This window comes from Triturus cristatus, chromosome 1_2 (assembly GCF_964204655.1).
Source record: "Triturus cristatus chromosome 1_2, aTriCri1.1, whole genome shotgun sequence".
In the NCBI taxonomy this organism is placed as follows: Eukaryota; Metazoa; Chordata; class Amphibia; order Caudata; family Salamandridae; genus Triturus; species Triturus cristatus.
The window spans coordinates 969283034-969355122 of record NC_140580.1 but is presented as its reverse complement, the minus strand read 5'-3'; positions in this window follow the sequence as shown (position 1 = coordinate 969355122).

The following is a 72089-nucleotide window of genomic DNA, read 5'->3' as shown; positions in this document are numbered from 1 at the left end:
CTTTTTCCCAACTGACCTGGACTTCTCTTGGAGTGCTGATTCAGACCCCAGCCCTCCTGATTTCCTGGAACCGGTGCAGCTAAGAAGAAACTCCTTTTAACAGGACTATTTCTTTTGTTTTTTGTGATTTGGTGAAATAAACCCATTGAGCCCTGAACAGAACGTGTGCGAACCTTTCCTTTGGGCACTTACCCCCCCCCTTCCGTAGAACACAACATACTTCTAACATCTCATAAGCATAACTTCCCATTTGGACACAATAGGGAAATGAAGTTTAGCATTAACCCTGGGCAAAGCACTACGCTACGCACGCGTAGTTTGCGCTACTTTGCACTACGCAAACTGCATGTAGCACAGTGCAAACACGCGTAGCGTAGCGCAGCGGTCATTTTTTGGTTGCTCGCGGTCCTCAACGTCAAGTTGGGGACCGCGAGCAAGCAAATGACATCCCGGCGAGACTTTTTCCTCGTTCGTGATCAGCAACATCAAGTTGCCCATCGCGAGCGTGGAAAATAAACGACCTGGCGAGATTCTCAACGCGGGGAGGTCAGGTTTCTCATTGCGAGTGGTCGCATATGCTTGCGACCGCTTGCGATGAGAAACTACCAGTCCGCGATGAGAAAGCTGCCGCTCGAGTAAAAATCTACTCGAGCGGCAGAAAACTACAGCTCGCACTGTGCAAGATGCCGTTTTCAATGATTGCACAGTGCCGGATGCTTGTCCGCACTGTGCAATCATTGAAAACGGCATCTTCCACAGTGCGAACAGGGTACTACGCAGTTCGCGAAGTGCTACGCGTAGCTCGCATAGTGCGAAGTGCACTTTGAATAGCTACGCGTAGCGCTACTTCGCGAACTACGCCCAGGGTTATTTAGTATGCCTGGACTCAGAATTTAAAAATGCATTATTTACTAAAGATGATTTTAATGTTCTGTTTTTAAAAATACCACTTTTAGACAGTAGGTATTTTATTGCTTAGCCATTCTGGATGCCTCTGCTGGGTTTGTGGATTGACTGTCTGGCTTTGGAGTGACAGGGCTGGGGATGTGCATTCTCTTCAGACAGCCAATGGGGCGGTCGAGTTGTGTTCTGCCTTTCCTGGATGAGTCAGGGCTGGGCTGAATAGACCTGGGCTGCATTTAGAGTAGTGGAGGGAGACTTCCTTACACCTGAATGGGCCTGGTCTGCTGCAGACAATGCTGTCTCCACCTCATGCCGGGAAGCTGGGCCAGAGAGGATCAAACTGGTTTGGACTAAGCACAGACACTCTCTGCCTGAGAGAACAAAGGAATTTTGAGTATAAATATTAGGGCCCAGACGCTAAAACTTTAGAACTCTTTTGGAACCATGAAGACTGCCAAGAAGAAGAGCTGGAGAAGCTGTGAGGAGGAACTACCACGTTGCTGAGTGCTTTGCTGTGTTGGCCTGCAATGGCTGCTTCTGTCTTGGGCAGTGAAAGGACTGGACTGAACTTTCTGTAACTTCATTTTGTGGTTTTCTCCAAGGGCTTGAGGTAGAGCTTGCCCCCTGTTCAAGAAGTCTCAGAAACAGCAAAGACTTCAAGTTCATCTGTTACCAGCACTGGGGACTTTGTGTTTTGTGCTGCAACAGAAGAAAAAGCAACCCGATGCCGTCAACGATGTCGATGCTGACTCTGTGTCCTGGAGGCACCGCAGAGGGCACTGCCACACTTTGCACCGCAACCCTGGTCTCACCGACAACGCCACTCGATGCCGCCACCGAACTGCTGCTCGCACTGCGACCTGTGGGTACCGCATTCCACACCGCCTCGCTTCACGCTGCCACCCTGGTATCCCGAACACCGCCGTTCCACGCTGACATCAATGTCGCTGCTTGCACCGTGGCTCGAGGGCACTGCTGGTAAGTTACATGATGCACTGCCCTCATCCTGCACCACAGCCATGGCCTATTGACTCCAGTTCATCAGCCGACGACTGCACTTTCATCAACGATGATATGGCTGCTTGCACCGTGACCCGCCGCACCGCGATGAGCACCGTATCACTTTGCACTGCAGCCCTGGTGTCACCGACACCACTGGATGACTGTCACCTAGTTGCTGCCTGCACTGCGACCTGAGGGCACCGCACGCCACACTGCTGACTTCAACCACGAGGAGTTCGATCTGCAACACGTTGACTTCAATGACCTGACTACTCCTGCACCGACCTTTGGAACCGACGCCTGCAGACGCCGGCTTATCAGGACTCAACGAGAGGTCGCCGACGCCCTGCATTTCTAAAAGGCACTGTTTTGCATGTCTTCCCGACACCTTTGCTGGCCCGTGACTCCGCAGACAGCCAGAACTGTTTGGATTTATGGTTCATGATGCCTTGATAGCCCCAGACGGAGCTATCTACTTTAAGGAACTGTACTTCAAGTCTATTTTTGATTATTGAGATTACTGGGAACTGCATGGTGGATTTTTATCATTTTCGGTCTTTCTTTGGATATATAAAAACTATTGGATATTTTTCTAAACTGGTGTGGTGTCCTTTTGTAGTTTCTTCACTGTATTACTGTTGGTTATGTGCAAATGCTTTATGCCCTGCCTCTGAGATAAGCCTGACAGCTCGAGCCAAGCTACCAAGGGGGTGAGCAGGGGTTACTTTAGGAGTGTACTCCCTTACCTTGAATAGGAAGAAGGGTCCATACTTGGACAAAGGTGCAAACTCTAGCCAACTAGAGACCCCCATTTCTAACACCTACCTATAACCACTTTATTAAAGTTAATTAAAAATCTAGTTATATTTTTCTATATATTTTTGTAACCAGTTTACAGAGAACCAAGTTAGTACCTACAAAGTACTGCGGTAGTTACAGGAAGAATAATAAAACTATATTGGAAAAAAAAAATACACTTTAGTACACTATAGTACACTATATCAGTGAAATATTTTTTTTCTAAGTAGCACAGTAATTTGTAGGAATTACTGCAGTAGTCCATAGACTTTTTTTGTAAAGAAATAAATGTGTACAAAATTGAAAATACACTGTAGTACAATATACTTGTGAAAGAAATATAGCGTAGTACAGTGTATTTTTAATTATTTGACACATTTAGATTTTTTTTTTTAAATAATTTTTAGTACCGCTGAACTTCCTAGATAGTACTCAGTGCTCTATGATTTTTTTTCAATATATCCAAACTTATAAATCATTTTCTCTAAATGAAGTGTTAATAGGTAGGGAAAAATATAAAATCTAGCACTTATCTATATCTAAGGCCCTAACCCACAAAACATCCAGAGTGTACTTAAAACAACACGGCTGGATTTAACATTTGTAAAGGCAGTCATTAGCCAATCACATAATTCCTTGTCATTAGCATGTACCACAATACATCCGTGAAATTTCACAAAACTACTGCAGCCACAGATATCACTAAGTGAAAATGCCATATCTCACCCTACTTACCTGTAGTACCCAAAAGGATCATCTACACACAATAATCTATTTTGCTGCAAAATTAAAATCTATTCAGCTGTTTTTCTGCAACTTGTGACACACAAGTCTATCAAAAATGCATTGAGAGAAAAAAACACGTTTTGGGACCCCCCTTTTTTCTTGGCGCTCCCTTGACAAATCACCATAAAACTTTCAATCATCAGCCAAAGTAAAAAAAAAAACTATAGGTCTGGAAAGTTTCGTAAAGATTCGTCAAATGTGGGTAATATTATTAGCAAGAAAACATCAGAAGAATTCCTATCTTGAGGAATTATAACTATAAACACAGAGTGCCTACCACCACTGATCAGCCGAAACACATTTGATGGTGGCAGGCAATAAAGGTTTTGGAAGCACACACACGGTGTCAACATCGATGCTGTTTGAGGAGATTGGTGTATGCTTTATGGACAGTGTTGAGTCTGTTTGTACAACGCGCCTTTCGACTGCGTGCATGGCGGCAACCAGCAAAAAGTAGAAAATCTATATATATATATATATTCAATGGGAAAAAAACAGAGGTTGAGGATAGGTTATAGTTAGGAAAACTGTATTAATAATTTGCATAAAAAACTACTTAAACTGTACATGAACTGCTGTTGAGTGAAGTGCTCTAGAGTGTCATGATGTAGAGTGTCGTGGCGGAGAGAGTCATGGTGTAGAGTGTCACGCGGTGGAGTGCAGAGGTGTAGAGTGGATTGATATAGAGTGGAGTGTTGTGAAGTGGAGTGCCGTAGAGTAGAGTGGCGTAGAGTGGAGTGGCGTGTCCTAGAATAGAGCGGGGTGTCATGTAATGGAGTACTGTAGAGTGACACAGAGTCGAGTGGCATAGAGTGGTGTGTCATACAGTGTCATGTCATAAAGTGTCTTGGCATAACGTGTTGTGGTGTAGAGTCTCATGGCATAGAGTATCTTGGCCTAAAGTAGAGTGGCATAGAATGGAGTGAAGTGATGTAGAGCGGAGTCGTGTAGAGCGGAGTGGCATAAAGTGGAGTGCTGCAGAGAGGAGTAGTATGCCATAGAGAGGAGTGGCATGTCATAGAGTACAGCTGGGTGTCGTACAGTGGAGTGGCATAGAGAGGAGTGCACTGTTGTAGAGTGGAGTGGCATAGAGTGGAGAGGCATGTCATAGAGTGGAGTGGCGTGTTGTAGAGTAGTGTGGAGTGGCGTGTCATAAACTAGAGTGTTATAAAGTGTGTTAGAGAGGAAGGGTGTAGAGTGGAGTGGCATAAAGTATAGTGGTATGTCATAGTGTAGATTGGTGTGCAATGGAAGGGAGTGGCATGTTGCAGAGTGGATCGACATATCATGGAGTGGCATGGAGAGGCGTGTTGTAGAGTGGAGAGGCGTGCCATAGTTTGGCATGCCGTAGAGGGAAGTGGTATGTAGTGGAGTAGAGTGTAGAGTGGAGGGGCGTAGAGTGAAGCGGCATAGAGTGGAATGGCGTTGAGTGGAATAGAGTCTTGTAGAGTGGCGTGCCATAGAGTACAGTGGAGTGGCATGTCATAGAGTGGCATTCTGTAGATTGTGTTAGAGTGGGTTGAGTGGAGAGGCGTGTCGTACAGTGGAGTGGCGTGTCATTGAGTGGAGTGGTGTGTCATACAGTGTTGTAGAGTGGAGTAGAGTGTGGTAGAGTGGAGTGGCATGCCGTACAGTAGAGTGGGGTGGGGTGTCATAGAGTGGCGTGTCGTAGAGCGGCTTAGAGTGGAGGGGCATAGAGTGGAGTGGCATGTCAAAGAGTGAAGTAGCATGTGCGTTGTAGTGTGGAGCAGCATCTCATAGAGTGGAATGGCTTATCGGAGTGGACTGGCATAGAGTGGCACAGAGTGGGGGGAGTCGAGGGGCATCGAGTAGAATAGAGTGTTGTAGAGTGGAGTAGAATAGAGTGGAGTGCATGCCATAGAATGGAGTGGAGTGGTGTGTCGTAGAGTGTTGTGGAGTAGAGTGGCGTAGACTGGAGTGGTGTGCTGTAGAGTACAGAGGAGTGGTATGCAGGGGTGGCTCCTCTGCTAAGGCGGAGGAGTGTCGCCCCACTGCTATTTAAGCAGTGCACAGAAGAAAAATAAAATTATAATAACACAACGTTATTATCATTTTATTTTTCTATGCGGCACTCGAAGCCAGGTGGGGGCGGGGATGGGCTCTGTGATGCCAAGCAGAGTGAGGACTGGTTTGCACTCCTCTAAGTGCACATGACAGTTTGGCTGGACCTCTGGGGCCTGAGTGCTTTCGGTGCTGTAGCAGACTAAAGAGGACAGAGGAAAGGCAGCGTAATGGTGAAGGAAAAGGTACGTTTATTTTTTGTATTATTATTTTAGATCCATTTCCACCTTCCCCGCCCGCCCCACCACCTAGGTGGCATGTCATTCAGTGGTGTGTCATTAGAGTGTGTTATAGTATAGGAGCATAGGGTGGAGTGGCGTGTCATAGAGTGGCGTGTGTTTCAGAGTGGAGAGGCATAGAATGGATTGACATAGAATGGAGTGGTGTGTTGTAAGGTGGAGTGGCATGTCGTAGACTGGAGTGGTGTCTTGTAGAGTGGAGTGGTGTGATGTAAAGTGGAGTGGCATGTCATAAAGTGAAGTGGCATGTCATAGAGTGGAGCAGTGTGTCATAGAGTGGAGTGGCGTATTTGTAGAGTTAAACAGAGTGTCGTAGAGTGGAGGGGCATACAGTAGATCAAAGTGTTGTAGATTGGAGTGGTGTATGGTAGAGTGTCGTAGAGTGGAGTGGCATGTCACACAGTTGTCTACTATAGAGAGTTTTAGAATGGAGCGGCGTAGTGTAGAGTGGTGTAGAGCGGAGTGGCATGCACAGAGTGGAGTGTCGTACAGTGCAGTGGCGTGGACTAGCATGGAGTGGTGTGTCATATAGTGAAGTGGTATGTGGTAGAGTGGGATGGAGTGACGTCATAGAGTGTCGTACAGTGATGCAAAGTGAAGGGGCATAGAGTGGAGAGAGGGTTGTAGAGTGGAGTGGAGTGGCACATTGTAGAGTTTATTGGACTGGCATGTCCTAAAGTGACATGTCATAGAGTGTCTTACAGCGGAAGGGCATGGAGCGGAGTTGCATAGAGTGCAGTGGCATGGCGTAGAATGGAGTGGCATGTCAGAGTGGAGTGACGTGTCGTAGAGTGGAGTGGCATGTCATACAGTGGAGTGGCGTTGAGTGTTGTGGAGTGGAGTGTCGTAGAGTGGAGTGGCATGTCATAGAGTGAAGTGGCATGTCATAGAGTGGAGTGGCGTGTCATAGAGTGGAGTGGAGTGGCGTGGAGTGGAGCGGTGTGACATAGAGTGTCTTTTGTTAAATGCAAAATATTTATTTTTATTTCAATAGGTACCACGGAGTGGAGTGTTGTGTCGTAGTACAAAGTGTAATGACGTGTAATAGAGTGGAGAGGTGTAGAGGGGAAGGGCATAGAGTGAAGTGGCATGTTGTAGAGTGGATTGGCATGTCGTAGAGTGCAGTGGCATGGAGTGGCATACAGTGGAGTGTTGGAGAGGAAAGTGGTGTGTCATAGAGTGAAATTGCCTGTTGTAGAGTGGAATGGAGTGTCGAAGAATGGAGTAGAGCAGCGTTTCTTAGTGTCTCTTGTCATATGTAAGTTTTTTTTTTATTTAAATAGGTACCGCTGTATTTCCTAGATAGTTTTGAGGAAGTACTGCGGTACTCAGTAAACTTAAAAAAAGATATACTACACAGTATAAGTACTTTTCCCTACCCAAACAGGCTTTGCTAAAGTCCCTCATTTCTTACTATGGATGACCAAACCAGTAATAAGCTATATCTCATGTTCAAACCCAGAACAAAGACCATGTGTGGTCTAAACAATAAGGCTGCCTTTTTATTTTGTATGGACTTTCATTGACCAATAATATTCAGTTTTGTCATCACTATGTACCACGGTATACCACTAAATTACCATGGTATACCACAGCCCTATATATCATTAGGTTTTTGTCCCTTATTACTTAAAAACTACTGAACCAATTTACATCAAATAACAAAAAGGACCTTTTCTACACCATAATCTATATTCCAGCCAAATTTCATGAAACTACATTCAGCCATTTTGCCACAACGTCGGTCTCAAAAGTCTATGAAAAATGTATTGGTGGTAAAATGTGTTTTTGGCCCTCCTTTTTCTTTGCACCTCCTCAACTAATCACCGTGAAACTTTGTATCATCAGACAATATAGAAAAAAGAATAGGTCTGCAAATTCATTGCATGGTGGGAAAGTTATTTACAACCAAAAATCTGAGGAATTCCTATCTCTCGAAGTCCTAACCGTAACTACAGCGTGGCTATATAGATTTGTATATTTTTAAATATATATATCTATAACTATATATCTAATTATCTATATATCTATTTTCTATTACATTGGGAAACACAGATTATTTTTTCTGTTGTGGAATACAAATTTTAACTAAGGCAATCAATATCAAAGGGAGCATGTAGTTATTGATTTGAAAGGAATTGTCCCGCCAGTAGGGAGGGAGATCAATATGCATTTCTTTGATCCTTAATTTTTCCTACATTTCAGTTTCAGGAAGACAGCTTATTATCAAGAACACAGAGAACTGGTTACAGAGTTTGCTTGAAGGTATATCATTGTCACTGTGAGAAAGTTGTTCGCTGATTGTTTGTGAAAGATTACTAACGATCTATTTTTTGTCTTAAGCTATTCATTGTAACCTGTATACATAAGGAACAGCAGAGTGACGAGGTAGATATCCAATGATATCTAATCTCTCTTGTCCCATTTCCCTTTTCCGTCTTCTTCTTTTTGTCTCACATATTAAACTGGTCAGTAAGTGGATGTGGTGAGGAGTACAAGCGTGCATTACTCCTGTTAGATCTGAAATACAAGGTTAGTGCTTTCTGGATGAGTCCTCTCCTTTGCCCCACTTCTGCCCATCTTAGTGCATGGGCTTTCTATCCCACTCTTGCCAGTTTGTTATTGGTCTTTCTCTTTTTCTCTCTACTCTCACCCTCTTTAAATTCCGTTCGTCATATTTTGTGTCTAGTGCTAGGTCCTTACACCCCTGCCTGTCTCTTGTCATTCTTAATTTCCACCCTACCTGTCTCCCTGTCACATTGTTGTTTGTCTTCTGCTAGCCTCCCTTTTTCTTCGCTACCCTTTTCTATGTTTTTTCTACACCTTATTGGCAATAGCTTGTTTTTGCTTTTATGGGGTTCAATCCCTCTCTTTCTTCCAATTTCTTACCCTGCCTCTCATTTGTCCCATCTTTGTTTTCTCCTGTCTCACTCGTCCTTTCTTGTCTTATCTTATCCCCTTTTCACTTCATCGCTCTCCGAAATATGTTTGCCTCTTTTTTGTCTTACTGCTTCATCTCTCTTCCACATCTGTCTGTCTTGCCTTTCCCCCTTTCCTTCTTCGACCTCTGCTACCTTGAGCCTGTATTTCTCCTGTCTCACTTTTTCTTTCTTTAGCCCACTCAAGACTTTACATATCTGTCTATTGTCTGACTCTCACTTTGGCCTATACTATACCTCCCTGATCCCTTGCTGACCTGCCACCTTTCCCATCTGACCTTGCAATTTCTCAATGACTCCCTTCTGGCCTCTTTATTACTGCCTCATTTTCTGTCCCACTAATTATGTGTCTTCTCAGTCTCTTTCTCCCTCTCTTTGTTCATGCATGCCTTCTCTTGTTTTCCTCACCTTCCCTGTTTACCACTATATTCTGTCTACTTGTTTTTCTCCCCCCACTCCCCCCCATTTCGTCTAGTCCCACTATCTGTTGCTTGTCCACTACTAATTGCCTCTTACTCTGATGTGTCTCATTTGCCTGCCCTTAAAATATTGGAATTTCGAGTTTCTCGTTCTCTCTGCCAGTCTTTTTATTGCTGTCACTCTATCTCGCTTTGCTAAATTTGTCCCAGAATATTCTATCTCTTGCTTGTGTCTGTTTGTGCACCCATGTAATTATTGTCCGTATAGCTCTCCTCTCTTGGACTCAAACATTACACTACCTCTTGCCTATTTCTTTGTCACTTTTACCCAATTATGCCCTCTTCTTTCTCTTTCGTTCTCCCTGTTTCTCACTGTACTGCCTTTTGCCCATCTTTTTTTCGCACTCGTCCATCTACTACCACTGTCTCGTCTGTTCCACATACTCCACAGACCCTCATATGGTAGCCCCGTGCATTCATTTTTTCCCAATTTCTCATTGTCTCCCTCCAGTTTGTCTTACTCTTTCTCTCCCTTTCTTTCATATTGTCTGCTCTCGTCTTTCTCTTTCTCAGTCTCTCTGACCCACTCGTAACTTCTTCAGACTCCCTATCTCTCCTGTCATGTGCCTCCTACTCTTTTCTTTTTTTTCGGTCTCAGTATCCAGCTGTCTTTTGCAAAGTTCTGCCTGTCTGACGCATGCCTCTTCTATGCCTCATACTCCCGCATGACCCACCATGTCTCGCAGACTCCTGTCCCTTTGTCTGTCTCTCTTTACAATTTCTGTCACCCTCTCGGTTTAATTGTACTCTTCCTCTTTCAGACCCGTCTCTTGTCTCTTCCTCTATCGCTGAGCCACACGCCGGCCCTCTCCTGTCTGTTTTACCCCTTCCCTGTTTCTCACTAATTTTATTTTTATCTTTCTCCAATCTCTATCTCTTTTTGGCCATTCCTGTCTGTCTGATGCATGTCTCTTTCCCGTATCGCACTCTGTCTGCCCTGCCCCACCCAGTCTCTCCCATGATTGCACTTACATTTTTCAATGATTTCTCATTGTCTCCACTTGGTGTCTTTATTGCTCTCTTCCTCTCGTGCCTTGATCTTCGCCTTTCTTTTGCTCATTACCTGTCTGATGCGTGTCTCTTTCCTGCCTCGCACTTTGTCGCTCATCCTTCCTTACTCATAACGGTCTATTTTTACATGTCTACTGTCTTCAGCTCAGTCTCTTCTTTCCTCTCTCACTGGCCTCTTCCCTCCCCTTAGGCTCCATAGGCCATCTCAATAACGGCCTCCCCTCAGCAGACCCATTGGAGCGTGGCCGGACCGTCCTGCGCCGCCATCAGCCTGCGAAGCCCAAGTCCAGCCCCGCCACTGCGCCATCAGCCTCACAGCCGTGGTCTCTCTCCCGCGCGCACGGCGCGAGGCTGCGCACGCGGAGGGTTCTGTCAGTCAGACGGGGCGCCATATGCTTGCCGGCATGGGTTCTAAATACTCGTTGCCAGAACCAGCGGCTCGTGCCAAAAGATATTAAAATGCCAGCAGGATGTCATTAGCGCCGTGCAATGATTGATTACGCATGAATTCATGAGTGGGCTTTCCCATTTACAGGGAGGAGGGGTCTGACACCGTCGCAGGGATGGACTCTTGTTTGGGTCCCGGAAAGCTAAACAACTAGGCGAAATGGTATCGAATCGATTTTAATAAGGGTGTACTACAGAAGTGAAAACAACCACCTTATTTAACATTAATATTTATATTTTTTTAGATAGTACCGGTTGTCTAATAGGCGAGACTTACGTGAAGGGTCTTCCATTGCTCACCCCTGTAGCTCCCACTTAATAATATTTATTAGCGCTCTAATAAACAGACCACTTATTTCCCTATGGTTCCAGTTTCTTAAAGATCTGGGAACCCTAGTTGGGTGTAGGCACAGTCCTACTTCTTGAGAAGAATTCCTATTTTTGCCTAGTTCTCAAAGCATCCAGGGACATGCATTAGAAAATTGCTATGCTTGTAGTTTTCCCCGTTGTACGTTTTTTTTTTGCTAAAACTTACTCTGTGATTAGTCTTTATTGTGCAAAATCCACTGTCACAGACTGAGAGTAAATTGGAAATGTGACATTTATTGCTTTCTTCATGTGAAAAATTTCCACTTGACGACTTCACTTTCCTATTAACACTTGCAGCAGGGATAAAGTCTCAAACAATTACTGCACTATGGACAACTGGACCATTTTACTGTAACTTTGGAAATGTAGTCAATCCACTCTGCGGCCCCAACGGACCCTGCCCCCACCACATTTTCAACAGAGCTGCCGACACCATCGCACCCATGCTCTGCCACACCATCAACCGCTCCCTGGCAACAGTCTCATTCCCTGACGACTGGAAACACGCTGAGATCAACCCCCTCCTGCAGAAACCCTTGGCGGACCCCAACAACCTCAAAAACTACAGACCCATCTCCCTGCTCCCGTTCCCAGCGAAAGTAATCGAGAAAGCCATCAACAGCCAACTCGCCACATTCATCGAAGAGCACAACATCCTCGACTCCTCCCAATCCAGCTTCAGAAAAAAACACAGTACGGAAACCGCCCTCCTCGCCGCAACAGACAACATCCGTTCCTTACTAGACAAAGGAGAAACAGCAGCCCTCATCCTCCTCGACCTCTCAGCGGCGTTCGACACAGTCTCTCACCGCACACTAATACGCAGACTCCATGACGCAGGGATCCAAGACAAGGCCTTCGACTGGATCTGCTCCTTCCTCTCCGGCAGAACGCAGCAGGTCAGATTCCCCCTTTCCTCTCGGACCCTACACCTACGACCTGCGGAGTCCCCCAGGGGTCCTCCCTCAGCCCTAAGTTTTTCAACATCTACATGGCTCCGCTCACCCCCATCGTCGGAACCTATGGACTCAACATTGTGTCATACGCAGACGACACCCAACTCATCCTCTCCCTATCCAACAAACCCAACAGCGACAGACACAACTTTCGAGAAGGCATGGAAGCCATCACCAAATGGATGAAAAATAGCTGCCTACAACTAAACACCAACAAAACGGAAGTACTCATCATGGGCCCAAACCCAGACGCCTGGAACGACACCTGGTGGCCCCCCGCCCTCGGAAGCCCGCCCACCCCCACGGACCACGCACGCAACCTGGGAATCATCCTGGACTCAGAGCTCAAAATGGCCCTCCAGATCAACTCCGTCTCGTCCTCCTGCTTCCACACCTTCCGCCTCCTACGTAAGACCTTCAAATGGATCCCCCTCGAACACAGAAAGACCGTCACTCACTCCCTGGTCACCAGAAAGCTCGACTACGGCAATGCACTCTATGCCGGAATAAACAAAAACCTCACCGCAAGCTACAGAACATCCAAAATGCCGCTGCAAGACTGGTCCTCAACCTGCCAAGACACTGCCACATCTCCCAGCACCTGCGCACACTCCACTGGCTCCCCATCAAAGCTAGAGTCACCTTCAAGATGCTTACCCATGCTCACAAGGCCCTTCACGACACCGGACCAGCATACCTGAACAGCCGACTCAAATTCCCCGAACCCCAAAGGACCCTACGATCAGCCCAGCTCTCCTACACCGTGGTCCCCCGCACCAGAAAGTCCAGATTGGGAGGCCGCTTCTTCTCCTTCCGCGCGGCAAGAGCCTGGAACGACCTTCTGCTCCACCTCAGACAGATAACATCGCTCCACATCTTCGCAAGAAACCTCAAAACCTGGCTCTTCAACAGACCCCCACCTTGATGGACTGGAACCTGCAAATCCCCCCCACAACCCCCAGCGCCTTGAGCCCCTTACGGGTGAGTAGTTGCGCTCAACAAACACCTGATTTGATTTAGGTACCTGTGGGCCTGATCTACACCGCAGGGTTTTGTGGGTCGTTGTGCTATTTGCAATGCCACGCCCAGTCTCCCCTGAGAACACACATGCCCCACTCCTAGGTGTGTACTTACAGCTTCAGACAGATCTCCACACCTGCATCTTCTATGGGACTCTTTGCTCCTGGGATCAGTACCTGCAACAGAAATGTGGAGATGGACCTCTTATCACGTGTTTATTTACGCCTGTGAGAGATGCAATTTTTTCCACATGTTTAGTTACACTTATACAAGAGAAACGTTTTGGGACTCGTTCATATGAGGTACAGATCCCTCTTTCCATAGCGTGGGTAGTGGCCCCCCAACCATATTACGTAATGTATAAAAAACATATTTTTGTTCATTAAAGAAGAATTGTAGTTGCTACCATTAGACGCAGCTCGACAAATAAGAGACTTCCTCCTGCCGGCCACCATCACTAGGGCTCGCTGGGACACTTGTCAGCAAAGTCAGAAGGCAGAATTATATTTTCAACTATATGATACACAGAGGCAGGGAAAAAAGCCTGCAAGCGCAGAGAAGTAGTAAAGATTGTAGCATATAGCGGCACAATAGAAGCTCCAGTAACATAACATAAATATATAAATGTATAAAAACCATACACACAGGCCCGAATTCATACTGGTTAGTTCTAAACAAACAAAACTTAGGGCCTTATTTATGAAGGCCTTGCAACACTTTTGTACTGCCGTTGCATCACTTTTCGTGACTTGGCGGCGGCGTAAAAATATTTACAAAGTGATGCATCTAGGCAGATGCGTCACCTTGTAAAAGCCCTGCGCCGCATTATACCTGCATCAGGTATAATGTATGTAGGGTGGGCGTACCCTCACAAGCAAGCCTCATAGAAGTGTCACAGTAAATCTTTGAGGTTTCACTGCGACACTTTTAGGGTGCCAATGTCTCAAAACTTTACGCCTGCCTTGTGGCAGGCATAAGGGTGACGCAGTGCCATAGGCAGAGGCCTACCCCATGATTGCTGGAGTTGTGTCATGCTTGCGACACAACTTCAGCAATGTGTGACTTTTGCGCCGACAGATGCGTCAGGATTCCTGACGTATCTTTCTTTTCCATGCAACATGGAGCGCTGTACATTAAATACGCTGGGGTGGGTCCTATGGCGGAGGAGCGCAGCCCCACTGCTTTTAAGCAGTGAGAAACATAAAATGACATAAAATGACATAAAATGACAATAACTTAGAGTTATTGTCTTTTATGTTTCGTGTCCTGCTGCTTTGCGGCGGGCGGGTGGGCAGGGCTGCTCTACTGTCCGGGCAGGGGAGGAGTGGTTTGCCCACTCCTAAAGTGTGCAATTACTGTTTGGTCGGCCCTCTTGGGCCACCCAAAACAGTCATGCGCACTTCCTTGTTCTCCATGCAGGCTGCATTACAGCCTGCATGGAGAACATGCCCATCCCTTCTTTCCCTGGCTGAGCGCCATGTCATGGCGCTCAGACCAATCATAACACTGCATTGCAGCATTGTGATTGGCTTAGGGGAGGGAGCCTGGCTGCCTGCTTCTTGTTCCTGTTGGAGGCATTAGACTAGGAGCAGAAAAGACGCAAGCCCGGCATCGAGGCAAGTTTTTTTTTATTTGCGCCCCCGCGTGACATCCATCCCCTGCGTGACACCTGCCCCCTCCACCTCCCAACCGTGAGCCATCCGGCCGTGACTGTAAATACGGCGAATCCATCGTGTCGCAAGGAGGATGCAGTGAAAACTGATGCATCGCTGTTTTGCCACAGCGATGCAGCAGTTTTCATAAATGAGGCCCTCAGTATTTGTGGTCAAGAAGTGCAAACATTTGGTGTTGTGAAAGTAATTTACCATTGCCTAGAAGCAGCATGGTCTTTAGCGTGCCATTTTTAACATTTTTTTTATAGATAAATAGCACGTGGATCAGATCCATTCTGCTATAGAATATCACTGCAATCAATGATGCAGCCCTACTATTTAAAATTAAAACGATAGCATGCCCATCTAAATCAACACAGTAACTAGGGATTAGCTTTCCAACTGAACCTATGGCAATAGCCTTGTTGAAGCAAAAACAGTGTACAATTAAATGAAAACCTCTGTAAACTCTTGCATGTTTAAAATCCAGCTTCTTGAATGTATTCATCTTGTCCGGATAAGATTTCAAGTCACACTCACGGAAACAACATGAACTTTTGCCTGATCTTTGCAAATTCCTTATATATTTCTCTAAGTCAATAAGGAATTTGGCTACTAAAGGAATGCCGAAAAACAGGCAATCATTTACGGTTCAAAGTGAAACACAAAAACCACAACTTATATCGACGATTTCCATAGGTTTATGAACTTTCTGGGATTCACAAAATACCATTGAGTACTCCATAGGTGCAAACCATAGATTTTCAATCATACCCATAGCCCCAATATGCTCGCCAAGTAAGCATGGTGAAAATGTATAACAGTCACATGTTTAAAAACATTGACCCCATAGAGAATGCACTTTGCCCTACTCTCTGCTGGAATATGGGGATGCTCCATTCCTTTGCATCCGGGACTTACGATATCATTCACTCTCTGGTGGGCCAGCAGCCAAATGGTTGGTGCGGATGATTCACCACCTCCTCTAGCTGTGTCACTGCCTACAATATTTTGAGTTTCCTGCTGGGACAACAAGATATTGTAATGAAAACCAGAGAACTAGGGAAGAGGAAGTATGTAGAGGACGTGCAAAAGGTTTGTAAATGTGTAGTAAGAATTTGTAGGTGTTGATCAACATTTTTCTGGACGTTTGCAAAGGAGCAATGCCCTGTGTCTCACACCGACTAAAGATTTACTCCAAAAAAGAACTTGCAAAACTGATGTACTGTCTTGTAGGAGCAAGGGCCAGGTGTACGACTCACCAATTTGCTACTCGCAAATTGCGTTGCATTTGCGACTCGCAATTTGCGACTCACAAATTGGAATGTATAACAGTGTCTTAGAAGCTGTTAGCAATTCCTCCTGAATATTAATGAGGCTGTCTCAATTTGCGACCCAATTAGGAATGGCTGGCACTCCCAGGGATGGTGGTCTGCTGGGATCAGCAGGCCACCATGTCTGGGACTGCTTTTCTATATAGCAGTCTTTTTTTTTTAAATGCAGCTCGTTTTCCTTAAAGGAAAAAGGGATGCATTGAAAAACAAGAAAAATGAAACTTTTCAGTTTCATTTTTATAAGGGCAGGCAGTGGTTTATGGGACAACTGCCAGCTCTTAAAAATATTTTCTCACATACTCACAAAGGGGAAGGGGTCGTAAAACAATTGTACATGGCATGGTGACTCGCTATTAGGAAGGGAGGCGGGAGTCAGTGACTCGTAAAATGCATTTGTACATGTCATTACCCTTTTTTGCGGTCGCAAATGGGAGGATCTCATATATACGGCCCCAAGGGCGCTCTTCTGGTGCAAATGTCTTCTGATTTTAGTGATCAGAATCTGGATTAGGGCATTTTTACCAGCAGAATAATTTTTGCGCACACAAGTCCACATAGTCTGCAAAAACCTTGTGAATCCGGCTGCGTGCCCACTTCTTTGAGAAAACTACACTGCCTATGTATTTCCTTCATGTTTGTATTCAAAATTGCGTTCCTCTTGCACCTCTCTCTGCATAGATCTTCCCCGATGCACATCTTTTATCACATCCAATCCTGCTATCCCACTAGACCACCCTGGTCAGTATCTCAAGCCTTCTCTGAATTTCCTCCTCTCTTAGGGGCTGTCTCGACTACATTTCGGGTAGTTGAGGTTTAAAGTTAGCAATTATATCCTCCTCTGAGTCAGATATAGGTAATCCCTTTCATTGCCCCTATAGGATAAAAATTCAAAGCCTGATGCCAATAGATAGGCGTTCTACGAATAAGCAGGCGAAAGTGCTGAAAATCTATCAGTACATATATGTGAATATTTATGCTTGTGCATGTTGGGTCAGGAATGTCCCCTGTATGGTGCACAGTCATGTTTCCCAGCCCTCAGTGCCTGGCTGCATGTAACCTGGCCCAAACCACTTTTGCAAAGGAGTCTAGTGCTCTGCAGTGTGGCCTTTGTGAAGGCTAACACTCAGAAAGTGCCCCACTGACATGTGGCCACCATGACTCTAGGTTGCCTCTTTGCTGACTCCAAGGACTCTCTGTTGTTTGCTTCTGCTGCCGCTCTTCAGTTGCAGCCTTGCTGCCGCCAGAGGAGGCTGCATGAGAATCAGAGTGGGCTCCCCTTTCAGAAACAGAAGAGGGGCAGCACGGTGCCATCAGTTGGCTGCCGCCTGAAAGCCGAACTCCCACAGGACTTACTGTGATGAGAGTAAGGCTGAATGGGCTGTGATAGACAGAGCTCATTGACAATTCTCTAGCCAGGTCATTTTCACCTGAGCCTAAATTCACACTAGTACCACTGTTTATGCAAGGAGGACAATCGCCTAGTCCAGGAGGGAAGGGAACCCAAGGGTGTGGTATAGAAAAGATGATTGAGGCACAACTAGCTGCAGCGCCCAGTTCACTAAAGTGCACCTGACCATTATTGCATGTGTAGTCTTTCATTTTGGTGTGTATTAAAGCATTTTTGTTTTTAAAAGGAGAGAACGTTGATGGGAGTCACTTATTGCGCTGGTGCGTGATTGTTGAGTTCTAAGCTCAAGCACCCTCACACTGCCTCCCCTAGAGGCCTGTGCCTGCTCATCATAGATACCACTGACTGTTAAGTACTGAAGGGGTTGTACTTGGGCCAGTTTCCAGAACCATAGTAGGACAGACCCTGGGACAACAGAGGTAAACAACACCAGTCTGCATGGTTGAGGCCTAGCACTCCCTGCTTACCCATGGCTCACTGGATGGTGACTGACAGTATCTCTGATCTGAAATGTCAGATTGTAGCACAGAACACAATACTGGCCTTCGGACACTAGTAATATCTTTATCTGACCAGAGAGAAACTGTGTGATCATACAAGCAGGCCACCCACACACACACACGCACACACGCAGGTATGCATGCACGCACCCACCACACACACACACACGCATGCATGCACAATTGCTCACACATACACACATAATTTCCTTAAATAGCAGTACCTCAGTCAGGTGCTAAGTTGATCTCTCTGACATTTTACAGACTTTTAATATTTCAACACTACTATAATTCGGTGATTTGTCTGCTCCTCCTCTAGTTTATAAATATTTCGGGGCAGATGTATGACGTCTGGCGCATCTCTGCTAATCAGCAGAGATGCGCCAGAAGAGTTGCGACGCATCTGCCCACCCGTGCGCCAACATTGATGCGCCGCATTTACAATGCGGCGCACCGTGGCACTCGGATGGGCAGATGCGTGACGCATCTCCTGTCAGAAAGGCGGCGCATTGCTGGAGTTGCGTCGCAAGCGCGACGCAGCTCCAGCAAGGCTCGGGGGTGCCCTACCCCTTACATGCTACGTCAATCCTTACGCCTGCTTCAAGCAGGCGCAGGGTTTTGACGCAGCATGGCCTTAAAATTGACTGAGTGAAATCTTGTAGATTTCACTCAGCCACTTTTAGGAGGCGTTCCTGCGCCGGAACGCCCCCCCTGCTCCAGAACGCCTGCATGTGGTGCAGGGCTTTACAACGTGACACATCTGCCAGATGCGTCACGTTGTAAATACCCCGCAGCATGGCGCAGGATTTGCACCGCCGCTGCGTCACAAAAGTGACGCAACAGCGGCGTAAATGAGGCGCAAGGGGCCCATAAATCTGCCCCTTCGTCACTATGCTATACTTAGGTGATCCTCCTCTTGGAGCTTGCAACAATTTCACCCCTATGCTCTTGTCTGTTGACCTCCTTTTCCTTATGCAGTTTCTACATTTTCACCACTATGCTGTCATAAAATAACCCTCTTCCTTCTGTAGTTTGTAAAGATGTCATCCCTATGCTATTGTCAGGTAATCCTCCTGTAGTTTATTTTTACACGAATCTTGCTTTCGGTTTCCATCTGAAAGTCTCATTTGCAGCTAAAATGGCTGCCAGACTAAGGTGGCAGAGGGAAGAGGTTGGGTACGAAAGAAGTTTCCAATCTCTGTAAAACATCTGGCCAATTCTCTCACAGCCAGATTGTCCAGTCAGTATTGAATGCAGATTTATATCCCCTGGGATCCATACAAAGGCTCAGCAGGACTCAGGGAGGCAGATTTCGACAATAATTAAAGTACAGCTGTAAGCGCAGTCGGCATTCGCAGCAACCATTCGTAGCTTACACCAATTTTAGGAATAAAAATATCAAATCCTGGCTCCTCTTCTTAAGAATATACACCTGACTACCTTTAAATTGGGCAAAATACCCTGTTAAAGGTAATTATCCTGAAATGCAATTTCATGCTTGACTCCACCTTCAGCAGCTTACCACTGTGTGCTGTGATTGCTGGTTTGTGCCATTCTGCGAGAGCCTGAAATTTCCAGTCTATCATACATTGGCACAGACACAGAGCTACCAGGCTCCCACCTTTCTTGGAACCATAAGTAGTTCATTAGGTTTGGATAGGTGCAAGCCTTGTGATGGGAAGCATGCGTCAATCTTCACAGAATCCAGAAACAGTGCACTGCCTTAATTTTGTCTGGAGGTATGGACACGAGGGGTTGCAGACTAAACATATTGCACCTTCCTTTCTTTTGGCGGTCACATCTCGTAAGTTTCTCGCTCCGGCACTATCCCTGTTCCTTTCTACAGAGAGCTTAAAGTGTTGATGTCTGGAAGAAGCCACAGTTCAGCTCCTTCCGTCACTGTGACATTCAGTGTTGGTGTATTAGCAACCACGGTCCGCGCAGGTAAGATGGGTGAGCCTGTGGGGCTTGGTTGGGGGGGATTCGACAGACGACCAAAAGGCAAAAATTAAATAAATAATTAAACAGTCCCTCATCGTCTGTTGAAATTCCCCCCACCCGGCTCCACCGCACTTACCTGAATGGGCCGCGGCTGTGTAGTAGTTTTCTAGTGCCACCAGGAATAGGACACGTTACAACGCAAACATTTACAGCGCATGCATTTACAACGCGGTTTTTAAATCACAACATCCATTACAACACATGATTTTACAATGCATGCCAACACAATGCATTGTTAGAAACTACATTTACAATGCATACCATTACAATGCATACCATTACAACGCATAACACTTTTAGGGCAACAGTAGGGTAAGTGTTGGATAGTGTAGGGGTACAAAGTACTATTCCCACTCCAGTGAGTGCAACAATAGGGTAAGTGTTTGATAGTGTAGGGGTACTCCCCATTACTTACCTTATAATGCGTTGTAATGGCATGCGTTGTAGTGACATGCGTTGTAATGGCTGCATAGTAATGGCATGCGATGTAAAGGCAGTTGCGTTGTAATGACTGCATTGTAAATGTAATGCGCGCTGTAATGGTTGTTTCCCGCTACCAGACGCAAACTGTTGATTTTGCTTTTCAAGAACGGGGCATAACGTTATGAAATGCATCACATTGTTTCCCTCTGCACAAAAAAGTGTTCATGCTTTACGTTAGGGTTCTCCAAAGTTGCTCCTGGAAGGCTGGATGCCTGCCAGACTGTTAAGATTACTACATATATCTGAATGGGGATATGCAATAAACCTGGACCAACTTTGGAGAACCCTGCTTTGTTTTATTGTGCAATGCACTTTGTTGTAGGGGTGGAGCAGTGATGCTGTTTTATGAAAAGCAATGCTTGACAGCATATTAAATGATTTTCTCAGGTATTGTTATAGCACATCTTATGTTTCAAGAAAAAGATCAACTGAATATGACTAAAGGATCAACTAAATATTTTGCACAACTAAATAGGCCTCATTGTGAGTCGAACAGGGTATTTTCGGTGCGTGGGACACTGCCTCATATGATGCCCCATTTTATCGGGTGTGAGTACACTCCCAGTGGGATCAAACGAGCACAGAAACCGCCCCGGAATTCAGAACGCATACGGAGCTCGACCCAGTCATTCCTGGTCCAAAATGTTATTCCCTCGGTTGGTCCCAGAAGCTTAGGATGGCGGGGAATTGGGTTTACAAAGCATTGTAAGCAGACTTCGTTAACATATTTTTTTTAAGTTAGTGTAACCCATAACACTTTAATCCGATTAAGAATGGGAATATTTAGTTCCAGGGATTCCAGGTGACCAGAATGAATGATTCCTGCACATAAAGTCGAATATTCCAAGTTGTTTTTCCTATCTTGGGGTACATATTAGATCCAAACCTGCTTGTGGAATCACCTTTCAGCGGACAGGTCTGTTCCCATTTAGTACTTATTCTGAATAGGTGGTTGATTGGATGGGAACTGGTGGGGGATAGTGGTTGGGAGCCATAGGATGATCATGTTGTCAAGGATCAGAGGAGGCTTTTGCTTGTCATGGGAGGGATACTATAGCCCATCCGTGCCATAGTAGGGGATCGGGCAGGGGCCAGGATGCTCGTGTGCTTGCACACCCTGCCCAATCCCTACATGGATTTACCTCCCGGATTTTCCTGGCAGTAAAACTGGGGCTGGTCTTTCTGCACTTGGAAAAAGGAAGCGTTGGAACACCTGCTTTCTTTTGGTTGGACCAAGCGGTATCCTATACTGGGAGACTGTACCCCCTAACAAGTAATTGGGGCCACAGTGTGGCAGCCCAACAAACGTACTATTATACTTGTGTCGCTGAAGTTGCAGAACTGTACAGGACGAGCTATAATATGATTTACTGAAAAGAGAAAGTGAACGGGTACTGTTATGCAACCACTATAGACTGGTTACATATCTTTAAATGTTCATGTACGAGGGCTCTGTACTTGAACCCATTGACAATCAAGTTCATTGTGTTGCATAATAAAAGAGATGACCATTTGTTACTTGAAATATTTATGTTCTTCCAACTGTTTCCAATCATTCTCAATGCACTGACAGGTCCCTATTGTGATGTCGGTCAGAAAGCCTCCGACCTGCCATCTTCGGTTTCACATTCGACCGCCGCATTACAATGCCGGCGGTCGAAAGTGAAACTGGCCAGTCATTCCGGCTGGATTCTAATGAGCTCAAGGAGCCCATCAGCCAGTCGGAGCTCCCACCGCAATCCCTGAGGACAGCATTTCTGCTGTCAGGAATACGATGTCGGTTTCCGACAGGCTATCCATGTCGGGCTTTGCGACATGGAAAGCCTGTCGGAAAGCAACTTTGGGGGCCCCTAGCAGGGTCCCCATTTCTCTACGCCTCTGGTTGTGGGCCGAGGGGACACCTATGGTGCCACCTGTAAATCCCTGCACTGTGTGTCAAGTAGGGGTCTAAGCCCCACTGCCCAGCAGCCTGCCCACGCAGACCGTACAGCGCCGTCAACGGTCCTCTCAGGCGGGAACACAGTCTGAGTAGGCCTGGACCGGCCCTTCTAATGCCCTGGGCTCGCGTGGAGCGCGCCCCTGGATGTCGTCTGCTAGAAGGCCAGCAAGTCGTCGCAGCATCTCCCCTCCGCATTTCAAACCCCTCCTGGCTCCCACTCCAAGAGGCAGGAGTCCGGGCCTCAGTCGGCTCCTCAGCTCAGGCTTCTACAGCAGGGCCTTGCCCCTGCCGCCGTCTGCCATCTGCCGCCTCTGTAAGTGGACCCCCCGTAAGTATTCAGGCTCTGCTTCTCTATAGTCCGCCCATGCGGACCGCGCCGCGTTGTCCACAGACACCGCAGGGAGGAGCACAGTCCCAGCGGGCCTACCATGGCCCTCCTGAAGCCCCGAGGTCGCATAGTACTCGCCCCGGGTACTACGTCGGTAAGCAGCAGGCAGGTCTTTATGGCACCTCACCTCCGGGTCGGAACCCACCGAGGGCCCCTCTCAGTGCTGCAGGAATTCCGGACTGTAATCGGCCCCTCAGCACGGGTTCCCGCAGCAAGGCCGACCCAGAGCAGATGTCCAGAGGCCGTCTATCAGGCAATCGAGGTCCGCGCCGCCATCTTGCGTGAAGGGGAACTGCCGCAGCTCCCGGAGAAAAAAAGTTGTTTTCCCAGTCCGCAGGCAAGTAGAACAGCACTCGGCTGGGACTCTCGGGACCAGGAGGGGTTCCGACCCCGGTTTCAGCAGAATGTGCATGATTCCGCCAGGATTTAAGTAGGATTATGGCATACACAGCAGGAGCTGCACTGATCTGTGACTAGCCCGCAATGCTTCCAAGCCACGCCCCCGTCAGTCGGAAAGCCTCTTACTGCTAGTTGGAAGCTTTCTGACCGTGGTCAAAGGCTTTCAGACCGACACGGTCGGTTTGCGTTCCGACTGTCCGATTACGATCTCTGCGGTCGGAACGTAAACAGGCCGGTCATTCCAACTCGATTCCGATTGGCTTTTAGAGTCTTTAAGCCGGTGGAACCTCACCGTAATCCCCAATGGACGGCGCTTCCGCCATCGGGATTACGATGTCAGTTTCCCACAGCCTTTCCGTGCAGACCTTTCCGACACGGAAAGGCTATTGGAAAGCGATTTTGGGGCCCCCTTGCCTCCGTGGTCTACGGTTGGTGGTCGAGGGGTTACCTAGGGTACCTCCCTGTAAAACCCTGCACTGTGTGGTGGGCACCATAGCGGGCCTACCACAGGGTGCAGGGTTTTACACACACCTCCAGTTCTCTATAGGAGTTTGTATTATGGCTTGTTTATGGCTGTGACACAAGCTCCCATACACAAAAGTGAGTATGCGACTGAACAGCGTTCGGTCGCATCGTAATCAGGCGGTCGGAACCACCAACTGGAGGTCGGGCAGTCCCGGGCCCTATACGGTGTCGGTCCGAAGCAACTCTGACTTACATTGTAATAAGCCCCTTAATGTGTTAGATGGTCTCTTTCAACCAAACTTTTGGCAATAAGTTTAAATGCAGTTTCTAGACGAATTTACTAACATTTGTCCTCTGTTGTCAATGAGAGGTTTTGTAGTAGGTGCATTACTACCAAGAATGGCAAGAGAGTTGAGGCAAACAGAGACAGTAGTAGAGCAAATGTAATGTATGAGTTGCATATGCTTTTTCAGAATTTACAAAAAGTCCGGATAGTTAAAAAGCCTATGAAAGAAAATGCATGTAAATGACATATTCATCTAATGGTCCTGAATTGTGGGGTTTGACAGAGTTCCCCAAAACCGTCTGTAAAATTTTTGACTGGGTTAGGATGGCATCCTAAATATAATCGATTGTCAAACTGGAGGTTCACGTAATTAATTTTTTATATTGGGCTATTTCTTAATTGACCTGTTTTAATTAGAAAGATCCAGAAACTAGAGATATAGTTATAATAGAACGAAAGGTGCAAGCTCATGGTATTAATGGTTGATGAGATATATTGGTACACCTGCTTTATCCTCACCACCAGCAAAAGCGCAAAGCACACAATGTTAAAAATAATTGAAAATTAACGTAATTTATAATTGCATGATTACCAGCGCTTCTCCATTGTACATTTTATCAGCTCATGTTACTATGAAACGTCAAGCCAATATATCTATGATTTAAGTATGCTAACATCTAGCCATGTAGGCTATTGAGTTGGCTGACAAATAGACTCCCGGTACTCTCAGATGTAGTCCACTCACTATAGGCTGGGCGCTTGTTCTAATCAGACGCTGGTAGATGCTGTCTGCGACTTAACTTACATATGAGTGATGCTTTTGGGCCTTATTATGACTTTGGCCACCCCGCTCCGGACCTCCAAAGCCATTTAGGACCGCCCACCAGAGTACGACTTATTTTTACTCTGGTGGGCGTTTCTTTGGCAATCCCACTGCGGTGCCAAGGCACCACAATGGGAGTGTCAAAGGCAGTTCATGCACCACCATGAAAAGTATGACAGTGAGGAAACTCGTAATATGCTTGGCGTATTAATTATGTCAACTATGTACGTCAAGTATATTTCTAACTGATCTTGTATAATCCAAGAAGAACTAAGGGGCCTATTAGGATGGCGGGCGGACCTGAGTCCCCCCGTCATTCTCGCGGTGTTGGGACCGGCCGCCGGACATGCGGCAGTCCCGAACCGCGAATTAGGATGTGACCGCCACCCTGGAGGTCGCATTCCGCATTTTGACATTGCGGCGGGTGTTGCTCACAGCAGCACCCACCGCGATGTCAAAATCGCATGCCTATCATGTCACTGCACCACATGACAGGCACCACAAGGTGCCTGCCACTTGGTGCAGCGACATATAGGGGGGTATCATAGTTATCCCCCAAGTGCACCCTCCACCCCCCCGGGCCCACAACGGGCCCCCAAGGCCAATGTCCGCCAGCCTTTCCATGGCGGCATCGCCGCCATGGAAAGGCCTTCAAAAATCCACATCCTAATATGGCTGGCGGTGCCTGCTAGGCCTCGTCATCGGAATTTCTGTTGTTTCCTTTATTTTGATTACTAAATACCTTTTCATCAGAGCAATTGCATTTCATTCCGAAGAACTCGCCATAAGGGATGCCTGACAGAATCTTGGATCCTGACGGTGTCGCTGCAATGAAGGTGGCTGGGGATGGCAGCGGTGCCGAGTCAGACATCACTGTTTGGATTACAAGTTCCCTTTCCCAGAGCCTTTTCGTGGCGGGAACCCAGCCAGGAAAAGGATGAGAGAAAGGGAAGATAGGGCCCCCAAACTGAGCCCTTGGGTGATTTAGCTCAGGGGTGTAGTGCATGGGGGAACTTGTTACGCCCCCCTCTGCATGCACTGTCTTGTGTGCACTGTGTGCCATGCATGACATGGTGCATGACACAGTGCACGGATGTGCAGAAGGTGCTGCACCTGCGTGGCTTCTGCCGAGGCCCTTCTCAATGGCTGAGTCATGCTGCTGCAGTGGGACTGCTGACTAGGGACTGCCAGTCCGGCTGTCCACTAAGATTACGGCAGTCTGAAGCCTGCCATCGGGATTACAAGTTCCCTTTCTCACAGCCTTTTCATGGCGGGAACAACAGGATGTGGGAGCACACCGCTGACCTCTCAGGCAAGGTTCACCCCTGGCATACTGGGTAATGCAGTCTCTTGTAGATCGCTCTGATATTTTCGAGTGTTTCGCCAAGGTTGGCGCAGATAGTGCTGATCTCTAGACACGTGTTTCTGGTTTATTAACCGTCATCAGTAGAGAATACAGTCTTGTATTTTGGGATTTGCTGAGTAGGCTGCCAAACATTATATCAGGTCCGGTACTTCTCACTGGCGCGCAGGTGCTTCATCCATGAGCTCATCAGCTCAATGACTCACAGGAGTAATTTAAATAGACAACAGGATGTGGGAGCACACCGCTGACCTCTCACCCTGCCATGTCCCTGTCACAAAAGTAGCCAACCACTACAATATACTAATATAAAGCTCTTTTAAAAAAAAACTTTCTTTTCATTTTCAACACCCATATAATGGCATGATAATCACTGGCGAGATACAAAGTTCACAAGTATAATCGGCACCATCGACCTGCTTATAGAGCAGTAGTCAGGGTAGTTGCTAAGAGTACATGGTCCAATACACAGCAACAGGCAATATCATTCCCAGCACAGTCTCTTCAGAACCTGTACCCTCCAGCCCAGGAGGCCCATCAGCTGGTCCCTCCACAATCATCTCTGTACTTAGGTACATCCAAGTGGCACCAACAGTCCTTGGGGCAGCACTATACGGAATAGTACTCCCAAATCCATCCATCCAATAAGCATCTAGTGATAGACCTAGTCAACTGCCTATGTCTATACATTGCCTTCCTCCACCTACGCAGCTGTACCATCTCCCATACACACAAGAAACACTTGATAGCGCCCCCAAATAACCTTCGGGCAGCTGCGAATCAGCATTAGGTCATGGTAAGTGCCAGACTGAGTATTGCAATATGCCATATCTGCATGCCATTCCTGCAATGTTGGAAGCAGACCCTTTGCCCGGTGCATTGCTATCCTATGCCTTGCTAGAAGTAATCCCAGGGCTACTAAGTACCTAGAGGTCTTCAGAACATCCCCGTCATAGCCCAGCAGTATAAACAAGGAGGTCAATGCTATACACTTGTCTGTGATCTCCTGTAACTCCCCCAAAACTGCAGCCCAAAAGCATTGCACGCCAGGGCAGAACCAGGTCATGTGAGCACATCCTGCTCAATCCACCACACAAAACGAAGGCAGCAAGAACCATCCCGTAAACCCTAATGAAACAGCTGAGCCAGAGTGTGATACACCTGAATAAGATATTTGAAGTGGATCAGCCAGTGTTGACTGTTTGGAGAAACATTCTGGACAACCGAGCAGCAATAAGCCCATTGTTTGTCACTGATCGTGAGTTCCAAGTCTCCCTGCCAGTTCAGGTAGGCCTTAATGACTCTCGGCTGGCTCGCTTCCTGGGAGCATGCATACAGTTTGGCTATCATGCACTGCGGTGTTTCCATATGTAGCAAGCAAGACACAGTGGGCAACTCAAGAGGTTCTGCCAAGGCATCCCCAAACTGTTCTCGCATTGCGTGGTGCACCCTGTAGTAGTGAAACTGAGTCGCTCTGCCTCACCTGCTCCCAACTGCGAAGTGACCCATCCACGAAATTATCGCCCCTGGATCTTAATCCCAGCCCCCTGGAGTGCACTCCCCACTGCCCTCTCCTGCCTCAGGAGAAACCACATGCACCACTCTAGTGGTACCTGTGGTAGATAAAGTAGTGGCCCAACATGTAGCTCTGCTAGTCTTTTCTACAAGTATTGGATTGTACACAGCAAGTCTAAAGTATTGTAGTGTTGTGTCGGTTTATGATGCAGCGTCTTAGGCAAAGTTAGAGGAAGAGGGGCATCACGCTCAAGCCATAGGTGGGGTTGATCACCCGGGCCGCGCAGCCAGTAATGTATGTGAACATACATTGTGTGGCTCTATAGCAAGCCTCCAGATCAGGAGCACTCAGACCACCCATGGCGTAGGGGAGAATAGGCGTGTTCCAACTCACATGCGGCTGCTTCCGGGCCCAATCAGACCATCAAGGCTTGTAAGTTTCGAAAAGCCGTACTGGGCCAAAGAATTGGGATGTTGGCAAATAAGAATTTTAAAAAACGGGGTAACACTACCATCTTCATGATGGCGCTGCAGCCACATAGTGACAGGGGTGAGCGATTCCAATGCTCGACCACCTCCATGAGGCGCCGCACAGCTTTACCATAATTATCCAACAGTACCACAGCCGGCTCCATATGGACCTGTATGCCCAAATACAGCACCGCATTCTCCAACTGTACTTACGATGTGCCCGCAGTGAGACGGAACATAGGAGTTTTATCCCAATTAATACACAACACAGAGTGCCCACCAAACAGCACGACCTCCCTAAGGACCGGGGATAGGTTGTGGTCTGGATTCCGTCCATAAACAAGTGCATCACCCGCATAGGCGAATACAATTACATTACAGTGTGGGAAGCGAATACCCCAGTGAGCATGATATTAGCGCACAAGTCAGAGGCTCTACCACTAAAGCAGACAATAGTGGCGACAGGGGGGAACCCTGTCAAGTGACCCTCATGATTACTATCGGATCAGATACCATCCCATTTACATGACCACAGCTGGTCAGTTTAGTATAGAACACCTGGACCGGTTGCAGAAAAACATCTAACTCTCACGCATCGTCGTAACACAGAATGCAGAAACCCCCACTCAACCGAATCAAACGCATTTTTCAGCATCTAGAAGCCCTGCAGCAGCATGTACATTTTGATCATCATGGGAGATTGCGCCAAAAAGGGTCCGAAGATTATATATCAAAGCCCGACCTGGTATACATCCAGCCTACAATGTCTGGGAGTAGAGGAGCCACGCGATTAGCCAAGACTTTTGCACATATTTTCGTGTCAGTGTTCAAGTGCGACAGTAGTCGATAAGACGAACAACAGTCAGCTGGCTTACCCGGCTTCAGCAGAGTGACCAACAATGCCTCACACATCGTAGGGGGCTTGCACCGCGCACCATTTTTTCAAATACCGTGATCAAGTGCCGGACAAGTTTATCATGACAGGCCTTATAAGAGGCCATTCCCCGGCGATTGCCCACCTGCAATATGATTCAGTGCTGCCACTATCTCCGAGGGGCAGAGCAGAGCCATAAGGCACTCCCTATGCGCCGCCGTCAGTCACTTCATAGGGATGTGGGCAAGGTAGTCTGCCATGGCCTGCTCATCGTGCAGGAGGCACTAGTGTTAAGTAAATGATCTCCAGGAACTTCGTAGTTGAAAAAGTATTTATTCAGGTATCACAGAATAAAGGCCAACAGAGCATCAAGCAGGAACAGCTGCTCACGACTCCCAGTCTCCAACTGATCATTGATGACACCTGGGGATTCCATGTGTCATCAATGATGTAGACTATGGAATACTTACATGCAAATAAGTAATAATAATAAAAGACAGACACAACACATCTTCTCCCTTTAACTTAAAATAATGAACACTACATTTACAATAAATAATCTTATATAACACGCATCCCCTCTTCCTACAATGACTAATTCACAACAACCTAAAAGTACACATAAGCACATATTATAAGAATGAAATCATCAATTCATAACAAAATCCTTTAGGTATTCCGGTGGTTTGACCACCCTACCAAAACTATTAACAAGAGCATCATTGCCTTGAGATTGAGGATGGGGTTCATAAACAGAAGATTCCTCCTGTCCAATTAACTCTGAGGAATTAGAATAAAGAGCAACACCATCAGAAATACATTCAGGATTAACCCCATCTAGAAGATCATCATTCTCAACTTAAGAAGAAACAGAAGGAACGTCACCTTGACCTGTAACCTCAATCATACTAGAATCAGAAGAATTCTTCTCAACCTGTGATGATTCCCGGCTACATTCCTCCCCAATATTCTCTTCATCTAACCAGTGAAAACTCCTCATGCAACTAGTTCCTTCTCCACTCCACTCATTGAGTTTACTTTTGCATTTTACAATTCTGGCCGTGTGCCAAATTTTTCCATCAGATAATTGCACAGAATTTTTCCCAAGACTGACTACAGAAAGAGGCTTAGAGAATTTACTTTGCCCTTTCCTTACTTTAAAAGGTAATCTAACTCGTACCTGATCACCTATTTCAAAATTTATTGATTTAACCTTGTTTTTACTGTCATAATAAATTTTGTATTTCTTTTGGTGTTGTTCAACATTTCCTTTGACATGTTCAGGTGACCATTCTAGTAACCGTGAGTGTTTCATCCAACACTGGTTATCTTTCGTAAACGGAACACGTCCTTTCATAATAGTGAACGGACTATAACCAGTGACAGTAGGCGTTATACGATACATCCAAATCATTTTCTTAACCCCTACTATCCAATCTTGGTTCCTAAGGTTCGCTAATTGAATAGATTCTTTAATCACTCGATTGAACCTTTCCACTTCACCATTCCCACTAGGATGATAAATTGACGTAACTCTGTGTTTTATGCCATTACGTTTTAAAAACTCCTCAATGATGTGACTTTTAAATTGAACTCCGTTATCAGTTATAATAACCTTAGGGAGTCCTTCTCTTTGAAATAAATCATCTAGAAACTCCAGAACCGAAGAAGCATCAGCTCTATCAACCACCTTAATTTCTGGCCACTTAGAAAAATAATCAACTGCAACTAGAATGTACTTCACAGAATCATCTTTTGTAACAGGCCCCGTGATATCTATACCTAAAGTCTCCCAAGGCATATCTGGACACTCAACCGGACACAAAGGAGGACAGTGTGTTCTTAAAGATTTGTCAGAACTGTTACATAAAGAACAGTCCCTTACTATTCTCTCAACTTCCGCATCTACTCCTGGCCACCAATACAATTCCCTGATACACTTTTTCGTTTTTACAATGCCAAGATGTCCCTCATGACACAGTTGAATAACCTTAGCCCTCAATACCTTTGGTGGAATGATTCTTTCACCTCTTAAAACGTTACAATCCTTAAGAGACATCTCATCCCTTATCTCCCAGAATTGTTTCATTTCCTCATTTAACAACTTCTTTACAGGCCACCCATTCACAACACAACTTTTGACACTGGTGAGGAGTTCATCATTACTCATACTCTCTTCCCATTCTTGTGGACTAAGACTCACATTTTCTCTTTTAAGATCTATAGCCGCTACTTGAAAATCATCTAAATTATCACTAGACACATCTAATGGTAACGGCAGTCTACTCAAACAATCAGCCACCTGATTTTTAACACCCGGAATATAATTCACAGAATACATATAATCCAATAACCGAATAGACATTCTTGCTATCCTAGGTGTAGCAGCTAACAGTCCATCAGAAGAGAGTACTTTCACCAGAGGTTTGTGATCACACCTCACCTCCACATGGTAGCCCCAAATAAAACACCTAAAATGTTCCAGAGCCCATACTACAGCCAGTGCCTCTCTTTCAATAACTGAGTACTTTTCTTCGGCCGGTGACAAGGCTCTAGATGCATATGCTACCGCTACTTCTTTACCATTCTTCTCTTTTTGCGAAAGAACCGCACCAAGTCCTTTTTGGCTAGCATCAGTAGTGACAATACAAGGTAACAGAGGATCAAACCCTACTAGTTCTTTCGCCTTACATAACTCATTCTTAAGAACTGTAAAGTCATGTTGCAATGTATGGGACCATTCAAACACAGATCTATTTTTCAACAATTGACACAAATTGAAAGTTTTCTCTGAAAACTTCCTTACAAACTTGCTGTAAAACTCTATAAGACCTAAAAAAGATCTTAATTCATCCTTGTTGGTCGGAGAAGGGGCATCCTTTATAGCATTCATTAATTTAGATTTGGGCAAAATACCCTTCGCAGAGATTTCATGACCTAAATAATCTAAGGAATCAACACCAAATTTGCATTTTGATAACTCTGCGGTAAGACCCCTCTCTTTTAAAATCCTAAGAACTGAATAAATTCTCTCATCATGTATAGACTTATTTTCTCCCATTATAAGGATATGATCTTGAAAGAAGAGAATTCCTGGTAAATCATGGAATAATTTAAACATAAGCTTCTGAAACACCGCAGCCGCTGACGCAAGGCCAAACGGCATACGTAAAAACCGATAGCAACCTTGCGGAGTCATGAATGTTGTCAAATCCTTACTATCGTCATGCAATGGAATTTGGTGATATGCTGATGTTAAATCAATCACCGAAAACCATCGCATGCCTTTCGTAAGTGCAATAAGCTCATTGATTTTGGGCAGCGGAAATCTTTCTACCACTATATTCTTGTTCAATGACCTCAAGTCAATGCATAGCCTGACTTTGCCATTGGCCTTGCGTACTACGACCAAAGGCGCAACCCAATTTGAAGCTTCAACCTCCTCAATAATCTTATCATCCAAAAGTTTTAACTCCTTGTCCACCTCTTCACGAGCAGCCCAAGGTATATGTCTGGATTTTTGTACCGTAGGTAGTGCATTTTGCTTCAAAATAATTTTATGTACATAACTATTCAACAGGCCTACTTTATCATTAAAGACTTCTGGAAATTTAACTTTAAGATCATTTTGATAGTCAGCATAGTGGTCTAGGATCATGACTTGTTCCACCCCATTCGGATTTAACATGATATTAAGATTCCTCTGATCAATCCAACCTAATACCGGGGGACCCTCTACTGCCACATAAAGTTTCCCAACCGAAGACCTTCCTTTGAATTCAAAAATAAGTTCCCTAAAACCTATTAAATCAATCTTTTCACCAGTAAAGCTCTCCGGGGAAATATCTGGTGGAGCTAAAGTGGATCCTATATTAGGAACAAACTCTTTTTCCCACTTTTCCTTGTCAATAATAGTATATGGAGACCCCGAATCTGCTACAATGAGTGTCTCCACACCACCAATGGACATCTTACATACCGGTTTGGATTTGCAATTAATATTCAATGAATTAACACTATCAGACACTCCTAATACACAATCAAAATTTTTAGTAGGTGTGTCATCACTCGAAGATGAAGACGAAGATCCATTAAAGTCTTCCTTCAATAAATTAACTGTCTTCTTCTTCTTTAAATTACGTCTGCATGCCTTAGTAAAATGACCAAAAACACCACACTGCAAACACTTTTGCCTCCTGGCTGGACAGTTTTTAAAATTGGCCAAATGGTTTTTACTTCCACACCTATAACATCTTAAAACTGTGGATTTCGTTTGAGTGTCATCAGTTTCTTTAGAGGAAGATGACGGTCTCTGGGATTTGCCTTCACTTTTAGATGTTATTTTGTTCACTGTAGATTTTTCATTGTCTTTAGTCAGTTCAGCTATAGCTTTAGCACATTTATTAGTAATTTCTGCTTTTTTAACTAAAGCAACAACGTCTGCCAACGCTGCCTCACCATGAACCCAGAGACGTTCTTGAACATGTTCGTTGTTTACAAACATTATAATTTGATCCCGAATAAGTTCTTCCTCCAACATGCCAAATCTACAAGTTACGGCCAATTTCTTTAAATCCGCCACAAAATCTTCAACCGATTCTTGTTTTTCTTGTTTCCTTCCAAAAAATGTATGCCTGTCGATAGCAATGCACACTGACGTGGAATAATAAACATCGAGGTCTTCTAAAGCATGAGTAAATACATTTACATCATCTGTAGCATGTGTTTTCTTGTTCATTGAGTTATATGCTATCAAACCTTGAGGACCAAGCGAGTGGAGTAATATTTTCTTTTTCCTTGCTTGTGTTAATTCATCCTCTCCATCTTTAAGTGCATCTATATAATTTAAAAAGTACTCCTTCCATTCTTTCCATTTAATTGGAGGATCGCCTTTTGAAGACAGAAAGGTTTGTGGTGGAGTTAATGAAAATGTTTGTGCAGCACACATTTTATTACTCTATCTTGAAGCTCGCAAATTATTGATAAAATCAAGTAATAGCATATAACATATATCACCAGCTATGTATATTCTTGCCTCACTGTCTATTACAATTATGCCGATAAGGTGCTCCAACCCTTGATGTGCTTGCCAAAATGACGCACCCACTCGTAAGTAGACTTCCAAAAATAAAAGGTGTTAGAATAAATTATCTTTTGCTTAGAAAACACTGGAAACTGGTGTGCTTGTCACCGTAGGAACAAGCTAACAAAGTTTATAATAAACGGGATAATAAAACAGTACCTTCCCGTGTGCCGCTTCTCACCGTGCTTCCTGTGTGTTGCTAGGTTACATTGCACACAAAAACAATATGGCGGCACGTATTGCGTTGTTACGCACAACGCGAGTTGAAAGTTGACAGTGTGCGCTGTTGACGTCACACCCACAATGAGAGTTTCCTGAACGAACTTCGAGTCAAGCAGCCTTCCACGCTCCCTCTCACGCGGTTGCCAGGTACGTTGAAAGAATGTCCAGTAGTTTAAAAAAAAATACTACCTAATTAATTCACTGCTGGTACCTGTTAACTTCGCTGCGTTGGCCCCAATCCATAATAAGCGTACTCACCCTTCTCTGTGATCCAATTAATTCCGCCTTGAAGTCATTTTTTTTTTTTTTTCCGAAGGTTCCTGTTTTCAAATCCGTATTGACTCGCCGTAGGTCACGTAGATGTTCTCCTCAAATCGTCGCCACTTTTGTTAAGTAAATGATCTCCAGGAACTTCGTAGTTGAAAAAGTATTTATTCAGGTATCACAGAATAAAGGCCAACACAGCATCAAGCAGGAACAGCTGCTCACGACTCCCAGTCTCCAACTGATCATTGATGACACCTGGGGATTCCATGTGTCATCAATGATGTAGACTATGGAATACTTACATGCAAATAAGTAATAATAATAAAATACAGACACAACAACTAGGTATGTAGATCCGTATAATAATGGCCGCATAAAGAGGCACACCTTGCCCATCATTAATAACCAACACTGTGCTGACTTCGCGTCCAGGCCGCGTCAGCGCTGCTAACATAGCACTATGCTGTTCGTCCTCGCCGTATACCCTCACTGTCACGTACTTCTCCTTATGAGTGACCTCACTCTGAGACACATCATTGTACTCCCCTAATTGGGCCCTGATGTCCCCAAGAGACTCTGCTCATCCGAGTCTCTATTTGCCTGTTCTAAGCCTGCCAGTTTCACCTCCAGCTGCAACAGGTGGCCACAAATTGAGCAAAGTACACTGAGGTGTTTGAGTAAGGTAACCCCCAGATGTAGGCCTTGAAGGACTTTCAGATCTTAGCAAGCTTCTCCACAGACTCTAAGTTGGTATCGTCAATCGCCGGTGCAAGTTCCTCTCAGTACACAGCATCCAGAAGAGAGTACTGTGGGAAATACCAGGAGGATGCAGGAGGCCGCAGGCTGTCCAACTCAAGAACCAGCAACATCGGTGAGTGGTCTGAATACGTACACCGTAGGTGCTCACATCGCCGGACACGAGACACCAGGCTCCGGGTCGTAGCCAGTAATCTATGCACATGTGAATGTTTTGGTACTGTGGAGTAATGGCTACAACCCTTCCCTGTGGGGAAACTATGCCACCAAACCTCCAGCAAACCACATTGTTCAGTGATATCATTGAAGGCGCCAGTCACAGCTGAGGGCTGCCGTGGTGGACCCCAGGATCAATCCCTATCTGGGCATAAAACACAGTTAAAATCTCCACCCCATATCTGGAGTACATCACTACACTCACGCTTAGTGAGCAGAGAATGATAAACTGCTGGTCATCATATTTGGGACCATACACCCCCATTAGAAAAGCAGCAAAATTATCCTTGTAACAGCGCACCATTACAACAAATTGGCCGCAGCGATCCACTCACACTTCCTGTGTCTTAATACCAAAGTCGCACCAAACCCAAATCAGTATGCGCAATAAAGCCCGCCACGTAACTTGTGCCCTTCATGTGTCACTGTGTAAGTGCCCACTCCCAGGAACCAGGTGTGTTTCCTGTAGTATGGCAACATCTATGTTATGTCGCTGTAAGTATGCTACCACTTTGCATACTTTTCTGCAGTCATGCCATCCTCAGCCACGCCTGCAGCCATTGTCATGCCTCGCAAACTTCAGAAATTGAGCATACTGCAGACCACACGCCGCAGTCTGCACTCGCCAGTGCACAATTAATGGTTGGTTAGAACTCAACCTAGCCCCCACCCACACTGTGCTTCTCTGCAAACAACACAACGATGCGCTCCCTTCCCCAAACCCACACTGTACCTATAGAACATAACCTCAATAGAAACCGTGTGCTGCACACATGGGGACAGATGTTGCCCAGTTAAACTCCGTTGCAATACCAAAGTGCAGAGGGCCGCACTCACTCATAGTGTGTGCTAAAACATCAATAATAAAAAGCAATTACTAGAAACTCCAGCCACTACCACTTGTTCACCTGCAGGAGACTTATCTGGCATCTGGGGCCCCACTCAGCATCACCAACACAGCAGGTCACACATGCAGGCCGCAGGAACCAACAACTACTCCAACACTGGGGAGACCACTCCAACATGTCCATATTCACTCTCATGGGCCACCACCTCCAGCTTTCTGGACAACAATCAAACTCACCCCCACTTGACCACAGCATAGAATGGACCGGCAGCACAGGCAAGGGGCAATGCATCATAGAACAAACAACATAACCAAAATATGAGACAGTAAGGGTACTAGTCCTGTTCCTCCAAGTCCTGCGATGCCTCTGGCTCTCCCTCCTCTGATTGCAGCGAACACACCTGAGCCACCGCAGCCGTGCGTTATTTGATTAATTGCTACAAAAGTTTAGGGTCACTGAATATCTTAGATTTCCCATCCACCAACAACCACAGGCGAGCAGAGTAGAGCATGGTATATTCCAAGTCCAGTACTTGCAGCTTGTGCTTAGCTGGAATAAACTGCCTCTGCACCTCCTGGACCTGCTGTGTGAAATCCGGGAACATGGAAAGTTCAGCACCCTCATGGCTGTAGCTCCCGGGTCCGGTAGAATGCCATGTCCTGGTTCCTATAGTTCAGCAGCCTTGCAATAATTGGTAGAGGTTTCGCCCGTGGTGCAAGGGGATGATGGGTGTGCTCCACCACAAAGATGTCAGAGAATGTTGCACGCCCCATAAGATAAATAAGTAGTTGTTCCACGCACCTCTCCATGTTACCTATGTTCATGGATTCTGCAAGGTCTACAATACGGAGATTGTTTCGGCGTGATTGAGCTTCCAAATCCTCAGTTTTGGCCTGCAGGGATGAGAGTACCTTCTCCATCTGGTTCTGAGATGCTGAGGTAGGAACCTGTTTATCCTTTACCTCTGACACACGCCTCTCTACCATGTTCAAACATTTTGCATGCTTGTCCAGGAGCTCCAGTATCTGATCGATCCAGAAGGACAGGGCATCAATCTTGCCATCAATTTCAGTGAGGTTGTGCTGCTTGGCAGTCAGGATTTATCGCAGTTTGCTTCCCATCTCTGGCCCGCAGCATCCTGATCAGCCTCAAGCATTGCGGTGTCCTCAACATGAGGCTTGGGTGTCTTCTGCAACTCAAATTGCAGTTTGGGCTGTGTTTTATCTGTTTTGCATATTATAGTCAGCCGCCTCTTGGCCCGCAGCAAGAGACGCTACCAGCAGGACAGTCACCACAATACACTGACCAAGCAAGAGGCAAAAAGTCCCTCAGGGTGTCCCACGCCGTAGACCATGCACTTGGAAACTTGCCATGCCAAGTGGATAAGTGAACAATCATCGTAATGTCCCTCCAATACCTTGGGGGCCCAAGCTTCCACACATTGATCCGGCCCTCACCCAGAGCTCCGCGAACCCACCATAGCAAAGTAGGCAGCCAATAGTTTCCAGTGGCTCCAGAGGAATGGGAGGCCAATGTAATCAGGATCTGCTTAGAAAGGTGCACCCTCACACGTTTCCTCCAACAAATCTAGTCCATGTGTCTGAGTCCTGTGAGAGCCCACCACCTTTTGCCATGCTACCGCTGCACTAGCTGACTAATTTAATTTAAGAGGCCCCACTCTGTATTCTCAGCTGGTCTAGTGGTCCCCCAGGGGGGTGTAAGGCATCCACACTGCCCCTGGTGCACCAGCAAGAAGGCAGCTGTGCCCCGAACAGCACAAGGGACCCCAATGGTGCAGCAACTGCAAGACAGCCCTCTGAGTGGTTCTACGCTCCAGCACCACAAACATGCCCACAGGCGACCTCAGCCTGCGGATGCCAGCCCAGCTAGTTGCAATGTCTGAGGTGCTCCCCATGCCCAGATGCAGTTAGTAGGTGCAGCGGGGGCCCCACTTTGGCAGCCAGGCCCTGGAAAGGTGAGTGCCAGTGCCAGTACGACTCCCGCAGCACCGCTGATACTCTACAGCCTATTCGGTCCAGACCGCAAGGCTGATAATGAACAGCAGCAACAGACTTCCAGTCGCCACCTCACTGTGAAATATCAGCCTTGATGCAGCCACCGCTTAAGCAGGTTGTCAGGGAGGCAAACAAGGCAGCAAAATATGGCAATTTAGCACCAGGATGATAACCAGGATGATAACAGATAGTCATGTGGCAGAAGGAGCTTGCCTAATTGGCAGCCATCTTCATGTCGGGCAAGGTCCTCCCCCACAATAGAAGGCCATTCTATCCAACAAAATGATGACAAACATAGCCCCCGATGGACCATTTTTAATACACTTGGATTGGCAGACTGTATCACTCAGGATACAGATGCCAACCTAGAATTCCAAACCATGGTGGACTGTCTACAGCAGCACTTTGCAATAAAACCAAAGAATTTAAGATATGCTTCAATTTAAAGTCAAACTCTTCATAAATAACTAAGGAGTACATTACTTAGAAATGATAGCTAAAAGCATATTATAAAATAAATGTTAATCTTCCAAAATCTTTTTTATTTTAAATAATAAATATAACATTTTATTACATCAGTTAAAATATAAATTAAATTTCCAGTGCTAATGAAGACTGATATAATAAAACTATATCTAAATTATGTAAAATAAAACGTACCCGTCACCAACCAAGAAAGTTGAAAACAAACTCAATCCATCACATAAATTAATTACAACACATAAACCAAACGATTCCACAAAAATCAAATAGAGGCCGATTATGCTGTTGGTCGGTAAGCCTCCGACCGGTCGTTGGAGACTTACGACCGACATAGTAGGATTACAGTCCAACCGCCAAATTACAATATCGGAGGTCGGAGTGTAAACCGGCCAGTCAATCTGACAGGCTTCTGACGGGTTCAAGTTGGCTAGTCGGAAACCCATCATAATACCTCATGGACGGCGTTTCCGCCATCGGGATTATGATGTTGGTTTCCGGCAGCCTTTCCATGTCGGCCTTTCCAACATGGAAAGGCTCTCGGAGAGCGACTTTGGGGTTCCTCCGGTTGTGGGCCTGATATTATAGATTGTTTTCTTTTTTTATTAAAACTTTATTGGTATTTCAGAAAAATACATATAACATCATTAATACACATAGGTCGTACAGTCTTGTTTCCATCCGGTACGTGTGCCCCTGACCATTATACATATTTCTGTAGCATTCAAGGCAAGATATATTTCCCTGACCTTGTTACCTATATCATTAGCACTGTTCCACTCGCTAATACAACACTATGGGGCCGATTCCGATGATCGGAGCCCTTCCGACCGAATCGGAACGTGTCAGCCGGATTCCTTTCCGACCGAGCCATTCTGATGGGCTCGGTCAGAAAGGAATCTGACTCGGATTTCCAGATGGCGGACGACAGGCTCGGAGAGCCCGTCCGCTGTCCGGAAATCCCTCAGTACTCCCCCGGCCGCTTCTTTACAACCGAGGGAGTACGATGGCAGTTTTTCACTGCCTTTTTGTGCTGGTCTTTCCGGCACGAAAAGGCAGTCGGAAACTGTCTTTGGGGGCCCCCAGTAGGTCCCCATTGGTGCGAGGCTGCTGAATGGCTGCCTGGGGGCACCTATGGTGCCCCTCTGTGGATCCCCGCACCCAGTGGCAGGCACCTTGGGGTGCCGGCCACAGGGTGCAGGGATGAACTGCACCCCTGCTTTTCACAATGCAAGCATGCATTTCGCTCGGAATGCATGCTTGCATTGTGAAGTATACGAGTGTGACCGAACCCTGTTCGGTTGCATCGTACTTGCAGGGCCATAACCGACGACAGCAGGTCGGTCGGTTACGGCTCCTGACCGATGTCGGACGGACCTGAGTCCGTCCGACATCGGAATCGGCCCCTAAGTGACGGAGTTCCTGCTCATGACTTTTTATTCCAACATAACTCCTTCAACTCCCCCACCCCCTCCTATTGGACGTCTGCATGTCTTTAGCTTACTGAGTAATATATTATCTTGTATAAGAATCCTATACTTGTGTACTTTGTGAATTCTGTGAGTGGATTGTCCCGGTCTGTGAGTTCATTTCTGTTGGGGTCTATAAGTCAGTTATCATTGTCCATGCTAGGAGGTTGTTTGCTAGTTTTACGTCTTTTCTAACTAGTATCATTCGTACTCTCCCGGTATTGGCCCATTCACACATGTCTTTTAGCCATCTATCGTACTTCGGGGGCGTTGGTGTTTGCCATTCAATAGCAATGCATTTCTCTGCTATGATTAAGCCCGGCATAACAAATTTCCTGCTCAGCTTCTTGTTTTTGGTGTTGGGAGAAGACCATATATTACAGCTTGTAACTCTCTGGGGACCTCACAGCTCGATGCCGCTTTTATTTTTTGCAACACCCCATCTCAGAATGTTACCACCTGCTGGCATGTCCAAATCACATGTATGAAATCAGCATCTATCTGCTGGCATCTGGGGCATGCGCTGGAACGCTCTGGATGTATTTTACTTAGAACTTTCGGAGTGAGATAAGCCTAGTGGATGTAGTTATATTGAAGTAATTTAAAACGTGCATTGGAGCACCCCTGCTTTACCCCTCATGTATCTTTCCCCATTCTTTCTCTGTTATGTGACCTCCCATCGCTTCCTCCCACTTCGTCTGCAAAGGGAGTGGTTTCCTTGGTAAGTCCTCTCTAATTGCTTTGTGTAGATGAGTTATCATGTGTCGTCCTTGTGCCATGTACAGCATCACCTGTAGAGTTCTCATTACCAGTGGCTCCTCCGGGAATGTCGGCCATATCTCACTGACCACTTGGGAGATCATGGCAAATGGTAAGTACTGTCCCCTTCCCAGGTCGTAGGAGGTCTCCGCATTTTCCCTCATGATGAACTGCCCATTGTGGTATAAGTCTCCCATCAACAGGCAGCCGCCTATTTTCCATTTGTGGATGGACATTGATTCCGCAATCTTGGCAAACCCGGGAATCGCCCACAAAAGGGCATCTGGCGCATATGGTTCCTGCTTTACCACTCTTCTGATCGTATTTTCCCATTTCTCCGCTACATGGCTAATAAGGTACGGTGATGCCGCAGGCACTCCCCTACCTTGCATTAATAGTTCTGGCAGCGAGCCTCCATCATATGATGCTTCTAGGAGCCGTTTTACCCAATTAACTCGGTCCTCTAACCAGTGAATTGCATCCTGTTATTGTGTGGCCATATAGTAGTATTCAATACATGGGACATTTACACCCTCCATTTGCTAGAGTCTCTGTAAGGTTGAGAGGCTGATGCGCTTGCGTTTGTTGCCCCACAGCAGGTCTATCATCAGAGTATCTAGTTTTTTATAGATGCAGGACGGGATTCTATAGAATGAATTTTGTAATGCATACAAACATCTCGGTAAAATAACAATTTTCGTAATTGTAACCTTTCCCATAAGGGATAGAGGCAAGTCCCTCCAGAATCTGGAAGCGTGTCTACCGGGTGGTTCACCAAGCACCTATAGGCAGTACCTTCGATTTCTTAGGGTTCACCCGGAGGCCAGACACCCCACTGAATTCCTCTAAAATCCTCAGAAGCGTCGGTATTGACCTATTTGGCTGCCTACAATACACCAGCGTATCGTCGGCGTACATTGAGACCAGATGATTGTTGCACCCCACTTTTAATCCCCATTCTTTTAACTGGTTTCTGAGAGCGCAGACCAATGGCTCCATGGCCATAGCAAATATCAGAGGGGAAATGGGGCAGACCTGCCTTGTGCCCCTCTCCAGTTGAAACACCGCAGAAACTGTACCTCCTGTCTTTACCATGGCTCTGGGCAATGTATAAAGCAATTGAAGCCATTTAATGACCTCCAGACCCACAGTCATTTTGTGCATTGTAGCCCAAAGGAAGGGCCAGGCCTCTGAGTTGAACGCTTGTTCGAATGCTTAGAGGACTAAAGCATGCTCTTACTGCCTTATACTTGGGTCGTGCTACACATGGGCTAATCGTCTCAGATTAAGCATGGTATTGCAACGTGGGATAAATCCCGATTGATCTGGGTGAATCAAATGTGACATATGGGGGAGAAGTCTGTTTGCCAGCATGCCACTCAGGACCTTCACGTCTATGTTTAGGAGTAATATCGGTCTGTATGAGTTTGGTTGCTGTGGGTCCCTGTCTTGTTTTGGGATCATTATCACCAGGGCTTCTCACATAGAGTTCGGCAACCTTTGTGCATGAAGTGCCTCATTGTACACCTTGACTAATCTGTCCACCAATATCGGTGCGAGTTGTTGGTAAAATTCAGCCAGGAAACCATAGTTCCCGGGTGTTTTACGTGACTTTAGGTGTTTTGTTGCCCCCAATATCTCTACTCTCGTAATCGGACCCCTAAAATGTCTTTCGTCTCCTGTTCTATTTGGGGTAGTTCTACTGAGGACAGAAACTCCGCTTTTGCGGTACTCAAAGGCTCGGTACCCTTCCCGTACACTTTAACCAAATGTCCGGCTAGGATTTCCGTAATTTCCATTTGCGCGTAAACTATTTTCCTGACTCCATCCTGCAATTGCAGTATTGGTTCCGTGGATGATTCCCGTCTCAGTAATCTAGCTAGCATGGCCCCAACTTATCACCCTCCCGGTGCAGCCGCTGCCGGTACACCGTATAATCATATTTTTCTAGGTGTTTCCATGCCTGCAACAGCTCAGCCTTCGCTTCGCACCACTCCCCGCATGTTTGTGGGGTGACCTGCAGCCTCTCCTCAAACCTGGACAGCTTACGTTCCTGATCCTCTATGTTCTTTAGTAGTTGTTGCCTCACCCCGTATGTATACATACCCCATGCAGGACAACCTTCATGGCATCCCACTCATATGCTTTGTTTAAGGCCGACCCCCAGTTTTCCTCAAAATATTTCGTTAATGCCGTCGAAACCTCCTTCTCGAATGGAGGGTCCAGTCATGTCTCTCGTCTAAGGCGCCACAGGGGTATGGCCGGTTTGGGTTTCCGGCCCTCAAAGCTTATGAGAATCGATGAGTGATCTGAGATGTATCTTGCTTGGTACGTTATCCCCTTCACATCCCATTCTAGTGTTAGTGAGATAAAGCAACAATCCAATCGGCTAAATGTGTTAGTGGCTGGTGTGTGGCAAGATAATGTTTTCTGTGTAGGGTTGCATTCCCTCCATATGTCCGTGAGCGGCATTTCCCTTATTATGTCCGTCAGCGTTTCCGTCATATGTGGTTTGGTGTGTAATCGTGGAGGCTCCTGGTCTAGGTTCCCATCCAGAACACAATTTACATCTCCAAGCAATATTATCGCCTTCCCCATGTACGGCGGGGCTGCACCTATATTATAGATGTTATTATAAACCAAAAATTATTTCCTTTAAGATATTTTTTTTTAAGCTTGCAATGCCCATAGCACACATTCGTAGACAAAACCTATTAAGTAAATTAAATAACCCACCCGCAAAACACATTTCAATACCACAAATACATATACATAATCAAAGTTAATCATCAAAATATAACTAACAGAGTTTATTTTTAACATAATATAGTGATACATTACTAAAATAGTGTACAAAATCACAATGTTACAAACTAGTGAAGATCAATAAATGTAATACATTTAAATATAGAAAGAAAAAACCCAAACAAAACCATAACTACCTTTCAGACTTCCCACCTAAACACCCTTACTGTCAATACCCTTAAAAGATCCTTAAAAGGGAACTTACCTGTTCCAACGAACAGTGGCACCTTACTGTGACCAGGTTACGGGAAATTAGACTAAAAATAAAACAATTAGATTAAAAATACAAGGTGGTGGTAAATAAAAGGCAGCTAAATGAGACTAAGAAACACTATCTCCCCATTTGAACAAATGGAACGTATTGTAAAAATAAAGAATTAGGGGCCGATTCCGATCCTGGAAAAACGCTGTACAAATCGTGGTATGGAGCGTTTTCCCCATACAACTCGTACTTGTAAGGATTCCCCTACAACCTAGGAAGTACGATCCATACAAATAGACGCTCTCCATACAAATTGTAAAAAAGACCATACAACTCGTATATACAAGCGATTCCGATTCGGATTGCCCTGTACGCGACGTTCACATGTATTCCCGGCAGCAGTTTACAACCCGTCAAGTACGATTCGTACAAACGGCACTCCGTACGGCTCTTTTTTTACAGGAGCCAAAAAGTGCCGGGAAAACATTGTACGCCCCGAAAACAGTACGAGACGGACCCCCCATGTACGCGTCGTACACCCCATGAATACAGGGGTACGGTGCGGATGTACGGAGCGTACCGATGACACGGGAAGTGGGGTACGGTGCGTATATACGCGCTGAAGGGGTACTGGTCGTGTACGCACCGTACAAGCACCGTACCCCAAAATCGCTTGTGTATGCACCGTACCCCAAAAGTGCGTATGTACGGTGCGGATCCCAAAATCGCATATGTACGGTGCGTACATGCGCGATGTTGGGGTACACTCCATACACACGCCTCGCATGTGGGGGGACCCCTGTACGCCTCATACCCCTATACGACCCGTACCCCGGTACGAGTCGTACCCCCAGAACGAGTCATACCAGGGTACAAGGCGTATAGGGGTTCACTTCGTAGCCCGGTACGAGTCGTTCCCCGTATACAGGCCATTTTCCATACAAATCGCATGCTGATAACCCGGTACGAATCGTACTTGACGGGTTGTACAGCATTTTACAAATTGTATGGTCTTTTTTACAAGTCCGTGTCGTACAGCTTTTCCCGATCCGATTTGTAAGGATCGGGCCGATCTGCATGTATTTTTCCCGTACGATTCATACTACACGGGTTGGAAGGGACTTGTACGATTTGTAAGGAAAAAAATACGGACCCGATTTGTATGTAAAATAAAAGTCCAGGATCAGAATCGGCCCCTAAATGTATAAAAAAAATTTAACAAATATGTTGAGATAAAAAGTTTAATATTTATTAAGTATAAATTAAATACCAGTATAACATATATACAATTATTTATTATATGCTGAAAAACATGTTAAAGTGATGTTGAAAATATCAATAAATTGAAAATGTTTTAGAATGTAAAAAAACTATTAAACAATGTAAAATAAAAGTTGAAGATGTACAAAATTCAATACTATGCAAATATAATTTTCATGTTTGTTTATTAAGAAAAAAACTAAAAAGAAGCATTTTATTTACTTAACTTTCTCGAAATATTTTATTAGATGAAGTATATACAATAAAAAATGTCAAAATATACAATCAATAAACTAAAAATATAAATAAAATCAGAATAATGTGTGACGTCTTTATTACATAAAACATTATAATTATTAATATTATTGTTTACAAACATACAACTAAGTATTTGTCATTATATTTATAATCACCTTCAATACCAATAAAATAACATCAATTATTTCTACAACATACAAATAAAAATAAAATAAAAAAATTCAGAATAAAATTATAAAATTAAAAAATCACACTACAACATAAATCATAAAAAAAAAATGTCTGACACTAAAGAGGTATTTACTATTTCCACTCCAATCTATACCAATTTGGGGATGGGGTTGGACAAAAAAGTGTGACATTTACTATTTCCACTCTAATCTAAACCAATTTGGGGAAGACGTTGGACACTTAAGGGGTTACATTTACTATTCCCACTGCAATCCAATCGTATTTGGGGAACGTTTTGGGTAATAAAGGGGTGACATTTACCAATCCCACTCTAATCTGTACCAATTTGGGGAAGGTGTGGGACACTAAAAGTTTGAAATTTAACAACCCCAATCCAATATAAGGCTATTTGTAAAAGGTGTTGGACACTAAAGAGCTTAAATGTACAATATCCATTTCAACATAGACTATTTTGAACAAGGTAATACATATGAAAGAACTTAAATAATTAATACTGCATACTCATCTTTTTTTACTATAAAATGAAAGAAAAGTATCTAAAAAAAAAAACACCCTAAACTACAAGCCTATATATACAAATTTTAAATTAAAAAATATAAAATATTATATTTTTATTACTTTGAATAGTTAAAATATTTTTGAAAATGTTTTGTAAGATTCCTTAACTTTAAACAATTAAATAAACAAACTATGATTCCAAAATTATCCTACAATACATAAATAGTTAATTATTTTTATAAATTTAAAATATAAGATTTAAATAAAACTATAATTTTAAGTTAAAAAATGTAAAGAAATTCTACAATATAAAATTATTTTTCCCAAAACTTTAGAAAATCTCAATTGTATGTAACAATATTTCTAAACATTTTATTTTATTAAAATGTTGAAATATATTTTTAAAAAATACATTTATTTTTATTTTTTCATTTTATACCATTAATATATATCTTTATGAAAATTTATATTTATTAAAAATATTATTTTAACAAAAAATATTCAAAAATTCCAAACGATCAATGTTCATAGGTTCAAAATTATTAACATACATTTAATTGAAAATATATATATTTTTTTAATCTCCCCACCCTTATTCTCTAAAAACCCTATATCCTGTTACTAAACAAAAGTATTAAACAATTATTTCTATACATTAATACTACTAAATATACAAATTCCAACAATTTCTTAGCTAAAACCTATTCTTACTAAAACACAAACAAAAAAATTAATGTATTTTGTTACATGTAATCTCACAGATGACCATAGTATGCAAGAATTTTGGTGCTGGTCACCCACTCTGACAACCCCTGGAATTAGAAGATATTCACTGTGATGATTCTTGTGAGGTCCTATTGAGAGAGGTTGCATATTATTTTGCCAACTTAATTTTTTACATATTTATAATTTTAGTACTGTATTTGAATGGTTAGCAGTTTATGTACACTTCATTAGGCCTGTGATGTTTATAGCGCCAAGCCACTGGTAAAGGCTGTAGGCCTTATTGGTTCTCTGGGAAGAGTTATGTCAGATTTATTGCGTCTGATCTGTTTCTAATGAAAGGTTACGACAAATCAAGTAGACCTGACTTACTTATTGTGAAAAGCATGTGTTTGGTGGAGCAGGTAAAACAACATTTTGTATACCTTCTCTATTTTGCATGAAAATACTAATTACATAATCATTCTAAATCCTAACCTGTATTAATTGTTTGGAGTGTTGGAAATAATCAACTTTACACCTTGATAAACACAAGATACATGTGGGACTAAATGCAAATTGCATGGCTACTAAATCTAATGATTAACTGTGAAACGCAAACTAAGCATAGAATGTGTTGAAATAGAAAATTGCATGATTTATGTTGCTTTTGTGATGGTTTGTGCTCCTGGTATTGCGGAAAGGTGAGTATCATTGCTTTAAATGTTGCTATGAGCTAGGAAAATACTAATATATATTGGGATTAGTGTGGGTTTAAACATTAGAATCTTCATTTCCGTATATTAATTATTTTTTTGTTTATCTTTGCTTAAGTTGGCATTCGGGCCTACTAGGCCGCAGTATTCAAAATGGAGTTCATAAGTGGCCACCGTCATTTGAGCGTGATGCCTACTGCGCAGACTCGGATGGCTCTGAAGATCTCCAGGCGACCTCCAGCCATGAGACTATGGTGGCGATCACGATCCGGCAAAAAATTCCCCCGTGCGACTCGTATCGGGTCTTTTTACCGTACGAATCGTACAAGTGCCGTACGAACTGGCAATCACGATTCGCATGGTAAAAAGTCCATACGAACCGCACTGGGAATCATTCCCCACACGTCCTCGGGTCGGAAAATGTGTCCGACACGTCCTCGGACGATTTACCTTACAAACGTGAAAATCCAAGTCCGACCGAGGAATCACGATCCATCCCGTGCGTCCGAGCGTACAACCGTATGGAAAAAACACCGTCCGCACCGAACACCTATAGCAACCATGGAGACATGTGCCCGCATACGCGCCCAACACTCCCCCCAGCACCCGTACGTCCGACACGTACCCCCCGTATATGTATACCCCCACCCGTCTAGGTACACCCCAGTACGTTCCAGTCGTACCCCCACCCCAGTACGTGTCGTACCACCGTCAATGTACACCCCCCCACCCCTGTACGTGTCGTACCACCGTCTATGTACACCCCAGTACATTCCAGTCGTACCCCCACCCCAGTACGTGTCATACCCCCGTGTACCTACACCCCAGTACGTTCCAGTCGTACCCCCACCCCAGTACGTGTCATAGCCCCATCTACCTACACCCCAGTACGTTCCAGTCGTACCCCCACCCCAGTACGTGTCGTACCCCCCGTGTACCTACACCCCAGTACGTTCGAGCCCCACCCCCACCCCAGTACGTGTCATAGCCCCGTCTACCTACACCCCAGTACGTTCCAGTCGTACCCCCACCCCAGTACGTGTCGTACCCCCCGTGTACCTACACCCCAGTACGTTCGAGCCACACCCCCACCCCAGTACGTGTCATAGCCCCGTCTACCTACACCCCAGTACGTTCCAGTCGTACCCCCACCCCAGTACGTGTCATACCCCCATGTACCTACACCCCAGTACGTTCGAGCCACACCCCCACCCCAGTACGTGTCATAGCCCCGTCTACCTACACCCCAGTACGTTCCAGTCGTACCCCCACCCCAGTACGTGTCATACCCCCCGTGTACCTACACCCCAGTACGTTCCAGTCGTACCCCCACCCCAGTACGTGTCATACCCCCCGTGTACCTACACCCCAGTACGTTCGAGTCCTACCCCCACCCCAGTACGTGTCGTACCACCGTCAATGTACACCCCCCCACCCCTGTACGTGTCGTACCACCGTCAATGTACACCCCCCCACCCCTGTACGTGTCGTACCACCGTCTATGTACACCCCAGTACGTTCCAGTCGTACCCCCACCCCTGTACGTGTCGTACCACCGTCTATGTACACCCCAGTACGTTCCAGTCGTACCCCCACCCCAGTACGTGTCGTACCACCGTGAACCTACACCCCAGTACGTTCGAGCCCCACCCCCACCCCAGTACGTGTCATAGCCCCGTCTACCTACACCCCAGTACGTTCCAGTCGTACCCCCACCCCAGTACGTGTCATAGCCCCGTCTACCTACACCCCAGTACGTTCCAGTCGTACCCCCACCCCAGTACATGTCGTACCCCCCGTGTACCTACACCCCAGTACGTTCGAGCCCCACCCCCACCCCAGTACGTGTCATAGCCCCGTCTACCTACACCCCAGTACGTTCCAGTCGTACCCCCACCCCAGTACGTGTCGTACCCCCCTGTACCTACACCCCAGTACGTTCGAGCCACACCCCCACCCCAGTACGTGTCATAGCCCCGTCTACCTACACCCCAGTACGTTCCAGTCGTACCCCCACCCCAGTACGTGTCGTACCACCGTGAACCTACACCCCAGTACGTTCGAGCCCCACCCCCACCCCAGTACGTGTCATACCCCCCGTGTACCTACACCCCAGTACGTTCCAGTCGTACCCCCACCCCTGGACGTGTCGTACCACCGTGAACCTACACCCCAGTACGTTCGAGTCCTACCCCCACCCCAGTACGTGTCGTACCACCGTCAATGTACACCCCCCCACCCCTGTACGTGTCGTACCACCGTCAATGTACACCCCCCCACCCCTGTACGTGTCGTACCACCGTCTATGTACACCCCAGTACGTTCCAGTCGTACCCCCACCCCAGTACGTGTCGTACCACCGTGAACCTACACCCCAGTACGTTCGAGCCCCACCCCCACCCCAGTACGTGTCATACCCCCCGTGTACCTACACCCCAGTACGTTCCAGTCGTACCCCCACCCCAGTACGTGTCGTACCACCGTCAATGTACACCCCCCCACCCCTGTACGTGTCGTACCACCGTCCATGTACACCCCAGTAGTTCCTGGCGCACCCCCAACACAACCTCCTAAGTACGGAGCGCACCCCATGCCCCAACATCACAACCGCATGTACGAGTCGTACAAAGCCACACACAAGGACATCATCGTACAACCAAATGGCCCATGTACACACCGTACACACGCTCAAAACGCACGTACACAACCAGGACAAAACAAAACAACACAAGAATACACCATTCGAAAGGCACAAAGCCACTAAACATGGCCAACAACCACTAAAATAACACAATCACTGACCTGCAACTGCCAAAAACAAACAGAGGCCCAATACACCACCACTCCTTATAACACACCCACCCAAACTTCAAACACTGCCACACCCACCCATGGACCAATAAAAAGGGCCCACACACACAAACCATGAGCCTTTGCAACAGACTCACTGCTGCCAGACACCACAGAACCAGACTACAAGCTACACCACACCTTACACTTGCACACCTTCACACGACCACCCTCACAAACACCCTCTCATCACATTCACACACACACACAACCATCCACACCCCCCCCCAACATCCACACACCCCCCACACCCACACCATCCCCACCCACACCCCTCACCATGCCCACTACCAAGAATCCAAAGTTCAGTCACCGAGAGTTGGAGGTCCTTGTTGATCAAATCCTCAGAGTCGAGCCACAGATCTTTGGAACATTGGTCAGAAGCACCAGCCAGGCAGCCAAAACAGCCATGTGGCAGACCATCGTCGATGCTGTGAATGCCGTTGCGGACACCAGGAGGACCAAGCAGGATTGCCAGAACAGGTGGTACGATCTGCGGAGGAGGGTCAGAGCCAAGAGGCAGGAGGAACACGACCAGGCCAACGCCACCGGAGGAGGGCCCTCCCGCAGAGCCGTACAGTACCATCCCTGGGAGGAGAGGGTGATGGCCATACTGCCGGTGGAGGCAGTTGAAGGATTAGAAGGACTCCGAGACCCGGGTGAGTCCACAAACAATGCACCTCACATGGGGGGAACTGCAACCACAACCAAAATTACTAACAGGCACGCAACCACCACAAGCCATCGCATGACTCAACCACACTCCATGAGCAGGCACATGCCACTGCTGCCACCATGCCCCATGCACCCAGCTGGACAATGTCAAGTCACAGGCCACAGAAGACAACAACACATGACACGGTAACCCGGATGGCGGGAGGCTGGGCACCAAAAATCACATAGTGCGACTCCAAAGCAGACAACAATGCCCTCTGCCCATATGGCCTAGGTCACAGCCAGACAAACAGTGTGTCCCAACACAGGAATGACTTGCCAGCAAATGGCGGACGCCTTGCATCAACACATGGGGGTGAAGGCACTGTTTTGCACATGACAGCAGCTAATGAACAGCCAACATTGTGAAAGAGTGGCAGCACACACCACCACAGCAGCAGCGCACAGACACACAGCAGACAAAATGGGTGCCTGGAGATCAGAAACAAACTCACATCAACAGGCCAAGGGCCACTCAAAGATCTGCTAACAGTGTGTGCCCAGGAAGCTGGGCCAAGGTGACAGAGGGTGACACACGGAGGGAGGGAGAGGGGGACACAGAGGGAGGGAGAGGGGGACTGAGAGGGAGGGAGACGGACAGAGGGAGGAGGCTGACACACGGAGGGAGGGAGGAGGCTGACACACAGAGGGAGGGAGAGGGGGACAGAGAGGGAGGGAGAGGGGGACAGAGAGGGAGGGAGACACAGGAAGACGGACAGAGGGAGGAGGCTGACACACAGAGGGAGGGAGAGGGGGACAGAGAGGGAGGGAGAGGGGGACAGAGAGGGAGGGAGACACAGGAAGACGGACAGAGGGAGGAGGCTGACACACAGAGGGAGGGAGAGGGGGACAGAGAGGGAGGGAGAGGGGGACAGAGAGGGAGGGAGACACAGGAAGACGGACAGAGGGAGGAGGCTGACACACAGAGGGAGGGAGAGGGGGACAGAGAGGGAGGGAGAGGGGGACAGAGAGGGAGGGAGACACAGGAAGACGGACAGAGGGAGGAGGCTGACACACAGAGGGAGGGAGAGGGGGACAGAGAGGGAGGGAGAGGGGGACAGAGAGGGAGGGAGACACAGGAAGACGGACAGAGGGAGGAGGCTGACACACAGAGGGAGGGAGAGGGGGACAGAGAGGGAGGGAGAGGGGGACAGAGAGGGAGGGAGAGGGGGACAGAGAGGGAGGGAGAGGGGGACAGAGAAGGAGGGAGACACAGGGAGAGCAAATCAGTCCTTTGGTGTGTGGGAATGTCTGCTCGTCAGCAGGTGGACTGCGTGCATGTAGACAAGGGTGGCCAGTGCCAGAACCCCCCCTCTTCATCATGGCAAAACGCAGGGCCATGTCACAACCTGTACACGAGCACAAGGACAGCTACCTGCATCATATAAGTGTGTGGATCCACTCCATGTGCACATGTACAGTGCTACAAGGAAGGCGCAAATGCATGGCTCGCCACACCTGCACACTCCACTGCTGACTGCAGTCACACTTGACGCAGCAAGTAAGACTGTGCCACACATAGTTAAAGGGGCCAAATTGGTGCCCAAGGGACACACCCATGCACAAGTGCACTGTGAGTGGAATGCAAGACAGATCCTAATTCCAAGAGGAAATGTGCCAACTTTGAAACGGATGAAACATGGATGTTGCATGGACCAAAATTAACATTGTCTCTCTCACACACAGGTCAACGTCGTGCTGCACCCCCCAACACTGGGGGGGAACACTCACAGGACCCGGATCTGCAGGAGACCGATCCCACCGGCAGCGACCACTCTCACCACTCTGCGGACGACCCCGACCGACCTGGCCCCTCTGGTGTCCAACCACCTGCAGCACCTGCGTCAGGTACAACCGTGCCAACCACCACCCCCACTCCTGCCACATCCCAGGAGACACCCAGGATCCCTGCCCCAAAACCACAATGCAGCCAGGCTCGCCAGGAGGGACACGGTGTCCCGGGCACCCAGGAGGAGGCAGGCGACAACGCCAATGCCACCCCTCAGGGGTCCCGGAGACCCGATGTGCCCACAAGTGCAGGCCAGACGCAAGTGGGCAGGGGTGGTGGGAGTGGAGGACGGCGGAGGCGCGAGCCTGACCAGTTGGCTGGGGATCCGGTATTTTCCCATGTCCGTAACATCCTGGACTCATACCGGCAGGACACCACGGGCATGGCCCAGGTTGTGTCCGTCCTCGAGGGGATCAAGGTCCAGCAGGCCCAGCAACATGCGGAGCTAATAGCCTGTCTACTGGTACACCAACGGAGGATGGAGGACAGACAGGCTGAGCAAGTGACGGCGTTCCAGGGGATTCACGCTACACTCCGTCGGATGGCCGACACCATGGCCGACCCTCCCTGTGCCAGAAGGCGGAGAACATCACCACCCACAGGGAGGGATCAGGAGGAGGAGGAGGAAACATCCGACGGAGCATCCTAGACGTCGTCACGGCCTGCTGCTGAGGTTCCCCGCAGGAAGCCGGGTCGTCCACGGAAAGGACCGTGAGGGTGGCTGCTACATCACCATCTCCCAGGACACCTGGCCTGGCACCTGGCCCACTGGAGCAACAGCATCACAGCATCAAGAGACATTCTCTGCCACATGGCCCTGCTGGTCACTGGCTGACCAATGTTGACAAAGTCTGTGGCATGGACTCTGAGGATTTCCAATGGCAAGGACACCAACTCCCCTACTGAACTTTGGATTCCCTAATCCCGGAAAGCCCCTCACTTTGTCCCCCCCCCCCCCCAATAATAAATCACACTATTAAGAGTAGATGCCTGCTGGTAGCATTATTACCTAACATGTGTCTTGTACAGTCTAAACATGCCTGAGTCATCTGTTCACTTCAACCATCCACACCCTGGGGCCTGAGTCTGGCACAGGACACATGGGTCACAGTTTATTAGGCAAGACAGACATGGAGCACCATACACACCCGTGATGGGCAGAACCAGCTGAGGGGGTGGCCGAACAACGGTGCTGACAGACACATTGAGTACAGCAACAGTCATGCGCAGAGGTCAGGGATCCTGGCCAGTGTCCTGGGGGGCACCCAGGTATGTGTAGACAGGTGGCAGAACCATGTCCTGCAAGCTTGAGTCCGGTGGATGCAGAGAATGGGGTCATGGACAACGTTGGATGCATGGGGATGGCACATGTCACAATACCCACACAGTCATGGACATCATGCCCAATACACAGTCTCAGCACACACACACAGCTTGCATCTTGCCACTCGACACATTGACACATAGCCACAATCAGGGAATACCATGCCAGACATGCAGGATGCACCGTGCCAACACACCAGCATTGACTGAGAAGAGGCACCTTGGAGGCATAGGGACACCTTTATTAGTCATGTTTTTGGGATTGCAGAGGCAACTTGAAGTACACATGAACACATCATGTGGAGTAACATGTGGGTCCAACACTGGCACCCCCCTTCTGCAGCACAAATGCGTGATAGCCATGGAACTGGCACACAAGTGTCGGCTAACAGCTAAATACCCACAGCTGCACACGAAGAGCCTGACATACACCATAGATCCGCTGATGTGGAAGTCCCACGCCATGTCAAGACAATGTTAACCGTATGTGTCCGAGGGCAGTGTCACACACATTGATGCCATCATCACAATCCACTATCCCATCACTGATGACTGACAACCAGGCAGCCCATCTATTCAGGTGTACCCAGCTGCATGTCGTGTCCCATGGGGATGCCACATGTCTGCAGAGGAACCAAACCCCGACCGGGGCAGTGTGCACACATCGTGAACAACTGCCACACCCAATACACCCCAGATGCATCCCTTACCCCATGGAGACTTCCAAACGTGTCCGTGCCTGTAACGCTGAGTCAGCCCACGATGTCATGTCCATGAGGAATAGCAGTGCCACAACAATGCAACCAGCAAACGGCATGCGCAGGTACCTGGGGAAGAGAGACACACAAGAAGTCAGCCACAAAAAGCACAGCCACTTGCATGTGCATTTACTCGACACATGTATGGATGACAACATGCTAGGTCACAATTATGACTGGGGAAATACTACCATCACTGCCACCATCACTCCAGTGACACACCCACACACACCTCTGACCCACGTGCCATACATGCAGGTGGAGACACACATCACAACGCATGCCACACGGGGACCAATGCGTGCACACTCAGACACTGGTACTCACCACTAAGCAAAGAAGTCGCGTATGAGCCGAGTCCGGATGTCCTCTTGCGGCTCCACATCCTCCACAGCACTAGCCCCATTGCCAAGCCCTTCGTCCTCCACGGGTGGATGGTCCTCGTCATGTTGATTCAGGATGAGTGGCACAGCTCTTTCAACTGCCATGTTGTGCAGCATGCAGCAGACCATGAAGATCTTGCAGACCTTCGCCGGGGCATAAGGGAGTGCACCGCCGGTCTTGTGGAGGCACCGGAATCGGCTCTTCAGCATGCCAAACGTCCTCTCTATCACTCGCCTTGTCCGGCCATGGGCGGTGTTATAGCGGAGCTGGGCCGGCGTGATGGGGTTGCGGAGAGGTGTCAGCAGCCAAGGCATGTTGGGATAGCCAGCGTCCCCTACATGGGAAGCACATGGACATCGTTAGAACTGGTGAAGCGGTCGTGCTGGTCGGCTATACAGAATACAGGACAGACAGACTGTACCCACCAACAACACATGCCCGTTCGTTGCGCAGCTGCATCATCATATCAGGCATCCCGCTACGCCTCATGATGTAGGCATCGTGTGCTGATCCTGTGAAACGAGCACAGACATGTGATATCACCATATTGGACAGACACACCACAAGGGCATTGATGGAGTGGTAGTGCTTCCGATTGCGGTACGCCACCTCCCGTGCGTGTGGTGGTACCAAACCTACATGTGTCCCATCTATGGACCCAATGACATGGGGCATCCCTCCCAGGGCATAGAATCCACGCTTGACCTCAGTCATCTGTTCAGGGGTTGGGAACTTGATGAAGTCATCCAGGTGAATCAACATGGCCTCCAAGAAATCATGCAGCACACCGCTGAACATGCTCTGGGACATGCCACCAACATGAGCTATGGTATTTTGGAAGGTACCCGTGGCAAGAAAATGTAGGGCAGCCATTACCTTCAGCTGGGGTGTCAGTGCCGTAGGATACCTGTGCTGCGGTTGCAGGTGTGGTGCCAGTCTCGCCGTCAGCTCCAGAATCAACGGTTGGGTGAAGCGGTAGAGCCGGATCCTGTCATTCTCCTGCATGGCAGCCAAGTCTGGAATTCTTCGGGCAAGAGGCGGCGCTCTGCAGTAATTTGGAAGTGACAAGGAAGAGTGAGTGCACTACGAGAACAACTCATGTCTACTGAGCACATGTAAATCTGGCAATACACACATGCTACATAGGGAGTCAGGTATGTGCTACATGCCCAGGACACGTATGGATGCAAGGTGACACTCCTTCAAAGACCCAGCTACACACGGTGATTGAGAACCTCCCCATGCCACGCCATGGAAATAGCTGTGTCCCAGTGCAAGTGAACAGCCCGACGCAAGACAGGAGTGACATACACCCACACATCAGCAGAAGTGGGATGCCGATTGCAGAGACTGGTAGCGGAACACTGGAGCCACAGGTCACATGACATTACACTAGTCCAGCCCACACACCTTGCCATGAAGGTGCACATGTCATGACTCACCACACATTCCTTGTGAGGATGCTGACATGGCCTTGTCACGCTACTCCGTGTCCCATGCATACATGTGCACCTCACATCCGATAACACATGTGGCATGGTGTGCGGAACAGTGTGCAATGACAATCTACACACAGCCACATGTTGGTTGCTGCAACGGCTGCAGCTTTTGAGGGTGCTACAACATCAACCTGATGTAAATCCCGGACACATATATGACATAGTCACATTGTGCACTGTGGGTAGTGACAAGTCATGTGTCATGACCCCTGTACCGGGCATCATGGGACACTTCTGTGTGTTGGTGTCCGTGCCATGCCAGTGACGCTCACCCCAAGTGCGCAGTCCCACATGCACACATGTCAAAGGAGTCAAGGGCATGCCTGGCACACATTGCACCCTCACACAGTACACCTGTACACATCTCATCATACATCTGGTGCCTTCTCCACTCAGGAGGCATGTTCCACATCACAGCCTGTGACACCTGTGCCCCACACATGTAGTAATGCACAGACGATACCTTGATGTCCATTCCTGGACAAGTATGTCCATCCATGGACAAGTATGTCCGCCCTATTCCTACCTGTGTGTCGCCTATCACCACAGTGATGTGTAAAAACCGCCGTACTGCTGCTGAGAGGGCCTGTGTATGTTCCCAAATCACTGTGGGAGTGCTGCCGTATGTGTACCCATCGTGATGGCGAGCGTACAGGCATTTGTACGGTCCGTAGCACTACGAGTACGCATACGCGTGCAGACCCATAGTGATAGGGCCGTACACACGCATGTACGCTCACTATCACTATGGGTCTGCACGCGTATGCGTACCCGTAGTGCTACGGACCGTACACACGCATGTACGCTCACTATCACTATGGGTCTGCACGCGTATGCGTACCCGTAGTGCTAAGGACCGTACACACGCATCTACGCTCACTATCACTATGGGTCTGCACGCGTATGCGTACCCGTAGTGGTACGGACCGTACACACGCATCTACGCTCACTATCACTATGGGTCTGCACGCGTATGCGTACCCGTAGTGGTACGGACCGTACACTCGCATGTACGCTCACTATCACTACGAGTACGCATACGCGTGCAGACCCATAGTGATAGCGAGCGTACATGCGTGTGTACGGTCCGTACCACTACGAGTACGCATACGCGTGCAGACCCATAGTGATAGTGAGCGTAGATGCGTGTGTACGGCCCTATCACTATGGGTCTGCACGCGTATGCGTACCCGTAGTGGTACGGACCGTGCACACACATCTACGCTCACTATCACTATGGGTCTGCACGCGTATGCGTACCCATAGTGGTACGGACCGTACACACGCATCTACGCTCACTATCACTATGGGTCTGCACGCGTATGCGTACTCGTAGTGATAGTGAGCGTACATGCGAGTGTACGGCCCGTACCACTACGAGTACGCATACGCGTGCAGACCCATAGTGATAGTGAACGTAGGCATGCATGTACGGGCCGTTGCCATGCATTTGGGGTGCCCTAGGGCCCCGAAACGCACCGTACCTGTGTGTGATGCTCCAAATTACATAGGGGACAAGTATTAAGGCCTACATGCATGCTGGTTGTCATGGAGACCAAGTTCAAATTTCGAAATTGTTCTGGAAGGTGCACAGCAGAAGTCAGTTGGAATTCTTCTACTTTGTTGCAATGTGTTTGTGGGGCTGACATCATGCAGGAGAATGAAACCGATAGAGAACCCACAGACTGCTAGGTTTGAAGGGATTGGTGGAAACATAGGATGCAAATGTGAGTGACCAATCACTCTGTACTCCTGTGCATGAGACTGGGCAGAAGGGCACATATAAGGCAGCCAGGTCCCATGAGGGAGTACTTGCCTGCACATCTTTGCATTTGTCGACCAAGCTGCTGCTACTGATTCCCTGGAACCATGTCAAGGGCTGTGGAGAGGACACAGCCATTCACCCTGGAGGAGAACATGGCTCTGCTGGATGTGATCCTCCCACAGTACTCCATGCTGTATGGGCGACCAGGGTATCAGGTGAGTGCATAGGCCACTGCCACAGACTGTCCCTATGTTGTGACTGTGACTTCTGCCATTGTGTCCAGGTGTAACACACATGCCATGTACTGTCGGGGGGGTCCCAGGGGGGGGGTGCCTGATGTCTCCCAGCAGTGCCCTGAGACAGGAGGGGTGGGGGCCTATCACTCACAGCAGTGCCCTGAGCCAGGAGGGGTGTGTGCAGAGTCCTCCCAGCAGTGCCCTGAGACAGGAGGGGTGGGGGCCTATCACTCACAGCAGTGCCCTGAGACAGGAGGGGTGGGGGCCTATCACTCACAGCAGTGCCCTGAGACAGGAGGGGTGGGTGTGATGCACAGTGTGAGCCTTGATCATTGATTGTGACATTGCCATCATTCCACCTGTTTACCCACTGTGGCACGTACTGCTTTTTCCCTCACCAGGGGATGATGTCCCTATGACAAAGGTGCAATGCGTTGGCTGCATGACATGCCTTGTTGTAACCAGCTAATTTGTACCCATATGTCTCTCTGTGACATGTGGCTGGTGTATTGATGTGGTGTCACTTGTTCCTCCTCACAGGTAGGCGCCACTGCCAAGGAGCAGATCTGGCTGACCGCCGTCAGTGCCGTGAGGGGTGTGGATGGTCGGAGGCGGAGCCTGCCCCAGGTGAGGAAACGCTGGCAGGATATCCGGTGCTGGACGCGGAGGATTGCACGGCTCCTGCTGGGGGACTCACCTGAGAGCCACAAGAACCGCGGCCGCCGCCGTCTGAGCCACCTCCACAGGCGTGTGCTGCCGGTGGTCTTTCCAGACCTGGAGAGGCGCTTACAGGCGATGCAGCAGCCGGAAGGGGGTAGGTTCATGTGTGTTTGTTGTGTGTCACCGGCATTTGTAAGGGCACAGTAGCATGAATTCACTGGCAGGGTTTAAAGGTGCTGTGCAGATCCTGTTTGCCCCAGTATAGCGCTGTGCCCCTGCCACCCTTCCCCTCCTTGCAATGTGTTCCCTGGTCTGTGTGTAGTCACTCCTTCACAAGGTAATGTAGGCTGGCGCTTTGTCCACGAGAACAATGACTGTAGCATCATGTGTGGGGGTGGTGTGTAACAGGTTGTGGGACCTTGCCTGTGCACTGTCAAGTTCACTGCATGTGGGTTCCATGTCAGTTGGCACTGATGCTGACTTCAGACATGGGAGTTGGTCTCTCATGTGTCATGCCTTACAGCGCGCATGTCCTATGTAGTGGCCTGTGACATGATGTGCATGAGTGTGCGATACACATAGTGCAGGGATGGTGACGTGTGTTGCAGTCATTACCATTCAGTAGCATGTAGTTGCGTGCCCACTACTGTCCCCTGGGGCACCTTTTCCTCAGTGGTGTATGTGTCATCATAAACGTGGCCAATCTCAGTGTCTACAGCGTAGGTTGTGCTCTGTGCCATTGTCCCCTGTCACCATGTATATAGACGTGCTATTTTGTACAGGTGTCCACTGTGCAGCCTGACCTGATTGTCCTTCTTCATACTCACAGTTGCCAGTGCCTGTGTGTCTTGTTATACTCATCTGAGGATGGGCACTGGTACCTCATTATTTGTACAGGCGCACCTTGGCTGTTTGGCGTCCAATCTTGCTTTTTGCCTGCCCCTGTGTGTATCACCCAGACTATGAGATGTTGGTGCCACCTGTGTCTCAACAATTTGCCTCGTGTAGGGTCTTGTTGGGGCGGGCAATGCCTATGTGTCAAATCCTGATTTCTACTTGCTGGGTCTGGGCAGTGTGTGATGTGTCTGGACACACACGCAATGTGCAGTGACCGAGTCATGTTGGGCATGTTTTCAGCATTACCTATGCAGCATGTGTCTCAAGTTCATGGATATGGTCCATGGTCATCGGTATTTTCGCCAACGCTGTGTGGTGCAGATGCAGTGCTGGATTGTCCCCAGGGCCTGGGTGCTATGTCAGACTCCGTTTCCTGTGTTTAGCTATTGTCTCATGCTCTCCATGGTATTTCAGTGGCATGGTGGCTCAACCAACTGTGTGTTTCATGCCCTACATCGGTACCTTGTTTAGTAGATGTTAGGGATCTTCCTTTTCAGGCTATGCAATGTTACCTATGTAGATTGGACTCATGTGACAGATGTGTACAGGTGTCTGATTAATTTCTGTCTCTCCACCCTGCCCACAGCATCGTCGGGGGACACAGAGGGAGACATGGACACAGACTAGGCGGAGGGACCGAGCACCAGTGCCAGCCGTGACATCGGGTCTGGCACATCGAGTGGGACAGAGGCGGAGGAGAGTGTGGCCGAGGACCTGTCGACTGGCACATCAGACTACGAAGCTGACAGGTCCGAGGAGGATGTCTCCGAGTGGGCGGAGGCTGCACCAGCAGCTGACAGCGGAACAACACCTCGCACCGCCCCCTCAGTTTCCATCAGCCGCCTCCCACTTGCTCGTGTCCCTTCCCAGCGTGCCCGGTCACAGCATGTCTCCTTCCTGCCAGGCACCGCACCCCCTGCCCCTGTCTCCACTGCTGCCGCCAATGCAGAGTCTGTGGACATCCAGCGGCAACTGCAGGTTGGTCAGGCTGCGATCCTTAATGTCCTCCATGCCCACGGCAAAACCCTCACCAACATCGAGGCTTTCTTGGAGGGCATTCATTCATCGCAGGCTGACCAACGCAACTTGCTGAGGTCCATAGACTCCACACTGACTGCAGCAGTGGGTCTCCTGCAGCGCGACCTCCCCCCACCTACCCCTGCCCCATCCACACTTCCCACTCCCATGCCTGTCCCACGTACACCCAGACGTCGGCATGCACCCACATCAACGGACACGGGCACCACACCAGCAGGGAAGGTCCACCGCACTCCTCCTGACACGCACACACAGGGTGAGGTAGGCACACCCACTGGGTCGGGGGGCAAACGTGTGACACGCAGCCATAGTGGGAGTCCACATTCCACCCAGTCCACTCCCTCCAAATCCCCTCCCCTCAGCTCTCCTGGCCACATCTCCCCCAAGGACTCCTTCATGGCCGCTCTGTCCCTGAGCCCCACAGTTACACCACCACGCAAGCGGTCAAGGAGGTCCCCGGTCAGGGTGGTTGAGTCTCCCCCCCTGTCTCCACCCTCCCCCGGTGGCGCTGCGACCCATCCCTCTGACCCCCCCCCCTCCTTGGGGCCTGAGGTCCCTTCGGGTGCAGGGGACTCCCTGGAGGACCTTGCAAAGGTGTGTAGTGCCATCCTGGCCTCCGCCTTTGGCACTGACCCACCCCCTGTGGTGGAGTCCTCCATCCCTGCACCCACAACGCCGCCCCTTTGCCCTGATGTCCCTGCGGTGCCTGTTGCTTCCCCCCCCCCTGATGCCCTCACCAGTGTGGAAGACGATGCCATTTGACTGTGCAGGCAAGGTAGGGGACACGCATCCCACTGTGTCCCCCATCCAGCTGAGAATCATTGACTGCCCTATGGGCTTTGTGAAGATTGAACTGCCTGCGATCCACGGACATTGTGGATGTATGACGTTACAACGCATGCTATTACAACGCATACCTTTACAACGCATTTTTTACAACGCTAGTACTACTACAACGCATTACTTTACAACGAATTCTCTTACACCGCCAAACCTATTTAAATACTGAAAAGAGCTGTTACAACGAAGTATATTACAACGCATACCATTACAACGCGATTTTTTTTTATTTTTTTATTAAAAGTACAATAAAATCTGGCACGGGATGCAGGGAAATTAGGGGTTTTAGGGTGGGGAAGTGTATTAAAACGTGGAGAAGAACTGTACGTAAATCGACTGAAACGCATTACCAAATTAATACTCGGGTATTAAAATTAATACTCGAGTATTAAAATTAATACTCAAAATTCCCCATAAAAATCCGTTTTCACACATTACTAAGTTTTTAAAAAATAACGAAAAAATAAATAACAGAACAAACACATTTTTTACATGATTAGATCGCAAAGTAAGTAAACCAAGTAAAACATAACACACATACACATAGGCGCCATTTTAACCATCTCACTTGTAAAACTTGTCCTACCACAGTTTCTATGTAAACAATACCAAAAGACATGTTCCAAAATGGATGCCAAAACGGAGCAAATGAATGAAAACAATATTTGTTAAAAAGCATTTTTAAATTATCATTTTCCACAGTAAAACAAAGCATTAAAAAAAACACATCGAACGCAGTTTTTTAAAAAATTAATAGTGACACAGAGTAAAACTTATAAATACAAGGGAGACACCATTTTGCACTCAGTTGATTATCAACTAGCAGAGAGAGCAGACGTAATAAGCTGACCCTCTGTCACCTGCACTGCGACCTCCTCAGAGAGAGCACGGAATTCACTCGTGAAAGCATAACAACAGAACAACTACTAGTAAGTTATTAATATATTTCTAAACGTTAGTTTTTAGAAAAATATATTTTCATAACACACAAAAAATATAATTTTAATTAATAATAAAAACTTTACAAATGTACTGTTTCCAATATATTATCAATAAAATTAAACACAAAATCAAAACAAGTATTTTATTTTCCACAACCAGAAAATCTGAAGATTTTGACATTCCCCAATAGCTGCACCTATTTTGGCATCCCCACCACGTTAACGACTGACAAACTCAATTGTTCAGGTAAATGTTATTTATGTGTAATGGTTTTACTTGTAAAATTTATTTTTTAAAATTTCCTAAAGTCATGTATGGCAAAGGTGTTTTTTTTTATTACTCAATCTCACCACATTATAAACGAAAAATAACCATGATGCTGGAGTAACAATTTCTAATAAGACTTCAGTTAGTTACCACATCTGCAAAAGCGTTTCATATTACTAGGGCAAATATTTGTATTCTAAGTCCATGAATGTTCAGCATTTTACTAATTTAGTAATAGTTTCGAAATTACCTGTTATGTTTTAGTTGAAAAATGCATCAAATGTGTAGTATGTTTACTCTCACCAATTGTTCCTCATACTCCTTTTTCATATTACAAATGTTTTTTATATATTTTTTTTTTTTTCTAACCAACGTTGACAAAGGAACAATTATTTATCTTTTTTTTTTTCCACCAGTGAACATCTTTTCACCCAAAAATTTTTAACCTCCTACAAGCATCAGGTTAAAGGCACGATAACAAAAAAACAACTGGAAAAGGTAGGTTACCTTTTCCATTTTTTTAATACTATACATTATTAATCCTTCCTTTTGCAATTATTCCTCCTCTCACGTACCTAATTTGAAAAGTAATGGATATTTTAGAGAAACAATATACTATTTCTACTCTAGGAAGGAGCAACATTAGGGATATTTCTGTGTAGTGTAGGGGTACATATCTCTATTTCTACTGCAGTAAGGTGCATTGATTAGAACAGTGTCATGTAGTACTAGTTATATTTTTTGTCAGTATAATTTTAAAGATACTCAGTTTCAACATTTGTAACCACCGTTAATTATTTTTTTTTCCTCTTTTTTTTTTCCCAAAGAAAACAATTTTAATTCACAACTAAAATATTGAGCCAACAAAGGAAATCATCTTCAGCCACCTCATCCAGAAAAGCGAGTTCTACAAAAAAAGGTATTTATTTACAGCACGGATTCTTAACCTTCAAAATATTAGACTAACTATTACATTCCTAAAGTTTTCCATAAAAAATCAATGCAATTATGATTACATTTCCACATTTCAGAATTATATTTCATGTCTAAAGGATGGTTTAGCATTACGGAAATTGTTATGTGCTGCAACTTATATCACATGTGCAATTTTTGATGAAAAATTTTAAAAAACACATTTCTCAACATCGTTCTGTTTCCAAATTTTTTTCTTTTTTCACTTTTCCAGACATTTATTTATCGATTCCACAACAAATCACCTTGTAAGTGTCTACACAAGCCTACACACCAATACCACTGAACAAGAGTCAGCAAGAAAAGCAATTTCGAAAGAAAAAGGTAATTTCAACCAACATTGTAAGGTGCAGCAGATTTTAAAATGTACCATGCTGTAGAGGTAACAATTTACTATTCAAAATCCAGGAAGGTGCAGCAGTAGGGAAAGTGTTGGATAGTGTAGGGGTATCAATTTACTATTCTAACTCCAGGAAGGTGCATCAGTAGGGAAAGTGTTGGATAGTGTAGGGGTATCATTTTACTATTCTAACTCCAGAAAGGTGCATCAGTAGGGAAAGTGTTGGATAGTGTAGGGGTATCAATTTACTATTCTAACTCCAGGAAGGTGCATCAGTAGGGAAAGTGTTGGATAGTGTAGGGGTATCAATTTACTATTCTAACTCCAGGAAGGTGCATCAGTAGGGAAAGTGTTGGATAGTGTAGGGGTATCAATTTACTATTCTAACTCCAGGAAGGTGCATCAGTAGGGAAAGTGTTGGATAGTGTAGGGGTATCAATTTAGTATTCTAACTCCAGGAAGGTGCAGCAGTAGGGAAAGTGTTGGATAGTGTAGGGGTATCAATTTACTATTCTAACTCCAGAAAGGTGCATCAGTAGGGAAAGTGTTGGATAGTGTAGGGGTATCAATTTACTATTCTAACTCCAGGAAGGTGCATCAGTAGGGAAAGTGTTGGATAGTGTAGGGGTATCAATTTACTATTCTAACTCCAGGAAGGTGCATCAGTAGGGAAAGTGTTGGATAGTGTAGGGGTATCAATGTACTATTCTAACTCCAGGAAGGTGCATCAGTAGGGAAAGTGTTGGATAGTGTAGGGGTATCAATTTACTATTCTAACTCCAGGAAGGTGCAGCAGTAGGGAAAGTGTTGGATAGTGTAGGGGTATCAATTTAGTATTCTAACTCCAGGAAGGTGCATCAGTAGGGAAAGTGTTGGATAGTGTAGGGGTATCAATTTACAATTCTAACTCCAGGAAGGTGCATCAGTAGGGAAAGTGTTGGATAGTGTAGGGGTATCAATTTACTATTCTTACTCCTGGAAGGTGCATCAGTAGGGAAAGTGTTGGATAGTGTAGGGGTATCAATTTACTATTGTAACTCCAGGAAGGTGCATCAGTAGGGAAAATGTTGGATAGTGTAGGGGTATCAATTTACTATTCTAACTCCAGGAAGGAGCAGCAGTAGGGAAAGTGTTGGATAGTGTAGGGGTATAAATGTACTATTCTAACTCCAGGAAGGTGCAGCAGTAGGGAAAGTGTTGGATAGTGTAGGGGTATCTATTTACTATTCTAACTCCAGGAAGGTGCATCACTATGGAAAGTGTTGGATAGTGTAGGGGTAACAATTTCCTATTCTAACTCCAGGAAGGTGCATCAGTAGGGAAAGTGTTGGATAGTGTAGGGGTAACAATTTACTATTCTTACTCCATGAAGGTGCATCAGTAGGCAAAATAATGGATGGAGTAAAAGTTATGTTGTAAAAAAATAGTAAATTATATCATGCTAATTTTACTATCTTTTCTCCTTTTTTCAGATAATGTCTAGCCTTGGAGCAGCCAACTTCATTAAATCCAGGAAGGGCAAAAATGTGTTAAACCATGGTGGATACATATATAGTAAGGAAAGAATAAGTTTAACTAGAAATCATTGGAGGTGCGTGCAATACTACACTACCCATTGCAGTGGCAGAGCGGTTACTGTTGATAATTTGGTTGTGAAAACCACAGAACATAACCACTCTGCCTCTGCAATGGATGTAGAAATCAGAGAGACAATAAATGAGATGAAAGCAATTGCAAGCACCTCCAATGATTCTACAGGATCAATTTTAAGGGAGGTTGCACAGCATGTCCCCAGTCATGTTGCTAGTAACATGCCTATAATACCCAATTTGAGAAGAATTATTCAGAGACAAAAGCAGGCAAGTAATATTCAATTGTCTACACCACATACATTCTCTGACATTAGAATTCCTCATGATCTTTCTATTTCTTTTTCTGATGAACCTTTCCTTCTGCATGACAACGAAAACCCTCAGAAACGTATTCTAATTTTTAGTACCCCACGTAACCTTACTAAGTTAGAAAGTAGTGAAATTTGGATGATGGATGGGACGTTTAAAAGTACACCCCATCCTTTCACTCAAATTTACACTATACATGCTAAAATTAACAATAGTGTAATTCCCTTAGTGTATAGTTTGCTACCTGATAAGACTTCTGCAACATACACTGAACTTTTATCAGTGATTAAAAGCAAAACATCTGCAAGTCCACGAAAAATAATTATTGATTTCGAATTGAGCATGATCAATGTGATCACTAAAACGTACACGGATACCCAAATTCAGGGATGTTTCTTCCATTTTTCGCAGGCATTTTGGCGTAAACTACAGAAAACATCCCTAGTTGCAGAATATTCTCGGGATAGCAAACTACAGTTTGAACTTAAAAAATTAACTGCACTTTGTTTTGTTCCTCCCGATAGTGTGGACGAGTACTACACTGCAATTATAGAATCTGTTTATTATACGAGTAACGAGGAAAAATTGGCACCCATTCTAAATTATTTTGAGGACACATGGATTGGACACCTAAGCAGATCGGGTCGCAGGAGGAAGCCACGATTCCATGTGGAGTGGTGGAACTGCTACACGAGTTGTTTAGAGGGAGAGGCCAAAACAAACAATGCCATTGAGGGGTGGCATAACTCCTTCAATCATACAATTGGAAAACCACATCCTAACTTCTACTCATTTTTGGAAACTTTGAAGAAGGAGCAAAGTTTCCAAGAAATGAGAATAGCACAAACACTCGCAGGTAGTCTAAACCCACGAGTAACAGTCAAAACAAGGGAAATGTCTGAGAGACTATTGGCAATTCTGCAACAGTTTTCGTTGTGTGTGGCTATAGACTACCTGGAAAATCTTTCTAACATTCTTTCTTTTTAAAACAATGAATTTACTTACTTTCCTGCTTTGCTTTAAATTATAGTAATTTTTAAAATTCAATTGGCATACAAAGTTTTTTTTTCTAAAAATTTTTTCAAACAAACAAGTCGGGTTTTTTTTATTATTTAAAACAAATCTTCATTTCCACCAAAATAAACCAATTAGTACAAATTTACTGTTCCATAGAATTTGAACCACTTTTCATTATCGGAACTCCATTTTCCAAATTACCGAAAAAATCCAATTTAAATACCGTCAAAACCAATCACCAAATTTCAAACAGATGTATAATATACAAATCAAACCATATTCCGAAATGCACTTTGCAGCTGAATCATCATTTGTATTTCAATGTTTCATTTACAAAATTTACAAGTACGCACAATTTTTGAACTTAGAAATGAAGATCGACAGTACGTTTTTTACTTCGTAAATAAACAAATCAACTGTCTGAACAGTAACTTTTAATTTTGTAAGAGTTACATACTATTTTTAAAAAACTAACTTACTTTAAGCGACCCGACATAGGCATGTATTAATGACATTAATGTGGACATGTTTAACAACATTTAAGACATCTATTAGTTTTCCAGCAACCTCCCCTTATTCTTTCCTTACTATATATGTATCCCTTTTAAATGTTTAATCTATAATATCAACTTAAAATATTTCCTACCTGGACGCAGATCAGCTTCCTGCTGCTTCCTCCTCCGATGCTCTGCAAAATGGCGTATTACGTCGACGCTTACGTCCTTACGTCATCGCGTGCATCTCAATTTATGGCGGACTACTTTTTAAAATTCTACTGTAAATAAATATTAATATATGTTATTAAAATATATATATTTTGTTATAAAAATAAAACTTACTTTGAAAAATTAATAAAAAATATGCTTATTTTTTTCATGATTTTTAAAACAAATAAAAATGTGAAATCAATAATTGTTTGCTGTCATTATTTTAAAATAATTTTTTTAAACTCCAATATTGTAATTAAATAAATGTAAATTAACTAAATATGTTCCTTACCTTGACTCTATTGTCTTTTCCCTTCAAAACTTTCTCTTACTTCACTTTCTGTACCTTCTTTTCTTGTTCCGCGGGTTGTATATTCTGAGGCTGCCAAAATAAATAAAGGACAAAGACGCTCATAGACTTCAATGGAAAAGCGTGGGAATTTATTACTAAAAGTAAGTTATAATTGTTTTTTCTAATTTAAAAATTTTATTAATGATAAATTTGTAAATTTATTACTCTTTTAATTTTTATAGTATTTATTTTAATTAAAAAAATAAAATTATATTATTATTATAATAATTAAACCAAAAATACTCTTCCATTACTTAAAAAAAGGGCACTGTCTTTTGTACTTATAAATACTCTAGTCTTTTCATATGTGATAAAAATACTCTAGTATTTAAAATTAGGTACTCACTCATATTTATTTAAATTATAATATTAAATACTCCATTATTTTTGTTTAAAAACTCATTCTATTTAGAAAAATACTCAACTCTTAAATTTGGTAATTATTAAGTATCAACTTTTAATATTTTAAAAATCTATTAGTTTTTTAACTATCCAACAAAACATTCCTAATAAACTAAATTGCCAAGTATAAATATTAAAATACTCAAGTATTAATTTAACTGCTATCCAACCAAACATTACTACTAGTCAAAATACTCTAGTCTTAATATTTTAATTAACTACTCACTTTTTTAAAATTAATATTGCTTTATTAAAAAAAAAAAAAAATACTCAAGTATTAATTTAACTGCTATCCAACCAAACATTACTACTAGTCAAAATACTAAAGTCCTAATATTTTAATTAACTACTCTCTTTTTTAAAATTACAATTGATTTATTAGAAATAATTAAAATACTCAAGTATTAATTTTACTGCTATCCATCCAAACATTTCTACTAGACAAAATACTCAAGTATTAATATTTTGAAAAACAAATAACTTTTGTCAAATTACAAATGCTTTTTTAAAAATAATTAAACAAGATAAATATTTTTTTAAATGGAAACACAAAGAAAAAAAAATGCGTTGTAATAGTATATGCGTTGTAAAAGTACTTACCATATAACATCTTGCGTTGTAAAGCCATGCGTTGTAAATGAATGCGTTGTAAAGGCATTTTCACATAATGCGTTGTAAAGGTATATGAGTTGTAACAGTACTTACCATATAATGGCACGCGTTGTAAAAGCATGCGTTGTAAAAGTTTTTGCGTTGTAAAAAATGCGTTGTAATAGCATAGCGTTGTAAAAGTTGCGTTGTAAAGGTGGTTCCCCGGACATTGTGCTCATGCTGAATAAAGCTTAATTTTGTTTTCATTATCACACTACTGCTATGCTGGTATTGGTGTTGGTGGGGCTGCTACATGGTTTTGGGTGGTGTGTAAGGGTTTGGGTGTGTGGGATATGTAGTAGTGTACTGCTCATTGGTGGGACCCTGGGATCTGTGTGCCATCACAAGGTGTTGGCTAACTTTCTTTGTTCATGTAAGCAGTTACTGCATGGTGCACTTGTCCCAGGGTGTATTCCTTCCTCTGTGTACCCAGCTTTCTTCCCTGCAGGGTGTTCCCAATGTTTAGCGCAGAGCTGTGTCTACATGAGCTGTGTGTGTGACGGAGCCCTTCTACTTTGGCCATGCATGCAGGGCCATGTCTCCACCTGCAACAATCATGGCATCCTTGGTGATCACTGTACTTGTGTGTGGAGTCTGTTGACATGAGTTCATGGGGACATGTTCCCTTGTAGCCAGTATGCATGTGGATAATTCTGGCCTCACACACATGTGTTACACCCCTCCTGTCTCAGGGCACTGCTGTTAGTGATAGGCACCCACCCCTCCTGTCTCAGGGCACTGCTGGGAGGACTCTGCACACACCCCTCCTGTCTCAGGGCACTGCTGGGAGGACTCCACACCCACCCCTCCTGTCTCAGGGCACTGCTGGGAGGACTCTGCACACACCCCTCCTGTCTCAGGGCACTGCTGGGAGGACTCCACACCCACCCCTCCTGTCTCAGGGCACTGCTGGGTGGACTCTGCACACACACCTCCGATTTCAGGATATGTACGCTTGGAACATACACGGTGGGGGTACGCTCAATGCATTCGAGGTGAGGGTACGAGTCTACTTACACTGGTGTGGTGGGGGTACGCTCCATGCATACGCGGGTGAGGGTACGGGTCGTACTTACACTGTTGGGCTGGGGGGTACACTCCTTGCATACGCGGGTGGGGGTACGGGTCGTACTTACACTGTTGGGGTGGGGGTACGGTCCGTGAGTCCGCGGGTGGGGGTAGGAGTCGTACTTACACTGGTGGCATGGGGGGTACGCTCCATGCATACGCGGGTGGGGGTACGGGTCGTACTTACACTGTTGGGCTGGGGGGTACGCTCCATGCATACGCGGGTGAGGGTACGGGTCGTACTTACACTGTTGGGCTGGGGGGTACGCTCCTTGCATACGCGGGTGGGGGTACGGGTCGTACTTACACTGGTGGCATGGGGGGTACGCTCCATGCATACGCGGGTGGGGGTACGGGTCGTACTTACACTGTTGGGCTGGGGGGTACGCTCCATGCATACGCGGGTGAGGGTACGGGTCGTACTTACACTGTTGGGCTGGGGGGTACGCTCCTTGCATACGCGGGTGGGGGTACGGGTCGTACTTACACTGTTGGGCTGGGGGGTACGCTCCATGCATACGCGGGTGGGGGTACGGGTCGTACTTACACTGTTGGGGTGGGGGTACGGTCCGTGAGTCCGCGGGTGGGGGTAGGAGTCGTACTTACACTGGTGGGGGTGGGGGTACGCTCCGTACGTCCGCGGGTGAGGGTTCGAGTCGTACTTACACTGTTGGCATGGAGGGTACGCTCCATGCATACGCGGGTGAGGGTTCGAGTCGTACTTACACTGTTGGCATGGGGGGTACGCTCCATGCATACGCGGGTGGGGGTACGGGTCGTACTTACACTGTTGGGCTGGGGGGTACGCTCCATGCATACGCGGGTGGGGGTACGGGTCGTACTTACACTGTTGGGCTGGGGGGTACGCTCCTTGCATACGCGGGTGGGGGTACGGGTCGTACTTACACTGTTGGGCTGGGGGGTACGCTCCCTGCATTCGCGGGTGGGGGTACGGGTCGTACTTACACTGTTGGGGTGGGGGTACGGTCCGTGAGTCCGCGGGTGGGGGTAGGAGTCGTACTTACACTGGTGGGGGT